At 39.1% G+C, this 72,089-nt stretch overlaps 2 protein-coding genes across 4 annotated transcripts in view; both read left to right on the top strand.

The window, feature by feature from the left end:
• The first annotated feature begins 7,146 nt into the window (after window positions 1-7,146).
• tnfrsf21 (tumor necrosis factor receptor superfamily, member 21) lies at window positions 7,147-40,707 on the top strand. 3 transcript variants are annotated; one of them, XM_072695978.1, is made up of 6 exons: window positions 7,147-7,531; window positions 18,374-18,992; window positions 21,043-21,579; window positions 30,157-30,422; window positions 38,012-38,228; window positions 39,314-40,707. In XM_072695978.1, exons 1-6 carry the CDS (start codon window positions 7,505-7,507, stop codon window positions 39,541-39,543), a joined length of 1,896 nt encoding a protein of 631 aa, XP_072552079.1. In that variant the 5' UTR covers window positions 7,147-7,504; the 3' UTR covers window positions 39,544-40,707. The 3 variants fall into 3 exon arrangements, with proteins under 3 accessions (XP_072552079.1, XP_072552080.1, XP_072552081.1); XM_072695979.1 differs by having other exon boundaries at window positions 21,046-21,579; XM_072695980.1 differs by having other exon boundaries at window positions 21,046-21,579; window positions 38,015-38,228.
• An 11,610-nt stretch (window positions 40,708-52,317) lies between these two features.
• Window positions 52,318-72,089, top strand: part of LOC140548279 (adhesion G protein-coupled receptor F5-like) — a 20,355-nt gene continuing 583 nt past the window's right edge. The window contains exons 1-20 of the mRNA XM_072671892.1: window positions 52,318-52,330; window positions 53,460-53,569; window positions 55,351-55,390; window positions 56,365-56,517; window positions 56,659-56,820; window positions 56,905-57,054; window positions 57,593-57,766; window positions 60,673-60,779; window positions 60,854-60,921; window positions 61,205-61,341; window positions 62,918-63,118; window positions 63,524-63,730; window positions 64,275-64,427; window positions 64,904-64,906; window positions 65,964-66,157; window positions 66,264-66,434; window positions 66,605-67,960; window positions 68,427-68,468; window positions 68,570-68,629; window positions 68,747-68,810. Coding sequence (XP_072527993.1) covers window positions 52,318-52,330; window positions 53,460-53,569; window positions 55,351-55,390; window positions 56,365-56,517; window positions 56,659-56,820; window positions 56,905-57,054; window positions 57,593-57,766; window positions 60,673-60,779; window positions 60,854-60,921; window positions 61,205-61,341; window positions 62,918-63,118; window positions 63,524-63,730; window positions 64,275-64,427; window positions 64,904-64,906; window positions 65,964-66,157; window positions 66,264-66,434; window positions 66,605-67,960; window positions 68,427-68,468; window positions 68,570-68,629; window positions 68,747-68,810 — 3,565 coding nt within the window. The remainder of the gene's footprint in view (window positions 52,331-53,459; window positions 53,570-55,350; window positions 55,391-56,364; window positions 56,518-56,658; window positions 56,821-56,904; window positions 57,055-57,592; window positions 57,767-60,672; window positions 60,780-60,853; window positions 60,922-61,204; window positions 61,342-62,917; window positions 63,119-63,523; window positions 63,731-64,274; window positions 64,428-64,903; window positions 64,907-65,963; window positions 66,158-66,263; window positions 66,435-66,604; window positions 67,961-68,426; window positions 68,469-68,569; window positions 68,630-68,746; window positions 68,811-72,089) is intronic.

Consider the following 72,089-nt stretch of genomic DNA (forward strand, 5'->3'; position numbering starts at 1 on the left):
AGCTGAGGAACTACTGCTGATTCGGTTTAGATATTTTGTGAAGAATGAACAGAGCAAAACTGGTACTCAGGTTATTAGCATGTCTGCTGAACCTGTCAAATGCAGACACAGCTGTCCCTACAGCTGGAATCTGGGAGTGTCAATGTTGTGGTAATTTTCAAGTTTGTGGGAGACTGTGCTAAAATGGGAAGGAACTATCAAGAGACAGGAGTTTTGGCATGGCAGCTTTTTTCCAGTAGAGTTCACTGTTGTGTTCATGCAGTGCCGTTTGAGTGGATATGGAGGAGTCTGGGGATATACAAGATTTGGGTCAGTGCAGAACAGTGGTCTCCAACCCTGCTCTGGGGTTCTACATCTACACTGTATGTCTGCACGTTTGCAGACGTCTGCTCAGCCATCGTTTCTTCTGAAATCAGGCGAATTGTTGGAAAGTCTGGCCCCCTTTTGCCGCATTAACAGCCTCTACTCCTCTGGAAAAGTTTCACACTAGATGTTGGGACATTGCTGTGAGAATGTAATTGCATTCAGCTTCAAGTACCGACGTTGAACAATTAGTTTTAGATCACAAACATGATGTACTGGATGGAGCTCCATCACGACAGCCAGGTTTGTACTCTTCAGCACTGCAGTACAGTATAACATTACTGTATTCATCATCATGCTCGAGTGGCTCTATTCAGCACAAATTCATCAGAAAACGTCAAAAAAGCCCTCCATCCAAACATCCATCTCCAAACCCACAGCTCTTATTCCAGGCAGCAAGCAGCAGTCAGCCCCAGAGCGGCTGCTGTATCGATGTTACATTTCAGCTTGGCTGCATCAGTCTTGGCCGGCACGAATCCCTGCTCTTGTCCTCAGCCTGAGTCACTAACCCACTTAGGGTGTTTTCCTGCAGCAGAAAACAGCGCAGCACGTGAGGGCTTTTCCCCGTTTGATCTCTTCAGCTCCAAGCTGCACGTGCCTGCCAGATGGTGTCTTCCTCATCTGCCAGTGGATCTGCTTGGCTGAAGAGGCTATGAAGAGAGCGCTCTTCGCTCCCCTGCCCTATATGCTGTTGGAATTCAGGCCTATGTACCATATGCGGACAGTTGGGGTGTGCATTGTCAGAGAAGATCAAATCTTCTCATCTTGCGAACCACTGGACGAGAATGTAATCCATCATGAATTTACAGAGCAGAATGTGGTGGGAGAAAAGATGTTTTACAGTGGCTTAAAGGGGTTCTGCTTTTTTCCTATTTCTAGTTTGAATAGGCTAAAAGTTCTAAGACACCTCTAAGTTTAGACACTACTAAACACAAGTCAATTAGGAGAGTGTGCTTCCCCACCATGAAAGGTTTTCAAAAATCTTTTATATAATAAAAAAGAATATTTGCAACAATATTTTGTTGCACAACCTTTTGAGGCAATCACTGCAATCAAACGATTGCTGTAACTGTTAATGAAACTTCTGCACGTCTCAGCAGGTATTTTGGCCCACTCCTCATGAGCAAACTGCTCCAGTTGTCTCAGGTTTGAAGGGTGCCTTTTCAAGAAGGCATGTTTCAGCTCCTTCCAAAGATGCTCAATAGGATTTAGATCAGGGCTCATATAAGGTCACTTCAGAATAGTCCAATGTTTTCCTTTTAGCCATTTTTGGTGTTTTGGGTCATTATCCTGTTGCAAGACCCATAACCTTCGAGCTTCAAGTACGGCTCGGCTCGACCCGCCATCCCTTAAAATCCGCGGAAGACAAGCGTCCAGGCTTTTTTCTGTCCAAACTGAAGACCCACCTCTTCAGAGAGTACTTGGACGAATAGTTCTATGGTCGCCTTATTGTATTGTGTTTAGTAATGTCTAAGCTTGGAGGTATCTTTTGAATTATTAGTCTATTCTGACTAGCTAAGGCTCTTCTTGGGTAAATAGCAAAGCACTTTGTAAGTCGCTCTGGATAAGAGCGTCTGCTAAATGCAGTAAATGTAATAACCTGCGACTGAGACCAAGCTTTCTGACACTGGGCAGCGCATTTCTCTCTAGAATCTCTTGATAGTCTTGAAATTTCATATTACTCTGCACAGATTCAAGACATCCTGTGCCAGATGCAGCAAAGCAGCCCTAGAAGATAACAGAGCCTCCTCCATGTTTCACAGTAGGGACAGTGTTCTTTTCTTGATATGCTTAATTTTTCCGTCTGTGAACATAGAGCTGATGTGCCTTGGCAAAAAGTTCCATTATTGTCTCATCTGTCCATAGGACATTCTCCCAGAAGCTTTTGGGGCTTGTCAACATGTAGTTTGGCAAATTTCAATATGGCTTTTTTTTAGTTGTTTTCAACAATGGTGTCCTCCTTGGTTGTCATGAAGTCCACTTTGGCTCAAACAACGACAGATGGTGTGATCTGACACTGATGTTCCTTAAGCTTGATGTTCACCTTTAATCTCTTTAAAAGATTTTCTGGGCTCTTTTGTCACCATTCATATTCTCCGTCTCTTTGATTTGTCATCAATTTGTCTCCTGCGGCCACGTTGACTACAGTCCCTTGGATTTCTGAATAATATGTGCAACTGTAGTCACAGAACCATCAAGCTGCTTGGAGACGGTCTTATAACCTTTACCTTTAACATGCTTGTCTATAATTTTCTTTCTAATCTCCTGAGACAACTCTTTCCTTCGCTTCCTCTGGTCCATGTTGAGTGAGGTACACACCATGTCACCAAACAGCACAGTGACTACCTGTAGACCTATATATAGGCCCACTGACTGATTACAAGATTGTAGACACCTGTGATGCCAATTTGTGGATTCAAAAAGTGAAATTTTGTATATTATATTCATTCATTACACACAGACTGATATACGTGTTTATTTCTTTTAATTATGATGGTTATAATTGACAACTAATGAAAACCTCAAATTCAGTATCTCAGAAAATTAGAATATTGTAAAAAGGTTCAATATTGAAGACACCTGGTGCCACACTCTAATCAGTTAATAAACTCAAAACCTGCAAAGGCCTTTAAATGGTCTCTCAGTCTAATTCTGTTGGCTACACAATCATGGGGAAGACTGCTGACTTGACAGTTGGGCAGAGGTTGGCAGTTCACAGAGCTCTGTGTCCAAGCACATTAATAGAGAGGCAAAGGGAAGGAAAAGATGTGGTAGAAAAAGATAACTGCACCCTGGAGAGGATTGTGAAACAAAAGAGATTTTTGGGGGAGATTCACAAAGAGTGGACTGCAGCTGGAGTCAGTGCTTCAAGAACCACCACGACATGGGTTTCAGCTGTCGCATTCCTTGTGTCAAGCCACTCTTGAACAAGAGACAACGTCAGAAGCGTCTCGCCTAGGCTAAAGAGAAAAAGGACTGGACTGCTGCTGAGTTGTCCAAAGTTATGTTCTCTGATGAAAGTAAATTTTGCATTTCCTTTGGAAATCAATGTCCCAGAGTCTGGAGGAAGAGAGGAGATGCACAGAATCCACGTTGCTTGAGGTCCAGTGTAAAGTTTCCACAGTCAGTGATGGTTTGGGGTGCCATGTCATCTGCTGGTGTTGGTCCACTGTGTTTTCTGAGGTACAAGGTCAACGCAGCCGTCTACCAGGAAGTTTTAGTGCACTTCATGCTTCCTGCTGCTGACCAACTTTATGGAGATGCAGATTTCATTTTCCAACAGGACTTGGCACCTGCACACAGTGCCAAAGCTACCAGCACCTGGTTTAAGGACCATGATATCCCTGTTCTTGATTGGCCAGAAAACTCACCTGACCATAACCCCATAGAAAATCTATGGAGTATTGTGAAGAGGACGATGCGATACGCCAGACCCAACAATGCAGAAGAGCTGAGGGCCACTATCATCTCATAACACCTGAGCAGTGCCACAGACTGATAGACTCCATGCCACGCTGCATTGCTGCAGTAATCCAGGCTAAAGGAGCCCCAACTATTGAGTTGAGAAGTATTGAGTGCTGTACATGCTCATACTTTTCATGTTCATACTTTTCATTTGGCCAACATTTCTAAAAATCCTTTTCTTTTGTATTGGTCTTAAGTAATATTCTAATTTTCTGAGATACTGAATTTGGGGTTTTATTAGTTGTCAGTTATAACCATCAAAATTAAAAGAAATAAACACTTGAACTATATCAGTGTGTGTGTAATGAATGAATATAATATACAAGTTTCACTTTTTGAATGGAATTACTGAAATAAATCAACTTTTTAATGATATTGCATATCTAATTTGGATGGAATGGAACTCGTTTGAGGATGTCAAATTGTCCCATTTGCCCTCTAAAGTACCGTACCAGTGTTAACACACTGAGGAAATATTACGAGTTGATGCTATTTAATAATTTTGTTGATTAGCCAATGGAGTGGAAATCTGACACCCCCCAACAAGTATGCTCCTAATGGAATAAACCAACAAGACCAAAGACATACCCAAGAGAGCAAAGTCTGATATAGCCCTCACCGCTCACCAATCTTCTCCTGCACGGAACAAGAAGTGTAGTAAGGTTGTATTTGCATTGTAAGGCCGCTCTATTTGAGACAGCTGGAGGCTAGTCTGTCACAAGCTTGCCTCGGGTCAATGGATAAGCCTGTTCTTGCTTTGTTTTTCTTGCCTTGACAGGACAATGAAGTCAGCCTACGCAGAGGGAAATACACACAAGCCTCTTTAGTCGGTCTGTAGTGCATGCCTTTCAGCTTGATCGTTTCCTTTTACTCATGCAGTTTACTCATTGTAGCTCGTTGTGTTTTATAAAAACCAGTGACACATGTTTATGCAGTAGGTTGTTTAAGCAGAATTTGGTGTTTGAATCAGTGTCGATTCACTGGCGATTGTTCACTTGGCATTAAACCCTCGCAGTATCTTCCCGTAAACCATCTCAGCCTTATTATTGCTTTTACCCGCACTTATTCCTACAAACCCCCACCCTCCTTCACCACGATTGGCTAACAGCGTCCGGTCTCCAGCGGTAGGATTGGCTAATAGGTCCTCGTGCGTTAGAGCTGACTACTCGTTTACCGGCACAAGCCTATCGGCCAGCGGGCTCCTGCGTCCTTCGACACGATTGGTTGTCAGTAGTCGGCTACGTGCACTCAGAATGGCTAAGAAATTTCGTCTTGGCCCTGCTAGCCAATCCTACTGCAGGAGGGCGGGGCTAGTCGGAAACACGGGTGAAAAGGGAACGAGCGTGTGGCTTCAGTAAACAGCCAGTGCCAAGTTTCGTTCGTGACGTCTGTTTCCAGCACACTCTGGGAAGTGTGTTCACTGTTAGAGAACCGAGTCTTCTGAACTGTCCGTTTCAGTGAATCGAACGACGGAATGATTCACAAGTCAAGTAAAGCGGCACATTTGCGAGGCCAAAGCACATTGTAATGTTTACAGTTGTCCTAAGAATAACCAGAAAAATAACTTATCTAAAACACAGTGTGTCATTCCCTTGAAATTTGGCTAGGTTTAATTTAATAGTACTAGATAGATACTTTATTGTTCCCAAAGGAAACTTAGCAGCCAGTAGCAGTTAAACAACACAGCACAGTGATACAATACAATAATAAAAAAAGGTGCACGTATTTGTCACTGTACAGCGAAATGTGTCCTCCGCATTTAACCCATCTGGTAGTGAACACACACACACACACACACGTGTTAGGGGCAGTGAGTACACACACACACCCAGAGCGGTGGGCAGCCAACTCCAGCGCCCGGGGAGCAGAGAGGGTAAAGGGCCTTGCTCAAGGGCCCAACACTGGCAGCTTGCCGAGCCCGGGAATCGAACCCACAACCCTGTTATCGATATCCCTGCGCTCTAACCGCTGAGCATAAGGGTGGTACAGTATATAAAAAAGCAAATAAATATCTCACTTACAACAATGAGTCAAGAATATATACAAAACACCAATCTACAACTATACAAATCATCACTCTAGATGAGAAATATAAAAATTTTAACCTCTTTTTTTAACATGCTTTTTAAATTACACTCTTAAATCCAAGATAATTAATATAATTATTTATAATCCGATCATACCTTGAGTTCTTCTTTAAGAAACACATCTGTGAGAAAAACATCAAGATGGTTTTGATTATGTTCAAGTTGTAAGCATTACACAACCAATCAGAAACAACAGGGCCAAGTACTGATCCTTGTGGAACACCAGAGTTATAGTTACAAAATGCGTTGATGGTGTAATTGAGACGCCCCTAAAGGACACATTTTCTAGACAAGCTGAGAGATATAGAAGCGTCCCTGAAAGTGGAAGATGCATGTGGATGAAGGTGATATTATTATTAATATTACCAGAGTTAATGCAAATATGACTTGAGAGCGTTGTCCTTCCTGCTTCTCCAAGTGTCTATATACAGCATTTAGCAACGTGCCAAGCCCGAGGTAACAACAGCAGCAACACTATTCTCCTTATAGCAAGTCAGTGGAGCATCACAATAAATTTGAAGCCTGTAAATATGCTACATGGTGTTGTTTTAATGGCATCAATAAAGTTAAAATTAGATGAAGATGAGGAGGACCTCACAACCCTAAAACTACTATAAAATAGATTCAAAAATCCTTCACTAATTTAACCACCTTAATTTTACACTTTTGAGAAAATGATGAATGGCTTATCCATTCAGGAAACGCATGACCCTTATTCAAGTGAGTGGTCAGCTGTACAGTACTATACATCCCATCCAACTTCGAGGAAGAACATCAGCATTGCTAGAACATCGGCAAATGGGGCAGTGGTGGCTCAGTGGTTAGAGTTCCGGGCTATTGGTGACAGAGTTATGGGTTCGATACCCGGGCTCAGCAAGCTGCCACTGTCGGGCCCTTGAGCAAGGCCCTTCACCCTCTCTGCTCCCTGGTTGCTGAAGTTGGCTGCCCACCGCTCTGGGTGTGTGTGTTCACTACCAAAGATGGGTAAAATGCAGAGGACACAAATATTAGCACTTGTACTTTAACTGTCTCACAAAAAAGGGGAGAAAGTAGCCATCTAAAAGAAAGAAAAACAATTGAAATTAAAAGAAGTAATTTTGTGAAAGTTAGCTCGTTTACCGGACGGTAAACACTGCTCAGAAGACGCTACAAAAGCAGCTTTGATTCGTGAGTCGGCTCAACCGAAGCCGCAAGGAGAGTCAGTTCAAAACAGCGATTCGTTCAGGAGCCGCTGAAGTGCAGCCCAGCAACCCGGCTTTGCTGCAGAAGACAGTGAGACGCAGGGAGCACACGGACAGAGAGCCAAGAAGACCTCAAGTCCTCAGATCCATCATCGCTATGGGAATTACACCGCCGAGCCACGACGACGAAGCGCTCGCCCCTCACTCCCCGAGCCTCACTCGCTTCACAATACAGACTATAAAAAGCTGGACGCGCTTGCAGCATTAGGAAGGAGTTGTCGGGTGCCCGCTTGATGCTCTCGCCGCAGAGATGCTCCACCTGTGGTAGAATAACCCCCGCCCGTGTGTAAGAAGCTGGACATGTTTTAAGAAGAATTCCTTTGCGTTTGAAAACGGTCTCAGAGGAAAATGACTACCATCTGCGTGTGTGTAACGGTAAGTCCGAGACAGCTTCGTGCTTGTTTTTTCCTCTCTCGGTTTTGTGGTCCACGAGCATCTCCTATGCCGGGAATAGTCTCGTTGGTTTAAAGGGACAGTGTCGTTTACGCAGCCATGGAGCCTGCTGTTGTTGTGATTGTCTCTCAGGCCGGAATAAGATGATCATATCATATCATTATCATATTTTTTCAGAGTTGACTTATCTATTAAAATGTGTTTTAACGGCAGGAATGACAGGGTGAAGTCAGCAGCGTTTAGGCCGGCCTCAGCGTTGTTGTTTTCGCCTGTGACAGTGGCTGCTGTTTTCTGCATGGGAGCGCACAAAGGCCACTGCTGTCTTTTGTTTACGTCCGGTGGGCTAATTCAGTTCACCGCGTCTTGCTAGAGTTTCTTTATGTATATTGTGAGGAAAAAAAGAAAACCCTAGATAGATTCCTTTAAGTGGCAACAAGTAATTGAACTATTTTTTAAATTTTATTACACTCTAATACACTGATTCATTCAAAGTTTATCCGAGTTAAACAAATCTAGCCGTTAAGGGAGGTTGCTTTCCCTGTTTTTAGCTTTTATACTTTTTTATTTGTCCTCAGAAAAACACTTTATAATGAAATACAAATCTAGATACAAGACTCCTAAGCCTGATATTACAGCAATGCAGCTCACAAAGTGATGGCCACCTACATACAGTCATAGGTTTGAACACCTTTGTTCATTTTCCTGCCAATTGTAGAGCGCATTTTTTTTTATTAAACATAACCTAAAAAAGTACCATAATCTCTGTAAATGCTACATTTTCTGTCTTATTTCCCCTAAAATGTTAAATTATGCAAATAAACAATTCTACATACTAAAGTCATGGGTAGACTGGGGTGCCTAAACCTTAGCCTGTGGCTGTATGCTTGTGTGAGCAGTCCTGTCAACATGCAGGTGTTGTACATAGGGCCAGATTTAACAGCTATGAATCTCTTCAAAAATAATTATAATTTTTTTTGTGATAACACTGTCTCTGAAATTATGATACACATATTATTTTATATCCTACTAACAAAAGAAAAAAAAACAACCAAACAAAAACATCACAGTGAGACAGACTGCAGCATGTTTACCAGCTTTCCAGCCTTTCCAAGAACTGTCCTCGCTGCTCTGTGAAGGCAGGTCCTCCAAGAGGACCTGTTGTCCGGTGATAAATGTGGACATGGATAGCTCCATGCAGTGAAGTTGTTTATCCACTTTGCCACCCTGACCTAAAGTTATTGTGATGTGTTGCAGCAGGTGTGTGGTTGTTTTTTTTCTGGGTCTAAATGGGAAGATTTGGATGATACATGTGTCTGGGATTATTGGAAAAGAGGCATTCAGTCCTAATAACAACTGCTTGAACATACAGTGAGGAAAATAAGTATTTGAACACCCTGCGACTTTGCAAGTTCTCCCACTTAGAAATCATGGAGGGGTCTGAAATGTTCATCTTAGGTGCATGTCCACTGTGAGAGACATAATCTAAAAAAGAAAATCCGGAAATCACAAAGTATGATGTTTTTAATCATTTATTTGTGTGTTACTGCTGCAAATAAGTATTTGAAAATCAATGTTAATATTTGGTACAGTAGCCTTTGTTTGCAATTACAGAGGTCAAACGTTTCCTGTAGTTTTTCACCAGGTTTGCACACACTGCAGCAGGGATTTTGGCCCATTCCTCCACACAGATCCTCTTCAGATCAGCCAGGTTTTCAGGCTGTCGCTGAGAAACACGGAGTTTGAGCTCCCTCCAAAGATTTTCTATAGGGTTTAGGTCTGGAGACTGGCTAGTCCACTCCAGAACCTTAATATGCTTCTTACGGAGCCACTCCATGGTTATCCTGGCTGTGTGCTTTGAGTCATTGTCATGTTGAAAGATCCAGCCACAACCCATCTTCAGTGCTCTAACTGAGGGAAGGAGGTTGTTCCCGAAAAACTTGCAATACATGGCCCTGGTCATCCTCTCCTTAATACAGTGCAGTTGTCCTGTCCCATGTGCAGGAAAACACCCCCAAAGCATGATGCTTCCACCCCCATGCTTCAGAGTAGGGATGGTGTTTTTGGGATGGTACTCATCATTCTTCGTCCTCCAAACACGGCGAGTGGAATTAAGACCAAAAAGTTCTATTTTGGTCTCATCTGACCACAGAACTATCTCCCATGATTCCTCTGGATCATTCAAATGGTCATGGGCAAACTTAAGACGGACCTGGACGTGTGCTGATTTAAGCAGGGGAACCTTCCGTGCCATGCATGACTTTAAACCATGATGTCTTAGTGTATTAACCACAGTAACCTTGGAAACAGTGGTGTCAGCTCTCTTCAGGCCATTGACCAGCTCCTCCTGTGTAGTTCTGGGCGGATTCCACACCTTTCTTAGGATCATTGATATGCCACGAGGTGAGATCTTGCATGGAGCCCCAGTCCGAGGGAGATTGACAGTCATGTTTAGCTTCTTCCATTTTCTAATAATTGCTCCAACAGTTGATCTTTTTTCACCAAGCTGCTTGACAATTGCCCCGTAGCCCTTTCCAGCCTTGTGGAGGTCTACAATTTTGTCTCTGGTGTCTTTGGACAGCTCTTTGGTCTTAGCCATGTTAGTAGTTGGAGTCTTACTGATTGTGTGGGGTGGACAGGTGTCTGTATGCAACTAGCGACCTCAAACAGGTGCTTCTAATTTAGAATTATAAGTGGAGTGGAGGTGGACTTTTTAGAGGCGGACTTACAGGTCTTTGAGGGCCAGAATTTTTGCTGATTGGCAGGTGTTCAAATACTTATTTGCAGCAGTAACACACAAATAAATTATTTAAAAATCATACATTGTGATTTCCGGATTTTTTTTTTAGATTATGTCTCTCACAGTGGACATGTACCTAAGATGAAAATTTCAGACCCCTCCATGATTTCTAAGTGGGAGAACTTGCAAAGTTGCAGGGTGTTCAAATAATTATTTTCCTCACTGTATCTAGTCATTATTCCAACATATACACAATGAATGCCGCATCAGGGATAAGATTGTGGGTGGTTTTGCCCGTGACTAGAACAAGTGCTTGGGCAGCAGGGATGCATGGAATGCTACCATGTTGCCGCTCATATACACAGTCTGTTGGGTTATTTTAAGATGATGTCAGGAATAGCAAGAAATCTTTCACTAGAAAGAACTGGCCTCAAAGTTCCTGCGTCAAATTCCTGTGGACAGTTTCACTTGTCCTTTATGTCTTAGTCAACATGTAGTCTTGCTGACATGCAGGGGAGTCCATGTATAAAGGTCATGGAAAATGAGGTTCCCGATTTTAAATTATTACCTAACATTATTTGGTCAAGAAACATGCAGCACATACTAGCGATGGAACAATACAATTGTTTCCAATTGACCAATTCTACCAATTTCCATACTGAAATTTTCAGCCTGTCCTGATGCCGACACTATATTTTTTCTTTACAAGCTGCATTGGTTGGAGTATACAGCCAATGAATGGAGTATACAGTCTTTGGTTGGAGTATACAGTCAATAGTTGAAACTGCATTGGTTGGAGTATACAGCCATTAAATGGCGTGTACAGTCTTTGGTTGGAGTATACATTCAATGGTTGAAACTGCAATGGTTCAACTGTACAGTCATTAGTTGGATTTTACAGTCTTTGGTTAGAGTATACAGTCAATAGGTGGAACTACATTGGTTAGAGTACACAGCCATTGGATGGAGTGTACAGTTGGTTGGAACTGCATTGGTACACTCATATTGTAAATTTTGCATTGTTTTCCATGTAATTTCTGTGTAATAATAAGGTATAGCGACAAGCCATACACCTATTAAACCTCTAAACTGTTAAATTACATTTAAAAGATCTGTTTTATTTGATTTATTTTAGATTAAAAAGGTGGGGCTCCCGATTTGCTGAGTCGTGGGAGCCCTTTGCGGCCTGTCATGCAGCGCTGCAGTAGCATGGTAATAGGCTCAGGAAACACAGCAGTCATCATCCTAACACACACACACACACACAGAGACTCACAGGCTGTGTCCATCTCTCGACTGAGCCTCACCCACAGGTCAGCTCTGGGAAGTGATGAGTCATTTGAGACAGCATCTAGAACCTGTTCAGTCTTTCGAGAGCAGCTGCAGAGAGGTTCTTTTGATCGACTAAAATATTGAAGTGTTTTTTTTTTATTATTCATGCCTGGTCAGAATTAATCAGTATATAATATGCCAAAGGAAACCAGCTAATGACTAATAGATGTGGATTTCTAAAATGTCACATCTTAGCAGATTTTCAGCCCTGGCTCCAGGAATGGAGCTGCAGACTAGTGGTTACGACAATAACAAACAATGGGCATGACTGGCTATGGCCAAGCAAGGGTTAATGGTATAAAAGGCTAAATGTAAACAAAGGGCAAAAGACAGGCAAGGAACCAAAATACTGGCAGTGCAGTGGTGTGTAGGGAGTAAGGTGGAGTATATTATAGTCCTTGATGATGGAAAACAAGCCACAGGTGTCAGTACTCTGCCTCTGCCTCTGCAGATACGCTGAATGTGTTACCAGCATTACTCAGCATTTCCTCAACAGCTTTTGGAAGTATTTTTACAGGCCAGTAGTTAATGAGAGTGGATGTTGAGTTGAACAGTGAAGTTACTCACATTCCTTGGTGCAGAGCATGATTCAAGCCAGGGCAAAACTCATTTGGGCTGCAAACACTGCACTCCAACACTGCATTATCCATTCTGCCAACACAGCCCTTCCTCAAGGTAGTTAGGAGACCTTGCTGAGATGCCTCAGTTCTAGGCACCTGCTGTCATGTCTGAATGTGCTAAATAAACATGTGCACACACAAACAAACAGAAAAGTGTGCAAAAAAAAAGTAGTCATCCTGCCTTTAGGAAGAGGATTGGTTGGAGGTTGTTGGTAAGGGATGGTGTTGACACTCTGACACAGACATGCTTGAAATGTAGAAGAGGTTCTAATTAAAGGGCTTCCTAGTCGTTTCGCAACCTACAAATGCTGCTGTGGCCTCCAAGAAGGTTTAACCAGCTTAATTGTTAGTTAAAACACACACAAAAATAGCACAGTGACCCATGTAGCACATTGAGTTTCACTTGACTGTAAAACCATGCAAAGAACGAAGTATGAAAAAAATGGGAAATCTTGTGCTGTGATTTGTACCGAAAATATAACTAGCTTACATTGCTGCTTATGATAGTATTTTCTATAAATTGCAAAATTTTTGATTAAAAACATACCTATAACATACCCATAATAGCCTGTGGACACTTAGTAGTCACCACTGTGGCCCACTGGGAGGCCTCGCTAAAACAGTTAAAAACCAGTGTGCGGTACCTTAAAAATGGCATATTAAGTCATGTTGTATTGTTTACCATGTAGTTAAAAATTTAAAAATACATCTTTAAAAAATCCACATCATTGATTTCCACATTCTTGATTTTACACATTTCTTCAAAAGTTTTTTGAGTTACGGTTAGTATTTCTTTAGTATCATAATGCATTATGGTATCAAAATGATATCAAATCAAAGTCAGTTTTAAGCCCAGTTTTAAAAGTGCTATTACAAACTTCTGTTAATAAAGAATAGCCCCACCAGTTTGAGTCATGCACCTTAGTGTGTAATAGGCCTTGGAGTTTTAAAGAGTTAATGTAAGAGTAAATGTAGGGAGAAGAAAAGTAAAAAGTATTAAGTGACAGAAACACTCAAGTAAATTACAGAAAATTACTTCAGGAATCAGTACAGTAACAAAGTACTTATACTTCAGAGGCAAGAGTTTTTTGTCCAGTAAGCAGCTGAAAGAAGGAACATCTAACACGAGAAATGGGAGGAATCTGCATTTAGGAAGTTAAGCTTTCGATAAAAGTCATGAAATGCAATTTGTTCCAGACCTAACCTCATCACAAGTATGCAGAGAAGCAAAGGGCATCAGGTTTGAAATCTTTCCCTTAAAACCAGAGGTAGAAAGTATCCAACACAAGAAACGGGAGGATTCCTCCCATTTCTCGTGTTGGATGTTCCTTCTTTTAGCTGCTTACTGGACAAAAAACTCTTGCTAGCCTGCTTGATGAAGCAACAGTGTGCCATTGTGGCATGAGTGTTTTTTTGGGGGGGGGGTGGGGGGTTGGCGTAGAGGAAGCGGGGCAATGTGGCATTGTCCCTCTGTCAGCAAAACTGTTCCCTTCACTGCCCCACTTCAAACCCTGTGTCTCTTTGCGCAGGCTGCTAGCTTGCTTGCATTGCTCTGTAGTGGAGCAAAGCTTGATGGGAAAGCTCAGCGACAGCAAATCGCTATTCATGTTCAGCTTTGCTTGCACCCTCAGCCTCAGCCCCCATTACTTCCCAAACAGCAACTCATGTGCCTGATCCAAAAAGCCTGGCATAGATCCAATGGCTATCGGTGATGCCAGTTATAGTGATGTTTTGGCAGTTTTTTGTGTCGTGGCCCAACACAGCAGCAGTGTCTCCTAAATGCAGTTACTGTTAAATCAGACCTGTAATTAATCTTCAAACTGGAGAACATTCTGAATGAGTTCACCAGATCTTTCCTGATCATAGTGGTGGATGTGCGACCTTCTAGCAATAATCCCAGCTATAAGCTGATCTTTGGATGTTGAAATAAATAGGCTTATTATGTCCACAACCAAAAAAGACAACTTTGACAAATTCATACATCCTAAACGTTAACATTCAGGATAAATAAACACAGGCTGATGAGTTGTTTTCATGTTGGCCTTTGGGGTTCATGGCTTTAGGTTATAATACCCAATCCTTTGCTATTTAGAGCCTGGATTTTGTAGAATAGTTTGGAGTAAAGTTTAAGGTCAGAGATCAACCCAAACATAAAATCTGAGCGTGACTTCAGACTTCCGGTTATTACAGACCGCTTAGTTATGGGAAATCAGTGAAAATGTTCACTATTACACTGTAATTGTTTACACTATTTTAACACGATTTTAGTCTTTACATTTTAATTTTACTATCACAAACAATAAAATGACAGTTGAGGCAGATCTACAGCAACACATTTATAGCTAAACTAGATATTTACTTATAATTACAACAAACCCTCATACACATAAATTTTTCTCTAATATTAAGAATTTAAACTTTAAATTTAAAAGTGTCCTTTTGTAGAGAATCATGTGATTCATTTTTACAGATAAGTTACTTATACAGATAATTTGTAGGACCTTTCTATAAATTATTTAATTGCATCAAAATACAAAAATAATTATATTAACTTTTAATAGAAGCAATAAATTCAGTCATGATGTACTTCGCTATCCAGTATGGGTGTAACAGTATAACTGTTAAAAATATAAATTCCTTGAGGAACATTTGGAGGTTCTACAATTTAAAACTGTGGAGGAACCTTATAAGGTGCTTTGAAGAATCTTCCAGAAAAGCTTTTTTTCCTTGAAGGTTCTTCAAAACACCTTAAAACTGAAGGACGTCCAAATGTTCCTCAAGGATCTTATACTTTTAGCAGTCAGAGCTTGCGGGAACACAATTGGCCTTGCTCTCTCCGGCTCGGGCATTTGCTAGCTGACTCATTAGAGCTGGTTACCTGGCGCTTTCCTCTGAGCATGTTGGTTGCCTGCTAACGTTGCATTCGCGGCAGTTTGAAAAGCAGCGGTGGCTGGTTGCACATGTGTTGGAGGGAACATGCGTCAGTCCTCACCCTCACAATGTCGGGAGCATTAGAGATTGTAATTGGCTGAAAATCTGAAATTGGGGAGGTTCAGTCCACCAGTCTTATGGCTAACCTAGGATTCCCCCAGGTAGTTCCTACAGTACAGTGTGTTAAAGAGTAAAATCTAAACACTGTTGTTGGACCACAACTGTCCACTACAATTTCATGAGTTGAAATATAATGGAAAACATCAGAATATTCAGTCATTTCGGTTGTAAACAGAACCGTGCGTGATCAAGAATAAACAAAGAAAAGAAAAAACTTCCAGGGGGGAAACCTGTGCTTGTGAAATTTAGTTCCTCATTCCGTTCCCCAGTCTTCATTCACTGGACACTGTGTCCACAGCTTACCACATATCATGTGTTTTTTTTTCTGCATGACTGAACCGTCACGTGCCTACCCTAACGGAATACGCATACTATTACGAACATACTATCTAGCATATAATGTGTAGTGCAAACTGTACTGTACTAGTACTGTACTGTGGATTTTGTAGGATATCACTGACCACTATAACAGCTATAACATAACACCCTGTTTCCCAGGATAACATCCTTGAATCTTTAGTTGCATATATATTAATTACTACTAATAATTTGAGAATACTCATAGCAGTTCTAGTACACCATGGATAAATCAACAGTACATTCCTCACTGCTGCATCATAATATTGTTTAAACTAAAAAGTACTATGTTTGAGATACAAATCTACACAGAACGTCCAAATGTTTGTAGACACCCTTTCAAATGAATGCATTCAGCTACTTTAAGGTGCACCCATTTGCTGACACAGATGTGCACATGCACACACATAGCTTGTCTATTCCCTGTAGAGAAGTACTGCCAATAGAATAGGACTCTCTGGAGCAGCGAGACAGGAAACCATATTGGCAGCATGCCTAATGTTAGGACTGGGAACTGTGTTCTCTGGAATGATGGTTGGTGCTCCTTCCAATAATTTAGGAGTTGGGGATGAGGTGGGGTGAGTTGGGGATGAGGTGGGGTGGTGATCATCGAAGATCCTGACCTCACTAATGCTCTTGTTGCTGAATGCAATCAAATCTGCACAACAATGCTTCTCCAAAATCTAGTAGAAAGCCTTCTTACAGTGGACACCTCCCACTGTAAACCTCAAAACATACAACTGAACTGTACCAAACCGGACTGAACAGCTATTTTGCACTCTGCCTATTTGCACTATGACTATTTGCACACTGTACAGATGTTCTTTTCTGTAAATATCAGCTCTTTACTTTCTGTAAATATCAGCTCTTTATTACCTTTAGTACTTTTTACTTTTTTAATTTATCCCCTACCCTATTTATTGTTTAGTGTCATTTTCCTTTAGTTTAAGGCTATGTTCTGTGTTTTTTGTTTCTTGTCATACGTGTTGCTCTCACCAAGACAAATTCCTTGTATGTGTAACATACTTGGTGAAATAAAGAGATTCTGATTCTGATTCTGATTTTGATTCTTCCCTGGACAGTAGAGACAGTTACTCCATCAAAAGCAAGATCAACTCTCTTCCCTTGATTTAGGGAAAACAAATGCTGAATAAGCAGGTCCCAATACTTTTGTCCATATAGTGTGGCTCCTACAGACAGGGACTGAACCATTACAGAATTACAAAAATGATTTTCCTTCAAGACGTTTATGTGAAGAAAGTGATGATGTAGCTTTAGGCCCTGCATTTTAGAGTGCATTGCTTTCCCCTGTCACATCACTGGGAACGACTTTGGCGAGGCAGCCAAAAAGCGTGTTGGAAAAAGCTGCCTATTCCAGCCAAAGCTCCATTTGGATGAAGGAATGAAATGTAGCCACTAACATAAAGAACTTTATGTTCAGTCAACATTAAGGAAGGAACTGATGTAAGTGCTGGGTAAGGGAAGCAGAAGACTGTTATGAATGGATTTGGCAGCTGTAGAATGCAGTAAATCTGTAATTGCTTCAAAATGGTGGTGCATTTATGGCCGTGTATTGGCTCACTGTCAGTAAAAGTCATTGTTAAGGTCATCTGCCATGGTGCAAACCGGAAATTTCTATGGTTTTTGAAGTCTTTTTCATGTTTGATACAGTATGGTTTTCTGGAGCTGAAGCATAACTACCCAGAGCTCGATGGCCCACTGATTGTTTTTGGATTTAGATATAATGATAATAATAATGATAATAAACAACCTTATAAATTGTCATTTAAGTAGCTATTAGTATTTCAGTATTTTTCTTTTTTGTTTGATAGATGCTTAAAGGGTGAAAAATTATTGAAATTTTAGTTATGCCTAGTTTATGCCTTCTAACATAATCATTGAGGTGTCCAATAGTTTTATAGAATATCACATTTTACTGTATAAAAGTTTTTTTCTCTTTTGTTCAACCCTTTGCGGCACGTTGGTCACTGCAAGAACCACTTTGTTTTCAATAACTTTTCATTTCGCATTTGTGTTCAAACAGGACACTTTTATTTTCTGAAAATATGTAACTAAAATATTAAAAAATACTGAAATATTTAGCTTAAAAAGTCGTTTTTCTCCTAAGCTGGGTCTACATGGTTGTTGGAGGAGCCTGTCCCAAACTGCTCACCAGGTGATCCAGGATGATTTTTGCATGTATGGAAGTATGCTATAATGTATGGAATTTGCTATAATAATAATAAAACTAAATAAAATGCATTTTATATGGCTAAAATGTAGTGCATTTACCTAGTGGCCACTGTGAATATATGTAAAGTAGTTGGTGGTTACGCAGAGTTACCACAGTGGATTTAAGGCAAACACACAGTAACATGGGTGATAGGCACTGTGCCTATTTTTTAACAATCAATAGTCTCTTGGGGTTTACAAAAAAGCCACCCTGATCTCAAGATGACTTGTCCTTTCTTTAATACTCAAACTGAGTATTTCATTAAAATAGTCAATGAAAGCATTTCATTGGCCGTTCATTGTCTCAGTGACCTCCACTATGATATCACAGCATTACGTCATAGTATTTTGCATCACATCTAACAATTCATCATTGTAAAATTCCAATACTAGTACAGGTTGTTCAGATCATACTAACCACTCTCTTTTATTTCTGATCTGCCGTATTATCAAAGCTTCTAATAAATGTTCTGTTATGTTGGTTTCTCCCTGTAGCTGCTGTGCGCTCTAGTCTGTGTCATCCAGGCCTCAGCACCCAACCCCCTGACCACCGAGGGGCCACTGTCGTCTCGCCACTACCTCCACATCGACCCGGCTACTGGCAGCCAACTGGTGTGCGACAAGTGCCCAGCGGGCACCTATGTGTTGTCCCACTGCACAGAGACCAGCGTGCGAGAGTGTAGCCGCTGCCCAGAGGGCACCTTTACGCGGGGCGAGAACGGTGTGCAGCAGTGCCACCGCTGCCAAAGACCTTGCCAGGCACCTTTTGTTGAGAAGACACCCTGCATGGCCACTTCGGACCGGACATGCGCATGTCCTTCTGGCAGTTTTGCTCAGGCGGGCGATTGCCGCCCCCATTCGATGTGCCCACCCGGCTGGGGCGTCCGAAAGCAGGGCAGTGACACGGAGGATGTGCGTTGCCGCCGATGCCCGCGGGGCACCTTCTCTGCTGTGGCCTCGAACACACTGAGGTGCCAGACGCACACGGACTGCCAGGCGCAACGCCTGACGCTGGTGCTCAAGGGCACTGAGGACAGGGACAGCGTGTGTGGAACGTCGCCAACAGGCCCAGCCTCAGCTTCCCCATCCACACGCACTGACTCAGCACAGAGAGGTAAGAATGGAAAAGCACTGGCAGCATAGCACATCTGCTGCTTAGTTGCTGTAGTTCAGCAGAAAGCACTGTTGGATACACTGGATCGGCTTTTAATGTTTCTTTGCATCAAACTGCTTTATTCACCACTGCCGGAAATTTTACACTGTTATAAATTTAATATAATTTAGTTAATGTGGTTTTGACACACTATGACATACTAGCATTTGTAACAAAGAATAAAAGCACAGGGGCTCCAAGTGGCTCAGCCACAACAGGGTTGTGAGTTCGAAACTCACCCACCCAGAGAGAGCATGGCCAATTGTGCTCTCTCAGGCTCCGGCTGCTGATGGCGAAGCAGCATGACCCTGGTAATAAGGATTCCCTTACAGTGCCATCAACACCCTGCACTTACAAGTACTGTGTAATTACCTCAATAGAAACTGTCCAGTGAAACTGTCTCACTTTAAGGGAACAGAATCTGAATTCACAGGATCGTCAAGCCATGGTTTCAACCCTTTCTTAAAGAAATAGGATGGTTGTACGAGTAGTATGGGGTTTACAGGAACAAAAGTATTTTTTGGCTGCCTGGAAATCTAGCTTAATGAGAAAACGTTAGTAATGTTACCTGGTAGTTATGAATTACACATCACATTAAGGGGCCCAAAATAATTATGTTTAAAAAAAATCGTTTTTAATGGTGTAGGCTCTTAAAAACAATACATTGAGATTCTATGACACCTAAATGTACTTGACTGCAGACTGTCTACAAACAATGTACAGCATTTCACAATTTAAATGTACTATTCTTGTGCTAATCAGTGTAGCACCTAAGTAGCACTGGGCAACATGGTCAGGCCCAGCTTGAATTCTTACAGCTTTGCCTCGCATAGAGTCTAAAGACATCCTGGTCTTTGAAGAACTGCTCGGATCAGATAATAGAGGAGTGGTTACAGCATTATACTCTAATTGCAGTGGACTGTAGACAAAGTGGTCTGCTGGGTGTCAGATAGGGGAGGTGACAGAATGTGTAAAGTGCAGTAGTTGAGAAGCCTTTGTTATTCTAAACTCAGGAACCCCCTGTCCCCCCCCCCCCCCCCCCATGATCTCCTTTACAGAGGCGAACAGTACATAAGGAGCATTACTTTCTGTAGTTTGTGATGGTATGGAGGGCTTTAGTTTTAGATAGAGAATCAGTATAATGTCTTGTATTTTGTACTGCATTGGGTACTGAGACACCTGCGTGTTTTGGTAAATTGAGATTTGGCTCATCTGGAGTCTATTTTCCCATATTTGAAATTCTTCTGATAGAAGCTGATTTCTGAAAAAAAAGGTAGAATTCTTTCAATGGCAGATCTTTCTTTCAATGATTTTCTTTTAATGGCAGCTGTATTATAAGGTCTGACAGTCATTTTAGAATCATCTGCAGTTACCAGCAAGTTCCTACTCATCAAATATAATTAAACAAACTTGAAGTTGCACAGGACTAATACATTGTCAATTTATACATTTTCCTGGAACCGTACTGAATTTATATAATTAAAAATATGATGTTAGTGAAACCTTTGATCGGTTGTATTTAACACATTGAAACTTTAAACTTTTTCCATTCTCTTATTCAGAGATATGTAATATTCATACAGTCGTGAAAATGTGCAGCTCTTGTTTATAACCACAGTGACGCTGGTTGAAGTTCCAGGTCTGAAGTCATACTGAGAGGTTCATAAAATAGTTACAAAGTCTCAGTGTTGAGATTGTCTTTGGTTTATGGGGAAGAAAGTCCCCATGAAACAGCTAACAGAGCAATCACTTTAGTACATGACATGTGAGATTATGTTGGCAGTGCCACACAGCTGGAGGCTGCCTGACAAAGCTCCACTTTGCCTCTAACCCCGGGTGGCAGCTTGCTGGTGCCTGGGATTAACGTTCTAGATATTCTCCCTTCTGTTTAGCTGTCTGGGTTAAGCGCATCTTTAGGAGTGCTTTTAACTCTCTTTATTCTTCTCTCCCGCCCACAATGTCCCCATTACATCTCTCTCTCTCTTTTTCTCTGATGCTGCCTTGTCTCAAGCAGTGCCTACAGCATCTACTTCAGTCTGGCCATCAACAGCCATCAAGGACTTAGCAACACAGCTTCCCAGCAGTCCACAAATGGCCTTGGGCTTTGGAGACGTTGTCACGCCCACAAGCATCTCAGATGCCAGCCAGGAAGACATGGAGGGCCCGAGTGCTCCCACACAGGATTCTTTGAGTTGGCCCGACAAGCAGCCCACATCACGCAATCCTCAGCCTGCTAATCAGCAGGCCATGGAAGCGCTTTCGGAATCTAAAGGTCAGGGGCTGGCCTACAGGCCCATTCGTAGAGGGTCACCACGGCCCAACATGCACAAGCACTTCGACATCAACGAGCATCTGCCCTGGATGATTGTGCTGCTGCTGCTGCTGGTGCTGGTCGTGATCGTGGTGTGCAGCATCAAACGAAGCTCACGGGTGCTCAAAAAGGGTCCCAGGCAGGACCCCAGCAGCATTATGGAGAAAGCCATTCACAAGAAGCCCAGCTCCCCTGCACACATCAAGGAGAAGTGGATCTACTACTCCAATGGCCAAGGTGAGAACTGATCCTAATCTACCACTGTACACCACTTGTGCACATTCTTCAGGCATTAATAGCGAATTGGCTTAGTCACCACATTATCCCAGATACAATCAACCCAACAAGACATGTTTAGTACCTGAAGTTTAGTAGCTGAAGTATCTGACATTTGCTATTTCAGTTTTGCACTGGACCTATGAGACTAATGCAGCTAGAAATGCAACGGAAATAGTTTTGTCAGAACTCATTTGACCAGTTGGAACTCAAAATCAACAGGTCAAGTAACCACAAATTCATTGTGCCTTCTATTGAATGCTCTTTTAATCCATATAACCGCATTACCCTGAATTTGAACTAGAATCTGCAAATGACATTTGCTGACTAGGGATTTATATAGAATGCTAATGACAATATGTCCTGCTAAATACTTGCCCGCGCTCACAGCCAGTGCCCTGCAATAGGCACTGTGTCTGGCACAATGGGATTTCAGTGCGGCAGACCATCTGCTGATTTGTTATCACACCAACGGACAAATCCCATTCAATTTGCCCTGGAGAGCATAACATTTTACAGTATAATCCAACAGTTACACAAGCAGGGGCAGGAAAACAATACCATGATCATAATTTTCTTACAAACTCACTAACATATACACCAATAGTTCTCAATCTTACATGCACACAGTAGCCAGACTAAGTAAATGTTCAGGGCAGCTTCTTAGACTACTTTTCTAACAGTCATTTAACAGATTAGTCCCATTTGCAACCCAGTATTGTCTGATTTAACTATATTGTGAAGCACCCCTTTTAAGTACAGTTCAGTAGTGAAATTATATATATATATATATATATATATAAATCATACAGAATTTTTAACATCTCATTCTCCTCCAACTTTTTGTCAGTCATGTTTATTCTTGTGTCATTGCGCATGTATTATTGAGGTAAGTGCAGCGATTTAGTGTGAAAGATGTACATCAAAACCTTATATGATACTAATACAAAGTTTGCACAATACAACAAAGATGTTGTCTTCACATATACCAATTTGGAAAGCTGGGGTCAGAGCGAAAGGTTGGCTGGGTTAAGGGCCTTGATCAAGGAACCAACAGTGGCAGTTTAGAGGACATGGCTATCAAACCTAAAACCCTGTGATTAATAACCCATTGCAGTAACCACCTAGCCAGCACTTCCCCCTATTTCCCAGCTCTGTCTCAAATAGGTTGAACAATGTCCAGTGGTGGACTTACTATTACTCCACTATATTTCAGTGTAAAACATTCCAGTCAAAACTGTGACCCTTATATGATCATGGCCTAGTTAGACTAAAATTGACTGCCGCTGGTGTGCATGCGAACATTCATTACCTAGTTTATCCAATCAGTCCTTTATTAAAGTAAATCAGGCAAACTGCTGGTGGAGCAGAACACATCCATACAGTGTCTGGTGCCATTATGTATTGATACAGAGAATCAGCAAACAAGCCTGTATTCTTCTAACCCACATATTAGTAATTTTCCTGACAAACAGCACATTCTGAGTACTGACTATTGCATTTATGCTCAATTGTAATAATCCCAGTGTTTATAGTGTTTTATGGGCAAAACAGACTTACTGTTTAACAGACTTACATACTAATGCTCAAATTTGCTTTTGCAGAGTATTTCACAAAGTGTATAGAAGCAGTAGCATGACAACATCCAGGGCTGCTAGGTTACCGTAGTGAGACTTCAGCACTGCAATGCCAGGCACAGACTGATGTCAGCCTGAGATATCCGTCTGTGTGTGCGCGTGTTAGTGCCCTGGATCCAACCTCGAGCAGTTTAAACCAGATTATTCCAGTTCTCTGTGGTTTTGTGAGCCGTTGGAAGTTTATCAGTGCAGCGCCAAAGGCTGGTGGGACGGGGAGGGTTGAGGGTTGTGTCACAGGAGGGTCCTTGGTGCCCACCATGTCTATTACTAAAGGACTTTAGACAATACGCACACCATCACGTGGCTTTTTCAGAATTACAGTACGTGGAAAGACAGCAGAGAACGAGGCTAGTGGTGTACACTCATTGACTGGTGGCCAGCTAGATTTCATTCAGTGAAAGCAGTAGGGAGCCAGATCTGACCATTGATTCACACAGGAAGAAAGTTATGAATTATAGTATTCTCATTTTACCTCTGTTGTTGTCAAATTGTGATTTTAATAAAAACATCAAAAAACTGTACCTGCTAACAACTTTAATACGCCAATTCTTACACAATTTCTCAGGCTTACAACTTTTTTACTGATGTTTTTCTTCCCAGAAGATTAATTAAAACTTTTTTAAACTTCAGAGAATGAGAAACTTTGTGGCATTTGCTTTCTAAAACAATCATTTAAGATGCACATACGCAGGGAAATCTTCTCAGATCATGTTAGTATGCGGGTCAAAAAGCACAGCTAGACTTTATGCAACCATTTGCTTTCCTGAACACAACACCAGCTTATTGCTTTAATTCATTCAAGGTGTTTAATTGGACAGCCCACGGGCATTTGTGTCTATTTACTAGAGTAGTTAAATGCCGGCCGTAAAGACCTGCATGGGAAACATATATAAAGTTAAAGGAGTGATCGTAGAAATAATGAATTCTTTCATTGGAGGCCAGGCAGGACCTCAAATGGCATAACAGAGCACATGTAGCTCACATCAAAGAGGAGTAAACCACCCGCGTGTGTGCGCGCCACATATTACAACCCCCTCAATAGGTGTTGTCCATAAAAGCCTGCTGCTCAGAGACAGGGTGGGCTAGGGACTTTTTATAAGGACCGATTAGGAACTTCATGGGTGAGCTTAAGTCAGGCAGCATGTGTGGCAGAGTCAGGCACGCTGTGGAAGTCAGGAAAAGCTGTAGAATTTCCCCTTTGGAGTAAGGTGGCTTATGAGTCATTCCATTCATCTGCTCTGCTGCTTTCAGTCTTTGTTGCCGTGATTCGTTTTCCAGTCACAACTATGACTGTTTTGGCAAATGATGTAAACCTGGGATGTGATCAAATTAGTAGAGGTAGTTAGATGTCAGTCATCTTGGTGTCAGGCCGTTACCACATAAAATTGTGCGTGGCATAACAGAACTTGAGTAATCACATAATCACAGTAATCAACGAGTAGCTAGCAAGCAGCGAAATTTACTATTTCTTTAGTTTAATTGATTTTGCACACATTTGTCCTCTGTGATATTTCTTTTTTGTAATTTTACAATTTAAAAACAGGGGGCGGGCAATATGCCATGATTTATCGTATCGTGATACACAATATGCTTTTCCAAGCAGATCAAGGCACTCATCAGTGCTTAAAAACACAGACCAACTTGCAATGATTTAATTACAGAGAGTATAATTAGTCTGGTTTAATTGAATGAAGTGCAATTACACACTTTTTCATTATCAACCTACCTCAGTGTTCACCAGATGCACAAACACATCTGCGTTCCTGTTTGAGTGAGGCAGAAGTTTCTTATTAGAAGAAATTCTTGAAAAGTGCAGGACAAGGAAAAAGTTACAACCCTACTGAGCTACACATTTAATTCTCGGTACGTGACTGCATCCACCTGCACTTAGCATCTCTGCTGTGTGATGCGCAGCAGAGAACACATTACAGTCTTTAGAGTTTTTTTAACTGGACAGAGGTGCTGTTGTTTCTCCAGAGAGGAGAGAGTCCGATATGTGCCTTTCGCTGACGTATGGTTGCTTGTGAAGTAACAAAAGACAGTAACATTAAAATAAGCAAAAATTAAGATAATTACTGTTTAAAATTAATAAGAATTTGTTGTCCTCAAACAGATTGACCTCTGGGTCCTAGATGTTCACTGTAGAGGGTGTAACTTATTTACACTTAGAAAATCAACAAAACATGTCATTTGAGCAGAGGTGCCAAAACGTTTACATACCTTACTTTTACGTTAACTGTATGCTTTCTTGGATGCCTGGATCGAGATTGGATTAGCTATCTCTCAACAATATGGGTTTTGTGAGATGTACAAATGTAGGTTTGTATACTGCAGTTAAAAATAGCTTATTCTAAACCAAGGAAGAAGTATCAGATGGTTATCAGTATTAGCTTGTATCGTGCTCATGATTTCATGGGAATTGGTTTGGCAGAAAAAGAAGTGATATAGTGCAATCTTTAGAGGTAGTACATGTTCCCAGTGTTTTTCATATGGTGAACATGGACAATTCCTGTACGGATGGTGAGATTCTCATGGGAAAAGAAATGATGGTTATGTTTCCAAGGTGCGAGTCGGAATGATGACGCAGCGGTTCTCCCTCAGGGTTAGGTGACACAGGATAAGGTGACACAGCTATTGGTTTTTCACTACAGTGCTGTTTTGTTGTTATGAGACATTCTTTTGAAAACCACTGCAGAAACCCTATTAAGCACGCAGAGGGGAAGTCCCAGCTCTCTTTGAGGGTTCCTTTGTTTCGCAGCCAAGCCAGACCTGTTGCAGCTGGTTTGCTGCCTCGTTTGAATTCTCAAATGAAAATGTTATGGCTCTGCATCTTGTTGGCTAGCCAGCATGGTTGAGTTCCCCTCCCCCAATACAGTCTGTCTTTATACAGATAGTCTGCTTCGTAACGAGTATCTGTAAACCACACCTTCTGAATGTTCAAAGGTGAGAATACGATATTTTTCTTAATGCACAGTATCATTTAAGCACTGGAAATGAAACAACAACACTTTTGGTTCGATATATGAACTGAAACCTTGAGATTTGTTGACAGTGATACTGATTGAAAAAAAGCAACGTTATATAGCATTTTTTTACCTTAAAATAACACATGCAAAATCATTTTGATGCTCCACTGACTTGTAATAGGTGGGATAATTTTGGAGAAGCAGACAGAAAAATGCTTGTGAGAACCGGGTAACTTTGTGTCATCCGAATCACCCTGTTCCTTCACTTTCAGGGGCATTTCTGCATCTCTCAGCTTGTGCAAAAATGCATGTTCTTCTTGGGGGGTGGCTCAAAATGCAAGAAGCACCAGACATGTCTTGGCCACATCTGGGGTAATTGAAACATTAAGTAAATTGGATTTTTGCAAGACAACAGCCTTTATATCACTTTCAGTCAAGGCTGTTCACCATAAACCACCAGGACAATCAGAAGATTAAAAGAACTTGATCGCTTTGCTCTGCTGTTGTCTCTGTAATATTATGAGCAGATGCTACATAAATAAAAAGGTGATTAAATTAGCCACGTGTGTTTGAAAGCATATGCTCTGAAATCATTAAAAAAAAATCCATTATTACTCCCAGTGGATTTACATAAGCCTCATGCTGTGCTTTTGTTGTGTTTGTGCTTGCCTTAGAAGTCTAATACCCACCAGCCACACCACAACTAGCCTGAAATATGTGCCCTAATATAAACGGTTAAAACAAAGTGAAAACTAGGTTTATAAAATAATTTCTCTAGAATGTTTTGACCTCGTGAAAGCAGTTTTTAAGATCATTTAGCACATTTTTGAGCAACCAGGATGTGACCTTAAGCTGGCTTTCAACAACGCACCATCAAAACTAACATTCTGCCCTTTCTATCACTTTACACTTATCTGTTCTTAGGTTTCCAACTTTTCCACAGTGATTTGACTCGAAAGATTATTCATTTTCATTTTCTACTTTCTGAAATTAAGTGAACAAATATTTTTGGTACAAAAGGTACCTTTAGAAAGTACCTTAGAAATAAAGCACTCTGCAAATGTATCATTTCCACCTGCAACTGCATTTTAAACCCACCCTAGTTTGACCTATAGTGACCTTGCAGCTTAAAAGCTCTCCGGTTTTCCAACTGTTTAATATGTACAGTGCAATATATAGGTACAGTGTCCTCCCAGCCAAGGAAGTTTTCATTTGCGTCAAACTTGCCAAGTCCATACTGTCTTTTCTAAGAATATTACGACTATATATATATATATATATATATATATATATATATATATATATAATAATGCACTAGTCAGAAGTTGCCATACTTTGTATTGAGAATCCCACAATGACTCCTGTAGTCGATGTCTGATCTTACACTGCAGATGTGTGCATTATGTTAACATTAGGCTACTAATGTGGCCACTGTTAGTATCACATGGTCTACTTATAGAGCCTATAGATACTTTGCTAAGCGGTCATAATCTAGTTCAACCAACCAGATCTATAAACAACAGCAATTAGGAGTGGCTATCGGAGGGACATGGTGCATGTTTTGAATTCCACAGCCACCGCTGTCACTGCCCAAGGGAGTAGGACAGCAACCCCACTGTATGATCACAGGCAAAAAAAAAAGGAATTGGTCCACTTTTGCAGGAGCATGAGAGTGACTCCCTCCCGCTCACCATCATTGTACTGAATCTGCTGGAAGTGACAAGCATCCAGCCGACCAGCCTGCAGAGCCAAGTGTTTTGCCGTGCGTCCGCCTGCTCTGTGGCACGCTATCCCCCAAAGAGCCTCAGCGAATCTGCTACAGATAGATGAACCACAAACAAAGCAGATCTGGCTTATAGATAGATGCTTTAATCCTCTCTACTAACAGCTCTGTAATCATCTGGTTACACTAGACTGCAATGTTTACTTTGGAGAGAGGTAGGTATTTAAGCAGGGATTACAGTGATCTGCATTGAAACTATAATTGTGCAGTTGTTTAGGTATGGTCAAGTGTGTATAAAGGTGTCATGTATTCTCTAACCCAACTCACCTTTCATCTCATTATGCATATCATTAAAGGGCTTGATTAGCTGATGAGTTGACAGCCCTCAGGAGCAGATTTGAAAAGCACTGGTGTGGGCCATGGGAGAAATGTCATTGGCTTTTTTATTTTATTGGCATAGATGGATAGTACAGTCATAGATGTATAGTAAAGTTTTCACATTAAATGACAGTGGTATTACTGGTTTTTTTTTACCATTTACTGTTTAAATGCAGTTACTAGTGCTGCCCCAATATGTGGGATGTTGCTGACATTTTAATGCATGATATTTATGCATGCAATGTTTTCCTGCATACACGTTTACTGATGCTGATACATAAACATGTATGAAATGTAAAAATTGGACCTAAATCCAATCACTGTACCAGCATTATGCAGTAATGCAATGAAACAAATAAAATGCAAATATTTGAGTACTGTAGCTCAGCATCACCTAAACATGCTTCTCTAAAGTATGATAAATATGACACTAAAAGGACAAAAGCCATCCCCAAAAAGGCCATCTTGCCTTTATATATTTAATTTATTTATTTCTTTAAGAAAAACGCACCATTCCAGACTCCTAGGGCTCACTGGCCAGAAGCTATACAAAGAAAGCTGACTCTCTCTGGGAGAGAGTCAGCAAACTCTCTCCCAGAATTAGAGCACCCATCTCTGTAAACAGTCTTTGACCTATATTATACGTCACATGCTACCATAAGCAAAATATGTCAAGTCACAGTTGACTTATCACGCTTGCAGAATGTTTGCTGATATGGGGGGTTATAGGGTGGGTGTGGAGGATAAAGGCCCTTAGATGTTTAGTAAATATTTAATGCTATATATTCAGATAGATTATAAGACTGTTGAGAAGGATTTTTTTTTCATGCAGTCTAATGCAGACCATTGGGGACCCCGCACACTGCACATCTTGTGTAATGTTCAAGTTAGTGTGAGGTTATTAGGTGGCCTAATTATTCAACTCAGTAGGTGTAATTTAATTGTATGAGAACAGGCACTGTTTCTGGATGTCGCAAAACACTGCATCCCTCATGGTCATTTAAAGATCCTACTTTTAACAAAAAAAGACTATTCACTAGTCAGTCCATGAAATCCATACACTGTATGCTAAACTAAACTAAAATGTTTGTAAATTGCTGTTTTTGTGACGTCACAAAAATCAACACATTTATATACATCTGCCTATTTACCTTACAGAGGTTTAGCCCAGCCCCATGCACACTGAAGTTATAAGGAGTATTGTCAGCCACTATAGGCAAAAAGGTCGGCCAATCAGAGCTTTTACTTATGTCTGCCGTAATTGATGCGTTACAGAAAAAGAGGGTTTCATTTCAGGCAGGGGCCACCAATCTTGTTCACAAAGGGCTGATGTGGTATAGGTACTCATTCCAATCAGAGACAGAGCACACCGAGCTCAGGTCTCAGGCTTACAACAGTGAGTAGTTATATGAAATGAACTTGCAGCCCCATTCTAAAGGATAAACAGAGGTTAAATTATGTTCATTTATGGGATATAAAGCCTTAACAACATCATGCCTGGACCACTGGACCACTGAAAAAAGCACAGAAACATGCAGAATACAACAGGAAATTACAGGAAATGTCAGTGGGTCAGCTTTGCAACATCTCATTTCATTAAATACATTATTGATCAAACTAGGCTTGTGCAGGCAGCTCAGGTCAGCTCGGTTCAGGCAGAATATTAAAGAGCATCAATTCCAGTAATCCCAGGGCCATACATTCATGACCTCTTATTTATTATAATACTCCTCATAAGCACTGTGATAATTAACCCTGAAAATTACAGTTGGAGAGGGTTTACTTTGATGATACTTAGGCAGAGACTTAACACTTCATATTGTTTTGGTCTCAGGTGTTGATATCCTGAAGCTGGTGGCAGCTCAGATTGGCAGCCAGTGGATTGACATGTACCAGTCCCTGGCTAACGCCACCGAACGAGAAGTGGCAGCCTTTTCCAATGGCTACTCGGCTGACCATGAGAGGGCTTATGCTGCCCTACAGCACTGGACCATCCGCGACAGTGATGCCAACCTGGCCAAGCTGATCAACGCTCTTCACCGCCACCGGCGTATTGATGTGGTAGAGAAGATCCGTGGCATCATGGAAGACAATCCTCAGGTGAGCAGAACAAAGACTGGTAGTGTGTCTGTCGGCAGCATCTCAGCCAGATGTGGAATGGTAAATGTTAAACTGCATTCACAAATAGTCGCCTATTCAGCCAAATCCACAATTTATGGTCAAACTGAAACATTAGCGAACTGAGATGATGACAACAGTTTTTATTTTGTTTATTTAAAATTAATTGTAACTTAAGAGAGACAGACAGGGAGGCAGAGCATGAGCGAGAGAAAGAGTGTGTAAAAAAATATACACCAGGAGTAAGAGTTTGTGCAATATAGAGAGAGAGCACGAGAGAGACATACAGGGAAAGAGAGAGTGTGTGAAAGACACTCCTTTTGCATTGCTACACTATCGAATCTACTACATAAAAATGAATTCACATGATCCAACGTTGTACATGACAAATCTCAGGGAAAGAAAACCAATATTTTATCGGGCCCAAGTGGTAGTTAGTAGACCACTATAATGACTTTATATGTTCACCAAAACATATAAAGTACAAGGCTTGTATTTTCATCTCATTTCATAGTTTCACGGTTGTTCTGTACATTTGGTCACAATTTCATAATGAATTTACCAATAGAAATGCTCCAAAATGAATGGGAACGTAAAGTTATCATTTTGGAGATACAAGATTTTTGTGTGACAGCGACAATATATATCTGTAAACGTTGCTCTCTTGTTCAGACTCAAAAACAGAAGTCACTAATATGGTCACCTGTCCAATGCAGATGAATAGCAGTTTAACCTCACTCATGGGTGTTAACATTATAAGGAGAGTTTCAGCATGGGCCACTTTTTCAACAAGGTACAATATAGTGCCAGTCATTATAGAGGTGATATACATGTATCAGTGTCTCAGCTTTTCAACTTGCATCCACTGCCTCATATAAAGAAAAAAAATTGATCTCTGCTAGATGCTTTAACATGTACCTCACTGAAGGGTTAGATGTCTCTTACAGAACAGACTGTTGATGAAATCATGATCTAACAGAATAGATCAATCCATGAAACAGCAGATTGCTAGGATACACCAGCTTGCTAACTGACTAAGCATTTTGAAGAATACAAAGCACAATGCCTGGACAGCATCAGTACTGACAGTCCTTACCATTAGGATATTATGAAATAGTAGTGTGGTGCTGCCTACTAAAAGAGACCCTCTTGACTTTACTTTAGGTTGTACAGTCATGTATAAAGAGGAAAGGTAGCAGATAAAGTTAGTTTTATTAGTATGTATGTTGCTCAAATAATGCTGTAGGCATGTGCCAGTACAAAAAAAGATGTTGCAGTAAATTACCCTTTTCTCCATTTCTTTTTTTTTTTTACAATATTATTACTTTTGGTTACTGTACATCCAAGCTACACAGCAACTATCACTTCTGCATTTCAGGCAACATTATCAGCATTATTTGTGCCTTCTAATTCAAGAAATAGTTTGAGGAAAGAAAAATGACATGATTTATCATCAACCCCAGACGCAGTCCATCAGCCGAGACATGTTTGATATCTGACATCTACAACTGTAGTTCACAACAGCAGAGGCTAGGCAATTGTTTCTAACACACAGCAGAGGTCACTTATCTTAACTTCCTTAAAACATGCCAAATTATGACTTTATTTGCTTCTGTAATTGATAGGTTAAGAAGTTACTGAAACAAAGCTAACAATCTGAACTACATCCCACAAGAGTGCTACTTTCAAACTGGGTGACAGTGCAGACTGATACCACATATCGTGTTGAGCTTTCAGCTATGCAAAGTCATACCATGTTCAGAACCACATCAAAACAAATGAAAATCTGGATGCATTTTACGAGACAATTTTGAAGCATGTAGTCACAGAGGTAAGATTGGTGACAGTCTAACTCGTAAACACGTTAGCAGTATTGGCTTAGCATCTCCTATTCATGAGTTAAGTAATAAACTGATGTATTGGCTGATGGCCTGCGACCATCAGTGATAACTCATGTAAATGTAATTTTCCATCAGTTTCTTTTTTTCTTTTTTTTTTGAGATTTCTTTCCCTTTTTCTTCCAATTTGGTATTGCCAGTTATCCCACCCATTCATAACTCCCCCTAGTACTATCAGTGCCCCCAAAACTAGGAGATAAAGGGCTTAACAAAGATTTCAGCTGATACATATGAAGCCAGCCACTGCCTCTATTCGTTGACTCTGACCCAGGTCCAGACCTAAATGAATTTTGTTATGGATTATGGAATAAACTCTCAGAGAGAAACACAATCCATCTACACTCCACATGAGAATGAGCAGGTATCCCAATGCCTTTGTCCATAGTGTAGTTCTTGAATTTTCTGAAGACTATACTTTGGTAAGCTTAGATTTGGACTAGTTTGTGGGATGTATGGGATTTATATCACTCGTTTGTCCTCTATGGACTTTTGTCCCAGTGGGAATTTGTCATGTTGACCTGTAAGATTCATATTTTTGATGACACCTGCTTTAAACGATTTATCACAGCTTTTCAATATGACAGCATAATCTGACTTAATTTCTATGAAGTTTTCAATGGAGGCTTGGATGTCTAGTGTAAATTGGCCTTTAGTGTCATCATGTGCTGTAGCTGCTTCAAGTTCCAGAACCTGCTGTTCTGGTATGTTACATCAGCATTGTTCGCTGACTACCTTCTGATATAATCTCTATGAAAGAACAGCAAACCTATGCATGTTCCAGAGACCAAAAAAGGTAAACAAACTCACTTGAAGGTCTTGTGACTGTCTTGGCTCCATCATAGCTGCATTATTAGGTCTATAAGGCTAGTATGAATACAGAATCCTTCATCAACTTTCATTTTAGATCGTCAGACAACATCCGTCCCATTTCCCTGCATTCTTTCTTGATAAAGATACCCTCTGTGCCTTGCCCTTGTCTCAAGGTTAGATTGCAGGAGATAGGGATTACTGATTTTTTTCGGTGTTATCAGGATACAGTGATGAGGGTCTGTGTTCACTTTGTGTATCCACCTGTCAACACATCTTAATAAACCCCTGTGCTGTCTTTGGGGAGATGGCAGACGTCTGTCAGTCGGTCAACAACTCAAGAGAATAAGTACACAAGAAACATTGAACAAGTGAATAAAACAATTTGCATAGGAACATACTTTATGCTTGTACAATGAACCAAATCAATAATACACACCTAATAGTGAGCTCTGAATGTGCTTGCATGCTCACTGAGAAACTGTCCAGCAATGTAAAGGCTCATAGCATTGTAAATGTGCTGCTTTTTTCAAATGAGAGTATAATACAGAACGTAAGCATTCGTTAATTTTGTTTAAAATGTATTCATGCCCAGTCCAGTCCAGATACTAAGCTGTAAAAACAGCCTGAAGCACAAAAAACAGCTTATTTACATATGCCCCCCCCTCTTCCGTTTCACCTGCATACTGCATTTTTTCCCCTGCCTATTCACACTGATGTTATAAGGCGTGTTTAATCCTAGACTGCTTTTAGAGTGATGCAAAATACTGGCCAGTCCGATAGGGGTTATTGACGTACGTGAGTCTTAAAGGTACAGTAACAAAAAACACCCTGTAAAAGAGGTTGGAATATCAACTGTATTTAATAGATAATACAGCAGAAACATCCCTAAACAAGACCTTTAAGACAGTATTGGGCTTCTTAGTTTGTGTAGCTCCAATTCCACATGTGGATACACATGCAGCCTTTTATCTGGGGCTGAGATCCACCCTGAAGATCTGCAGATCTCTTGCCTTCTGAACACATTTCAGGCTAAGCATGCAGAGGCGGGGCATTGTGAAGAGTAGCCGGGGTAGACAGGAGGCATTTTTTTATCATCAGTTCAGGCAGAGATAAAAACTGAAAAACTGCCAGCCAGGGTTAGTACAGCAAAAGCTTCATTTATTTACATTTACATTGAAGGCATTTAGCAGATGCTTATATCCAGAGCGACTTTTACTGTTCATTCAGGAAACATCCAGACCTAGCTAGGATACCTAGATGCACAATACTCAACATGCACTATACATTGTCTGAAAGAGGCCTTGGAAGAGGTTTAAGGCATGCAACAGAGTATTTTTGAATGTCTTTAAATGTATTATTGGCACATTGGACACAATAAGATTAATCAAGTCATTGTATCATGATTGTTTTGATTCATTTGTTTACTGTCTGGTGTTTGAATTCAGTTCTGTAGCCGAAACACAAGCTCTTCCCAGAATACTTCACATTCTCGACGTTTGTTTATGTGCTCTCATCATCTCCAGAGCTCATCTTCTGAGCACTCCTTTGCCATTAGCACAAGGTTAAGTGCTGAACATAACACGAGCAACAAGCCACACTAGGTGCATTAGATGGCTCTAGCAAAATGCATTTTAATGCAAATGCGGTCATTATGCTTTTTGCAGAACATTATGTAACAGAACCTGAAGTCATCAGTTTTAGATATTGGATTAGCAATGCCAAAGGAAATCTACCCCCTTATTACAATGGCACTGACTCAGAATTTTGCAGATGAGTAATTTACATGGATAAATAAATGCCTAATGCTGTTAACGTGTGTTAAGATTGGTTGTGGAACTTATGGAGACAAATTTCTGGTTTTCTTAGTTCCATAAAATTCCATAAGGCACAGAAACTTTGAAACATTACATTGAAATTACAGCCTATCTTGTTGATATAGCCCTCTTATCCAAAAGAGTATGAATCATCTTTCGTATAAACCACTATTAGTGATCAGAAAACATTTAAACATTTATTGTGGGGGGTAGTGAATTTTGGGATTGTTTTGTTAGAGGGGCCAAAGTAGGTCAGTATTTTCTGGAGATATGGCCCCGATATTGAATCTTGGTAACAGGCTAGTTCCATCTCTAGAAATTAACTTAATTCTACAAGGCCCTGAGGTGATGTGATCTATTCGATTTTGGTGTATTTACTTTTAACCGTGCACTTATTGGAGATGACTAAGCAAAATTTGTTTAATCTTCTTCTTTGACCTACCAGAACTCCCCATTAACACAGCAGTGTGCTCTGAGTCATATGCTCTTAGAAAGAGAAATGTCAGACACTATAAGGCTCAGTGTTTGAAGGAAGTCTGGCATTCACTGCCTTCCACCATCTATGTTTACTGCCACTCATTAAGACCCAGCCCTGACTTTTTGCTTTTGGCTAGGTTATTTTTGTTCTGGCTACAGCTGCTACAGTGTGCCATAAGCTGTGTAGCTTCATTCCAGATGTGAGGGAGGACCTACACAGGGACTGCCAAGGAAACCCCCTGGGCCAGTATTTATCCATCTCTGAGTAAGAGGGCTGACCTAGAGAAGACAGAGATCTGGTCCTTAAGGCTGGCATGATTGAATGTTGAGGTGTCTGGACTAGCAGAAATTATAATATTGAAGTGTCTGAACCAGCAGATATCAGAATCTTGAGGTGTCTGAACCAGCAGAGATCAGAATCTTGAGGTGTCTGAACCAGCAAAGATCAGAATCTTGTGGTTATCAAACCAGCAGAGATCAAATTCCTGAGGTGTCTGAACCAGCAGAGATCAGAATCCTGAGGTGTCTAAACCAGCAGAGATCAAATTCCAGAGGTGTCTGAACCAGCAGAGATCAGAATCTTGAGGTTTCTAAACCAGCAGAGATCAAATTCCTGAGGTGTCTGAAACAGCAGAGATCAGAATCTTGAGGTGTCTAAACCAGCAGGGATCAGAATCTTGAGGTATCTTAACCAGCAGAGATCAGAATCTTAAGGTGTCTGAACCAGCAGAGATCAGAATCTTGAGGTGTCTGAACCAGCAGGGATCAGAATCTTGAGGTATCTTAACCAGCAGAGATCAGAATCTTAAGGTGTCTTAACCAGCAGAGATCAGAATCTTGATGTGTCTAAACCAGCAGAGATCAGAATCTTGAGGTATCTTAACCAGCAGAGATCAGAATTTTAAGGTGTCTGAACCAGCAGAGATCAGAATCTTGAGGTGTCTTAACCAGCGGAGATCAGAATCTTGAGGTGTCTGAAACAACAAAGATCACAATCATGAGGTGTCATAACCAGCAGAGATCAGAATCATGAGATGTATGAAACGGCAGAGCTCAGAAATATAATAATGTCATTTAACCAGTGAGCAACAAAAATGTGCAGGGCTGGAGGGCTCCAGGACCTCCATGTGAGCTTCATGTGATGCATAATGGGAATCATCTGTACAATATTGGTGGCAGATGATATTTGTTTAATATAACATTGATTGTTTTTTGGTGGTTGTCAGACTGTCTCAAATCTTGTTCAGGGACAAAAATTCATCAAACTGCATTAGCGGGTCATCATCTGAGTTACTGGCTTGCTGACAGAACTCAGTGTTCCCCATGACGTGGGTAATGCTTGCGTCCTTGCTAGTGTGACTGGGGCCATGTGGCCTGTGGGCAGTGAATTCCAAGGCTTTGAGAGTGGACAAAATCTCTTTCATCTGCCTCTCTTGCACAAGTCTCCCTTGACGTACAGGGACAACTGCGTTGGTGGAACCCTTTGTGCTAAGTACACTTTGGATAGAGAGAGGTTATTCCTCCTTAATACTGAACAACACTGTTGTATTTCTTAGTACTAGTTCTTGCCCTCTTCAGAAGAAATTATTGACATTTTAAATTCTGTAGCAGCTCATACAGCAATATTATTCTAAGTCTAAGTCTAAGTCTGTCTGTGCTAGCTGAAAGAAACAAATTTTTAGGAACGTTTACCAAAAGAAAGTTGCACTCAAATAACTGTCAAAGTTGTAAATACAATTAGTAAATGTTGTACCATGCTGACCTGTGGAACAGCCAGTTCTTTCTCTGAAATCACATGAAGTACATTATACCAAAGTTCTTCAGATCTGAACCTGGAGGCTGATATCAGCAATGTTCAAAAGCCTATCCGCACCTAGAGCCCTTCGAGCTTCAAGTACGGCTCGGCTTGACCCTCCATCCCTCAAAATCCATGGAAGACAAGCGTCCAGGCTTTTTTTCTGTCCTGGCACCAAAGTGGTGGAACGAGCTTCCCCTGGGTGTCCGAACAGCAGAGTCGCTCACTGTCTTCAAACCCAGACTGAAGACCCTCCTCTTCCGAGAATACTTGGGCGAATAGCAGAGTGGTCACCTTATTGACTTTTGTTTAGTAGTGTCTAAACTTAGAGGTATCTTCTGAATTTTAGTCTATTCAAACTAGCTGAGCATTTTTGTAATCAATAATCACTAAGCTGTGCCAGACAACGGTCCCCCAATACTAGATCTGAAGAACCGTAGACCATGGTAACAAACAGTGCACTACAGTATTATGGCAAAGTTGGGGCACCTCTGGTCAAATGATGTGTTGTTGAAGTAAAAGTAATAATCTCTTACAAAGACACACTTCTGAACATTGTAAACCATAATTTATCTTTAAGTAGTCTTCTGTTAAACAATGTTTTTTTCATCAAGTCAAGAAAATATGTCAGTTGAACAGGGGTGCTGAAACATTTGCTTAAAACAGTGATTTAATTTCTGTGTCATACTGTGCATAAATGATTGTAACCTTAAGCCTACACAGGCAGGCCCTATCACTAAGCAACCTAATAAATACATTCTTTACTTTGTGTCAAAGCAGTTTGACCTGAACCAGCTGATGACCTCAGTGAATGTAAGCCAGTGTGTCAGCCCCAGTCATAAGCCTTTGGACGTGCCTGGCTTGGTAGTGGAGCATTCACCACTGGACCGCACTAAGGGCTTCTTCACTGATGAATCTGAACCGTTGCTGCGCTGTGACTCTACCTCCAGCAAGGACTCTGCCCTTAGCCGCACAGGCTCCTTTATTACCAAAGGTAAGAGTGGCAGTACATACACTGCTGTTATTGCAGTGACTACTAGTGGCAGCAGCAGGCAACATAATTTGGATCATGTTTCTTTAATTGTAGCCGTGGGAGGGTCACAGCACTACACTGTCTTTACAGCAATAGCATTTTCCTTTTCTAACAAACCTAACTGAGCTAATGAAGGGCTCAACAATTAGCTGCTAAGTTGGCGCAGATCAATTACAGCAAAGGCAGCACAACACCTTTAACAGCACCTTTAACAGCACCACAGCACCTTTAACACTGTATGACTATGAAAGTCTAATGCTTTGAGTTTGCTCCCTCCTTGTGGAAGTGTTGTGCTCCTACACATTAGCAGTCAGTGATATCACTAAACACTGTTGCCTTGCAAATTGAGTTGAATGTCTCAGCTTATTCATTTAGTAATTTTGGAAAATGTATTTACTGTATAAACAAGACATGAAGGGAATGCTCTGTTATTCATATTATTTAATGTCTTTGTGCTTTTGCCAGCATGCACCTGTTTGCCACAGACACGAATTTCTCCATACTTGCAAAGCTAGCTAGCTAGCTAGATAAATAGGTAGATAGATAAATGGGTTACACTTACAGAATAGTTCAGACATGTCAAAATTATTGTCTTTTACTAAAATCCATCATAAGATACAGGTGCAGCACATAGAGATACACCAATATATAAGCTGGCTGATGAAATCAGTCAATAAAAACAATATGCAGATTTACTAGTATCAGCAAATTATTGTTGATAATGATCCAGTAACTACCAACATCTTTAAACCTCAAACTTGGGATTATGCCACTGGGTAGCTTATAATGGCACATTCCCTGTTTATTCCCTGTTTATACATCACAATACAGATGAACTGGTGAATTTAAACAAAAAAACATCATGATTAAAATAACAAAAAGGACCCAAACCAGATGTTTTAATAATTTCTGATAGCTCCAACCTCTAGAGTATTTCTCTTTACTGATATTAATGTGAATTCTAAAAAGCAGACCAATCTAAATATCTCAATGCACATACCCAGACCTCAGACATCACTTTACAGCTTCCTAATATTTACCAACAGAGAAGAAGGACACGGTGCTGCGGCAGGTGCGCCTGGACCCATGCGACCTGCAGCCAATCTTTGACGACATGCTGCATATCCTCAACCCTGAGGAGCTGCATGTCATTGAGGAGATCCCCATGGCCGAGGACAAGCTGGACCGCCTGTTTGAGATCGCTGGGGTCAAGAGCCAAGAGGCCAGCCAGACCCTCCTTGACTCTGTATACAGCCACCTGCCAGACCTCTTATAAACCTCTTTCATTGCTCCACACATAGAATGTCACAAGACTGTCATAGACTGACAAACGTATGCGCACTCTCCCTAAAAAAACGCTGTGTTCTTGTATGTCCCATGCACACAAACCCAAAATCTCTGGACAGGTCAGGCAGGGGTCTGTAAGCACATTAAAAGCCACTGCTTACCTTAGCATTAATGTAGCGCTCATGAACTGTTCTCTTCAAAGCTTCTTGTTGGCGTGCCGATGACTGGATAGCTGCATACAGGATTTTCTTCTAACTTCTAACACTATTGCGATTTAATGTAATTCATGCATTCGTTTCCATGATCTGCAGACTACTCAGTCCTTCAGTGCGCTGCCAAACTGTGTCAGGGTCTTCTGTTGAATGATATTTTACTAACTGAAAAGTCCTAACCTAAAACTCTTTGTTATTCATTTCCCTGCATTTATTATTTTAAGTATTGCTGTTGCAACGTTGCATATTTATAATTTACAATGACTGTGTTTCATGTGATTTCATGGGCATTTAAAAGCAACCCTACTGGTAATGATAGCATTCATGACTGATGATATGCATTTAATACTCTACTTGAATTAGTCTGTCACCTTCAAGAAAAAAGAAACAAACATACTTGACACTTTCTCTAAACCCCAGTTGGGAAGGGCAGCACCATGGCCTGCCTTCTGCAGCACTTTCTAATTGGGACTTTAATAAGCTCATGTGAGGGGGAAAAAAAACACAACCACCACTGATAAAGAATTCCTTGTTTCAGTATTCATATTTCAGATGCTGATGCTGATATGTTGTATGCAGAATGTATCTAGTAAACGTGGTCTAGCCGTCTAGTGAGCTTGTCATATCAGACCACTCTGGTGCTAGATTGTGTTCGCCTCCCTCTGGACGACAGGGTGCACAGGGTTGTTTAACCTTTGTTGACCTTCAAGAAACACCTGTGGATAAAACAAAAACGGCAGCTGCTGTGAACTCTGCTGGACTGTACACAACAGCTGCGGAAAGAGCTGCAAACTCAAGAGTGGAAGGAAATGGGGTCAGACATATGAAGCTGAAATTGGAACGTTGTATTCTGGTTGCAGATTGAAGACTTAACACATGTAATCAATACATTTACTATTATGTAACACAAGAGATCAATTAAAAATGAAGTTTTGTTACAATTCTTTGTTTTGTTTGTAGAATTAAATCCGTTCATCCAAATGAAGCTCCAGATCGAAGCTGTTAGATCTGTCATGAACACCACTCCCAACGCACCCCAAAAGTATTGGATGGTTCTCCATTATTCCAGGGAACACAGCTCCAGTTCTGGGGAGCTTTATACCCCTCTAGCTGATGCTTGTCATTGAGCATGGTGACTTTAGGCTCATGTGTTGTGGCTCCAGAACGCGCTAGTCTACAGGCAGTGCTCCTGTAAGGAGATTTCAAATGCTGTTTTAGCAATAGGTTCTGATCAATTCACTTTAATATAACCACAGAGGGTAATTCTTCTGCAGGGGAAGAAGACATTAAAACTCAGGTATGATAGTTAACATAAACCAAACCAATAAGTAGTGTAGAAGCTGAAGACATAAGTATTCTGGTCTGTTCATCTTCATTATGGACATCTAGTAAAAAGAAAAACATATACATGCACTGCTAGCTTGTCTTTCACAGTTCAGACAAAGGAATTGGAAATGTTGCCATGGTTTAGGCATGCTCTGCTCACTGACTAACCCTAAAAAATGTTTTGTCCTAAAAAATTCAAATTTACAAAAAAAACTATCTTCAGTTTTTTTTTTCAGTTTCATTTTTCCAGCAGTTTTTAATGCACACCCATTCAATAAATTTGTAAATTTGATTTTTTTGATGACAAGCTAGCAGTGAACTACATTCACACTACATCACACTGGGTTTAATACTATTTAGTACAGGTGAACAACTCATGCTTTAACCTGTGTATAGTTTGTACATTAATGTTCATAAGTAGTCGCTGAGATCTGGGTTTCTTTGGCCTTTGCCCAGAGATTTTTTATTTTATTTTATCTAAAGAGCTGCACTGATTTTGTCTGTTGGCTGCTGATGGTGTAGAAATGAGAGCCTATGGTAACCACTTAGCTAACATTAGAAGAGCCACACTAGTCTGACCTACTTATTCCTAGACGTGCTAAGATCCGGTCATCTTAATGCTCTGACGACCTACTAGAAGCACCTACATATTGCCCTGTTTGGGTCTGTGGTCAAAACACTGCTAAGTCTATGCAACGAAGCTAAAACTGACATTTGTAAGTCGCTCTGGATAAGAGCGTATACTAAATGCCATAAATGTAAATGTAAATGTAAATGTAATCTTGCATGTGATCATTAGATGGCGCTTCTTTCATACGTGGTGATTTAATTCCTTCCATTATTCAGCTTAATGTTTTGAATTATGGCCATGACTGGGTAGTAACAAGAATATAGGAAATGGTGTCACGTAATTAGGGGAAAAAAAACAATACCTAAGTAAAAAGGTAAGTAATTACATTAAAATAGGGTGATTAATAGCAGAAATACATTACAGTCTTGACAGGACCCCTAATTTTACCATGTCTCTTTAATCCAATGGGCATGTTTGTGAAAGGCTGTTGTTTATGTGGTTCATCGTGACCGTCACACATAGCTGAGTGCACTTAAGCTTGGGGTGCCATCCCAGTATGGCGCGCAGTAAGAATGAGATGAATACACACATACATACTTTGTCGTGTACCCACATGGTGTGCAGACATATCTAAGTACACTGATGTCCAGCTCGGCCCTTACTGACCGGCATGACATCAAAACCAGAGAATCGACTTCCACCCCACACTACAAGATACTGATTAAAATATATTGAATATATATCATATTTACGATTCACAATCGGGGTGGCCATAATCTGGAAGTGTAAAGAACATCATTTCACCATAAACTGGCCACAACCAGGTGCTACCGCAAGATTTCAGACAGAGGAGGGAAACAAATGATCAGAAGAGCTTCCCATGAGCCAAAGAACAGAAAGACGTGGAATCAGCAGCTACAGTTGTTTTGAAGAAAAACTCCATTGCTGAAGCACGTTTAAAGTTTGCTCAACATCATTTAGATGAGCCTGTGAAATACTGGGAGAATATAGTCTGGTCAGATGAGACCAAAACTGAACTCTTTGATACACCATGTTTGGAGGTCAAAAGGCACTGCATATCACCCAAAAACACCATACCAACAGTGCAGTTTGGAGGTGAGAACATCATATCATTGTGTGGGGCTGTTTTTCAGCATATGGCACTGGCACTCTTCATATAACCTCTGGTATCTTTTTGCTCTTTATATATATATATATATATATATATATATATATATATATATATATATATATATATATATATATATATATATATTAACTGATCTGATAGACTAGTTGGTGCACAGCATGGTCGGTTTCAACCTGTCGGCTGAGTCTTGACATCTGTTTACTGTCCCTGTCATTAATTGATTTAATGTCAAGGAGCATTGGGGTTTCATGTCAAAATACTATTTTCAGGAAGGTCCTCCTCTTGATCACTCTTTGTGGTGTCCATCATTTACCTTGTTCACAAAGGCAGAAACACAATTCAACACACTTCAGTTATCATAAGAATAAAGCAATACAACTTTTCAATGTAACCAAGTTTACAGTTTAAAAAGTTAAAAAAGATCTGCATTCCATTCCTAGCACAACCACAAACCTGAGGTAGGGGTTTCATTCTACACCCTGCAGATTTAACTCCTCCAAGAGTTTCCTGTCATGCACCACAAACACCCATCTTACACCCACATTCACCCAGATCACCCAGAGACATGTAAGACAAAAAGTGTTGATTGATTGTAGGACTGGATGCAAGAATCTCTCTAGGAATTCCAGACAATGTATGAAAGTCTGGAGTTCGACCAAGAACAAATAGCAGCACTAACCAAAGAAAAACAAAAAACTATTTCCGTCAGGGAACTTGCAGCTCAGTTATCATCAGTAGAAAGAAAAAAAAAACAAATAAATGAAACTCAATCGACTCTGTGTCCATCTTTACAGCATTACTCTCTGAACTTCCTGTTAAGCAGCAGTTGGTTTTCAAAGTAAATTGAGTTCATCCTCAAGACAGTGCTGACCGTCTACTAAGGGTAATACACTGACTAGGTATCTAAGCATCTCGTACAAGCCCACTTCAGGACACTACGATTTACACTGTCATTTATTTTAAAGTGACGGTATAGTTACGTTTAAGAGATTTATTTGTCTTGTCAGTTCTAGCCCCTCCTGTTCATTAGTGTCTCCACCTGTGCCTCCTCTGTAACCACGCCCCCTTGTTAGTCTCTGTATAAGTACCCCTTTGTTTCACTTGTCCCTTGTCTGGCCTTGTGTTCATGTTCATGTTCATGTTGATTTTATGGTTTCTTGACTTTCTTGTATTGTTTTATTTGGTATTCCTAGTGCTTTTTTTTATTTTATTATTTATTAATAAATATTCTGCATGTAGGTCTTTATCTCCAAGCATGACAACTTGTGACGTCCCTGCATTGGGTACCAGTTAAATTCTGCATTTATTATAAAACACTCCTTCTGACATATAAGTCACTAAACGGTTTAGCCCCACAATATCTTGCTTAACTTCTTAAGCCATATAATCCATCACATACACTTCGTCCACAGGATGCTGGCCTCCTGTTAGTTCCTTGCTTTTGGAGAATCAACGCTGGAGGAAGAGCCCCTAACTTATCCCATTGCTTTTTGGGACTCAGACACACTCTCTGTGTTTAAATCTATATTAAAACCTACCCTGATGTAGCTTGTATAAACACTAACATGTTCGGATTGTACTGTTCATAGGTTCCTGATCAGTACTGCAGTCTCTCTAATCTCCTTCCTTTACAGGTCGTACCTCAGTCTATTCAAACTCCTAAACGCATAATTTTCTCCTTTCTTTTCTCTCCCCTATGTGCTGAGCTACACCCTGCTGCCTGCCTGCTGCTGATACAAGTCCATTTATTGGATCCTATCATGCTATATCCCCCCCAAATAACATTCCTGTGCTGCTGACTTGTATTACTAATCGGTAACTACATGCAAAACAGTGCTAACTAGCTGAGTTGTTCTTAAGATATAACAGTGGGGAGAAAAGACAGGAAGGCTACACAAGCAGACTGAGGGACAGCTGCTAAGTTTAGCTGTTTGTGTTGAGCAAAGGAGCGGTCGGTGAACTGACGCTGGAGTTACTGCCAGGTTTTGCTTGGTGATATCTTTGGTAGGCAGTTAACACACCCTGGCCAGTTAACACTATGTCTTAGCCAGCTGATGTGACTACCTATGCAATGTTAAACATGTCCATTATTATAATATATATATATATATATATATATATATATATGTATATATACAATAATAATAAAGAAATAAAGATTCATTAAATCAGTAATGGGTGTGAAAAAACACATTTTGGAATACATTATATATTTTTATCTACTATACACATATTTTGGCATATGGCTAGACAACATTAACAAACTTGCTGGTAAACTGAGGCAAAAACGTCCTGTACATAAACATGAGTTTCCCAGTGCACACAAGATAAAGGTTATTGAAGCAACACTGTTGTCTGTTCCGGATTATGGGGATGTGATATACAGAAATGCATCTGCAACTACACTTAAACCTTAAACTCTGTACACCACTCTGCTTAAGGTTCAATACTGGTGAGCCATATAATACCCGTCACTGTGTGATAAAGGTAGGCTGGTCATCTCCAGCTGTGTGTTAAGATGGTTTTATCTATAAAGTAATTGCCGGCCATATGCCAGTCACATCCCAAAACACTTAATAATGTACTTCATCAGAAAAGTTTTCTCTGAACTGGAAAAATCTGCTTTTAGCTACAGTGCACCAGCAAGCTGGAATTCTGGCATGTTTAGCTTTTGGTTATATTTATTAATCCTTCTATTTATTTGATAAACTTTCATTTCTGTAATGTCTATTATATTATGATGATTATTACTTTTTTGGTATTTGATAATCCCTGATTTCTGTATTGCCTCTGCTACATAGTAAATGAGGGTCTTCCTTAATGTACTTAAATAAATGTTTGCAAAACTATATAAAATAATGAGTTTAAATAAAGATTATCATCTTTCAACATTCTGGTCATTGTGTGCCTATTACCTGAAGATTAACTCCAGCAAGATTGAGCTGCTGGACATGCCTGGAACTATAGGTCTTCATTATGATCTTGCCATTTCAAACTTCCTGGTCACTCCAGCTGCAAAAGATCAAAGCATTGGTGTATTTGTGAATGACCAGTTATTATTCTTGATGTTTCTCTCCCCAACAACATCCAGAGATTAAACATCCCTTTCTCTCCAGTGAAGCCAGCTGGGTTCTTGTTTAGTCTCAAGGCCTTCATGGCATGCTCAATGCCCGTCTCCCTCCACCCATCCTCACCCTCTTCTATAGAGGGACCATAGAGAGCATCTTAAGCAGCTGCATCACTGCCTGGTTTGGGACCTGCACAGCCTCTGACCGCAAGACCCTCCAACGTATTGTGAGGACAGCTGAGAGGATCATCAGAGTCTCTCTGCCCTCCGTCATGGACATTTACATTGCCCGCTGCATCCGCAAAGCAACCAGCATTGTGGATGACTCCACCCACCCTTCACACTGACTGTTCTCCCTCCTGCCATCAGGAAGAAGGTACCGCAGCATCCGGTCCAACACGACCAGACTCTGCAATAGCTTCTTCCCCCAAGCCATCAGACTTCTCAACTCCAGAGACTGAACTGATGGTTTTCCTGTTCCATGCACTCTCTCTCTCTCTCTCTCTCTCTCTCTCTCTCTCTCTCTCATTCACCAACCATTTACCCCAATAGGGGTAATAGTAGCATTTTGCACTAGTAACTATATTACCTCACTGGACTCAATATTTATTGCACACTGCATAATTTGCACACTACCCCTAAATTATTTATTATTCTGTGTCTCTGCACTTGTACTGTGTTGCACTTGTGTTCTGTATGCACTGTGTCTATGTTGCACCATGGTCCTGGAGGAACGTTGTTTCGTTTCACTGTGTTCTCTGTCTTACTTTGATTTCTTTAAGGAATTTCTTTCTTCAGGAATAGTCTAGAGTATATTGTGTATATAGTTGTGTATTGTGCATCATTTGAATCAAGGTATTCATGCTAACTTCTATATTCAGTTATATCTAAGTTTAGAGGTACCTTTTGAGCCCTAGCCTCTTCACACCACCTATACTGAGTAGTAATGAAATGAGTCACTCTGAAGTGTGTGCTACATCTCTTAAATGTAAATGTTCAAAAATAGGAATGTTGCTGATCAGGAAACCCCACTGTTATCTCTTTTGTTGTTCTCTAAAGCTTAGCAAAGCTTATCTAGACCTTTGTGTTTCGATTTGAATTACTTATAAAAGTAAAGTTAGTTCTATATAAGAGTAGACTAGATCATACTAAAGAGCTCTGTGTGACTTTCAATATGGCACTGTCAAAGGATGCCACCTTCCAAACAATTGGCTTGTCAAATTATTTGCCTTCTACATACACTCCAATCAACTCTAAGTGCTGTTATGGGGAAGTGGAAGAATGGGACCATCAAGTGTAGTGTAACAAGTTTCAAACTGCCTCTGAAAGCAACATCAGCACAAAAACATTTCAGAAAATTAATGAATTGACTTTTGACTAACAATATTATAATTATAACTGCTGCAGCATGCTGTGACATTGTACAAAAATGTATGCTTCCACCTCTGTGGCAACAGAAGAAACCCCTTTTGTGTTAAACATTATAAAACATCAGGCAAAGTAATATCTCCACGCATTCCTGTAGAAGCCAGATTCACGCAGATCTTTTGAGTTTTGTTTTGTTTTTTTCAGACACTTAGTCTAACTCATTCAGAGTGATTGTTGGAAGTCTTGCTTAGATGCTGCGCTTGTAAGAATGGAGAAATTTTAAGGCCGTGTCTTGCTTCCTGACTTAACTTTGGCAAAAAGGTGTTCTATTAGTTGTGTTGAGCTGTTTAAAGTGTTCTTGTTTGATTGGTTTACTGCAAACAGATGAAATATTGTACATTTTGCTAATAAACCTCTTTTGTAATGGGGGATTTTGAATGATTTCACTTCCAATGACATATAGTGTTTTTGTAATTCATACAAAGGAATGATTTAGATGATGCACTATAGTGAGGCAGTAGGTTACTTTACAGTATGTACCCTAATTCAATGTATTATACTAACCTGCTTTGAAATTCTGCTAAGGTTGGAAATATTAGCTGACAAGAAGGTGAATTCATTCCCCACTCGCTTGTTAGAGAGTGAGACTAATGCTGCAAATCGGGGAAAATAATGCTTCTCTGATTTGTCTATTTCTACAATACAATCTGCAATGATATGAAAAACAGGCAGACTTTTACTTTTAGGTTACTTTAAGATGACAGATTTATTACATTATAGAACATGTAATAAATTTGAATAAGCTTTCCATATTTAATAAATACATATGAATATAATGTTTCATAAAATATTTACTTTGATTCAGAAGTGACACATGCTATGATGTCAGTCTTGAAAGATCAGAAAGGAAATTTGACAAATAAAATAAACACATGTATATTTAATATGACAAATGTTAGATTAGGACAGATTAAGTTTGTTTTCAATCTGATTAATCTGGTAATGCCTGTAGAATGGAACAATATTATTTATAGTTGTTATCCATCACTGGGTGTTTTGATGCAACACAAGCTGTAGTGCACGGTGCATTTGAGTAACTACACATTACACTATCATCTATTTCTCCTACTTTACTATCTACAATGCCATTCTTATTGCATAAAGTTTTCAGTTCCCTTAATAAGAATTAGTGAAGACAGATTTTTTTAATAGTTTTATGGACTAGTGAAATGAGAGTGACTCTTGACGAAACAGATGGATGGACTTGTGGCTGGATCAGTAACGGACACAGAGCTTCACCTCTAGTCAGACGCCAGCAAGATGGAGGTGGGGTACTGGGTACTCAAAATCAACTCCCAAGCCTACTGCCAATTTTAGAAGACACTTTCTTTAAGCAGTGGTACAAGAAGAAGTCTGCATCTTTCAAAAAGACAAATGATTTTTATGCAGGACAATGCTCCATCACATGCATCCAAGTACTCCTCTGCATGACTAGCCAATAAAGGCTTTAAAGATGAAAAACTTGACATGGCTCTCTTCCTCACCTGACCTGAACCCATTTGAGAACTTTGAGGGCAATTTTTAAACAGGAGATTTACAGAGAAGGAAAACAGTACACCTCTCTGAATGGTGTCTGGGAGGCTATGGGTGCTGCTACACAAAAAGTTGATTGTAAGCATTTTCTGTTTTTCTCATGATAGGAATACACATAAATAAAGCATATTTTTGCACTTGATCTTCACCAGGCACAGCGGGTATGAAAGGCAACATTGATTAGTATGGAAGCATATTGCTCGTGTCATGGCATGACTGATTGAAGGGTTTCTTGTTTAATGTTATAGTTCATGTAGATAAGGAAACAAGGAAGCACAAGTTGTGATACAAACCAGTTCAGCGAGTGAGCTTTTGCTAGTAGCTGGTTTTAGATGGTCTAAGCTGTTCTAGGACTGTCAAGATGGTTGAAAAGCTGGTCATCCAGGTGAAAACAACTCATACTGGTGAGCAGGTTGATTAATTAGATTAGCCATTGACCATTACCTCTATGTTTTCATTTGTGTTTAATGGACTATATATGACCATGCTGGTCAACTAACTTGGCCATACTGGATGACTGGCTTAGTCAAGTTGGTCATACTCATGGACCAACTAAACTATCAAACTAAATTAAAAACATACCCTGGGCTGGTCACAGGGATAGACTGGTTTAATCAGCTTGATCTGGCCTGGCTGGTTTTCCTGGGGTATTTTAAGTAATGGCATATGGGTGGATCTGCTGGAAAGACAAAATGGTCTGGTATCTGATAAACCTGCTACAGACTGATCTGTGACAATCTGTGCTCTGATTGCTGGCAAATTCAAATAAGGTGAGTCTGTTCAGCAGACTCTGTATTACTATCTCTATGCATTTTATTGTTTCTGTGCATTTTGATTTCTGTGCATCAATGGTTTTATAAAAATATTGTTGGATTCTGTTTGATTTATTTCAGAGTAAAACTGTAAACACATTCTGAGTGCAGTTCATATCGGTGAGTTCTAATTATTGTTTTGTTTTTAACAATAAGCAAAAACTGGTGTCATTTATATTCCCAGTTCATTTTGTGTCATTATATTATTTATATGTATATATTATTTATATTTGCAAAGAAAAAAATATTTCAATCAAGAGCATAGATCTTCTGCATTGCCCTCAACAGCTATTTTCAGGGTTAAAGGGCAGATTAATGATATTAGGTGCTTCTAAGATCAGCCAAAAGTGTGTTCTGAGTGTGAAAGTCATTGTGTAAGATCACCAGAAGTTTCTTTTATAATTCCTACCCACTAGCACTGCGAGGATAAAGGCTTCTCCAAATAACATTTTTTAACCGTTTCTTATGCAATGTCACTGCACAATTGGACTCCTGGCCATGGATGGCTGTGATCTTAATGATCCTGATGTCCAATGCTAAGAGGACTGCAAGAAATGGAGTGCTCTTTTAGTGTATAGTTAAACATTATCCTTTTTTATTATTTGTACAATTGTGATCAGATGTTTCTAAAAAATCATCATGAACATGAAACAAATAAGACTCTTTGCACACTTTACATTTTTTGGCAGTTTTCTGAAATCAACACAATGTCAAAGCTGCATATACAAGATTAAACTAGACAAACAGCATACCTAATATTTAAATTAGCTTGTGGCACCTTGACCAGATGGTTTTGTTAGCTATCAACAAGCTTCTGGGAGAATTCTGGTTGGATATTTGACCACTCTATTTAAATGAAATAAATTAAACTCATTTAAATGTGTTTGCTTCCATACACAGCGCTTTGGAAAGGCCAATCCAAAAGCTTAATGTTATCCTGCATCTTTAAGCACAAGCTTAATATGAGCTTTTTACTCCTCCAATCATCCAAGATGATGTTTAAAACAGCAAACTGAACAAGATTATGAATTACATGAATTACATTACATATGTAAATTACATTACCTCATTTCTCAAGTACAATGAGACAGTTATTATCTATGAACTATCTGTTTTTCACAGCACTTTAAAAAACCTTTCAGACTTGTGTAGCAATCATGGTGTGCAATCTAATAAAGCACAAGTATAATTTCGGTGAGAAGGCCATAGGCATGCTTAAAGGAAACTGATTGCTGAGATAAAAAACACAAACACATTCCAAGCAACAATCAACAGTCTGTTCCTGTTGCAAATTCACTGGTAAACAAATGTTTACAAATGTCTGCCCTTTCACAGATGAGACTCCAACAATAGTAACCCACTTAGACAGATTCTACTTGCCCTGATACCGTTTATCCATCTTGACAATGTCTTGATAAACCTTTCACCATGTTTGCCATTCTTGGCGCCAAAGTTGTCTGGGAGGAAGTCAAAGTGGGAATGAAAAAAAAAATATTTTTAGTGTCGCACTTTCAATTTGTATGCCTGAGGCAGACTTTGAACCTGTTCGACATAGTCAGGTGCTTTATAGTTGCCATAGTTACAAACGACATTCTTAAAGGTTGTCTACGCAACGCGTTCTGCAACCTGCAGAAGACCATCGAAGTGGCTATCCGTTTATCACATCTAATGAATTAATGGACTAATGAAAACCCCTTCTTTTCCCCCTTCACTACCATTGTAGTGTATGCTGCTAGACACGTAACAATGCTTAACAAAGATCATAATTTTCTGGCAAGTGGTACATGATACAGACATCATAAAAACATTTGTGGAGGAAAACTTGTGGAGGAAACAAAATCTTCCTAAACATTTGTTTACCAGTGAATTTGCAACAGGAACTGACTGTTGATTGTTGCTTGGAATGTTTTTCTATTTTTTGTATTTATTTTATATAAATTAATTTAAATTTAAGTGTTAATGTAATCTCAAATATTTTTTAAATATTTAAGTGTCATTGAAAACTGAATTTTATGTTCAAAAGACAAAGATATCAGCAATTATATTGTTAAATATAATATATTATATAAATAAATATAATAATATAAATTATATTATTTATTTTTTATTATATAAACATAACAATTCTAGTTTTCAACTGGGTTAACACATCATGTAGATTTTTAACATACATTCTGGAACAAGTTTTGTAACATCATACAAAATGTTATTCATTTGTGTTCAAAATGTTATTTATTATTAATGCATCAGAATCATAGACTTACCTGTTTGGCTGAAACATCTGTAGGACAAATGCTCTGCAGATTTTGTCTGCAAGTATGTAATGTAATCTATCCATCCTAACTCATGCTACAAAACATATATTATTCAGTAATAAATGTAATTAGCCATTATGGTAATGTGTGGTTAACTAAGAGTTAATAAATCTGGGAATCATATGGATGTTATGCTTAATAGACAAAAAGCACCCTGACAAAAAAACAAAACAAATTTATTTAAAATATGTATACTAAACTCACTAAGTCATTGTGTCCTGGAGAATGAGGTTGATCATGACAGCTATCAACACTCAGTGCTCTACTTCTGTTTTACAGATACAGCCTGAGAAGTGGAATGTGCACAGAAATGTTTGTATGCGTGTAAAACTGCCAAAGTGAATGCAGCATGGCCATTCAAGGTAAGTTATTACTAAGTTACTCATGCAGCAGAAATGTCTATTTAGATTTGGTCATTTGGTTTGACTTAGACTTGAATTAGGGCAAGTTTTAGATTTAAAGACCAAGATGAACCTGTTTTCCAAGCTGCGTGAGTAAGTGAGTAAATTCAACAGGATTATTCAAGCTAGAACTTGGATATTCTTAATATGGTTAGATTTAACTTAAATGCTCAACTTAAGAAAGCAGAAAAAGCATCTCTCTATATATACATATATATGACATACTTTGATCTGTTTGTATTGAGCATTATGAATGACTTAGTGACACATTTCACTTTATTGAGAAGGATTTAAGTTTATCTTTTTAGAGGCTCAGTCAACCAAAATAAAAGCTAGAAATAGGTTGAGGAGAGATCTAGTTATGTTGCTCTGTAGTGATTTAAAATTATTGAAGTAATTAATTCTAACACTGAAGCTGAATTTATGTCTGGTGTGTATGTCTTTACTGTCACTTTACTGTCTTGCTGCTTTCTTTGGGAGTGGTTGGAAGTTACTTGAAAACATTTTGATATTGTTTGTTTAACAAATATTTTTACTTATTATTTTTTAGCAAATAGCACTCTAGCAGTCTTTTTTTTTTTAGAATATGAGGTTCTGACTACATATTGAACTGTCTCTGTTGAAATGTATAGGATTCTTTTCTTTGTTGTGTTTGCTCTCAAAGTAATTCTGTATAATACCATAAAACAGTACTTTAATAGCTGCTTAGTACTTTTATCCACCTGCAAATAGCACTAATTTACCCCTCTCAAACCTTGTTGACACTATAGACTAGATACACACATCGTAGCTAGCCCAAACCGGTTGAATAAGCTGTATGCAGAAAGCAATATGGTCTAATTTACAAATATATTAATGGTTTCACATTAACCTCCAATTCCATACATGACAGAACATGTGCTATGTGTGTATGGCCCCACAACCCTGCAGGGTGACAACTTAAAGCATAATTGTCCTCTGTCCTACCTGTGATAGGGATGTTCAGTAAGCAAGACAAATGTATACAATACACAAAACACTTTTACACTAGAAAAGCAGCAGTCATTTTTTTTTTTATTATGTTTACTTTTTCAAATGTTATTTATTACAGGGTCAAAATTTAAATGCCTGCTGGTATTTGCTACTGTCTTCTTCATCCTGCTCAAACTTATGGAGGAAAGGCATGAAGTCCTTAAGGATTCAGAGATCACTGTAGAGGAGGTAAAAAAGACAATTTTACTTTAATATAAAGATTTTCCCATTATACTGAACAGCAGCATGCTTGATATTCTTTACAGCATATTATGTAATAGGGGTTTCATAAGTACCAATACTTTCAGTACCACATTTTTAGAAATGTGACAGTACTTATTTTATACTTATTTGGTACCGAAAGGAAGCAGAACCACCAGAGCTATCAAATTTAACTAACTTAACTTAAGGGAAGAGCCTAATAAGCCAACATGCATAGAGGAAAGAAGAAGGTGGATGGTAACCATAACAACATCTGCATTCCAAAGTCTCTTGCAACTGCGGTGGTAAACATGCTTTTTCATATCTTACATAAGTTTTAGTTTTTTTCATTGATTTAGTGGTGTTTTTTTTTCCTTTACACCCCCCCCCCCCCCCCCTTCCCACATTGTATATGAACTGCAGCCAGAAAGGATACATCGGTTGCGTCCTCCAAATCACTCCAAACAGAGGCTGCATTTTTTAGCTATATACATTGGAACAGTCTTTTAGGACACAGCGGCCAAGAAATGCAGCATAGGCTTTGTTACACAGCCATGTGGAATGTCGTCAGCTGGGTTGAATGATCAGAGATTTTAGAGAACAGTGTTTGTACGATTTAATATTTCCTGCCATATGTAGAAGACAGAGGCGGAGTCAACCCCAAAAATTGAAAGAGATACATATGTACCAAAGAAGCCTTTACCTTTCAAGAATCTAAGAAAACAAGACAGTAAGTTAGCATAGCGCATTAGTCTATTAAATTAAGAGAGAACATTAGAGAATTATTGAGCATGGGACAGAGAGTAGATTACATTATGTTTATGTGCATATATCGTAACACCGCCACCAGCAGAATGCCTATTGAATATATGCACCTTAATAGACCTACAGGGCCTCAGGAGAGGCACCCGTAACATAATTTAAAAGAGCCAACTGACCATCTAGAATGGGTTGACTATTTGGTATTCCCATGGATTGCAAGCGATGATCATGGGGTCAAGGAAGCAGACCCAAGGGCAAATCAAAGAATTAAGTTGGTGATCTGTTTCATGAAGTATTCTTACCTCAGCAATATCCCCCCCGCCAAAAAATCAAACCAAAGGGGCAGCATAAATTAAAAAGTGCTCTAGAGACAGGCAGCATGCCTTAAAAAGCTGGGCAGATGAACCATAACCACAAACCATTCTATAGTGAGAGCACAGGGGAAACAGCACCAACATTTCAGTTTAGCAAAAAAAAAAGAGAAATCTGGGATGCTATCAAAAAACTAGAAGTGATGTTATTGTACACTTGCAGAAATAGAAGTTTACACATATTTGACTAAAATGAAGTTCAAATGAGAGAAGGTAGTGATTTCAAATCACTGTTGTTTGGGAAAGAATAGCTATAGTGACTAATTTCATAAATCAAAATTAGATTTTTCTTTTTTTATGTTTTTTTGTATATTTTTCTCCATATCTACAGTTTGTCAAAGCTCTGAGTGGATCTGTTTATTAGTGTTTTTGCAGTTCTGGTTAGCATGTTGGTATTTAGCATCATATAAACTGAAGCCCGCTGTGAAGTGATTGTCTCGGTTACATTTCAGAAAGTGCTAACCATATTTTGTATGATCCATTATTTGTATTCTTTGTACATCTAAATCAGTGACTTCTAATGGACGGTGCATTATTTTCTGGTGTAATACAAAATACACTGCTAAAAAAAGTTAGATAGAAGACAATGGCATTTGTGTTGAATTATAACAGGGTTTGCACATTTTTCATTTACAGTATAGTTACAGGAAAGAACTGAACCAGATAAGACAGGAAGGTGAGTAAACATTCTACAAAAAGTATGACCCAAATGTAATTTATGTAATGTATTTGGCTTTGCACACAATTTTTTAATTAAGCAGTGAATAATCCTATTCAATCATATTAGATCAAATCAAATTATGTTTATTTTCACATCACATTACACAGGTGTGAGTGAAAAACATAAGTGCATTTCACAAATTGAAAATACTGAATATTTACACATTAAAATGAGCAAAGTCATTAACCCAGATCAATTTACCATTACCTTAGAGTTATTGCGGTGGCAAATGGTGTCCCACAACTTTGAAGACATGAAAAGTAACTCAGAAAAATGAACAAACCACAAAAAAAGTTCATGTCTGTATATTCACTGTACTACTACTAAATTAAACCAAAAACATGATAATCCTTGTTTTGAACTTTGTTAGTGATTTTAGTCCTGTTATGCATGGAAAACAGCATGCCACATCAGCATAATTAAAGCATTTTAATGTGAAATATCAGTTTTGATGATTTATTTTATTTTTGTCATCCGTGTTTAAGAAACAACTTTTATTTATCATGATATATCATGTTATTTATGTTATGTTCCCTAATGTTCAATAACAGACTACATTTTACTCTTGAATTACATATAAACATTTGTACCTCATTTGATACCCCAATGGTGAAATAACCAATTTCCTTGTTCAGTGTTTACATTGACATGTGAGTCTAGTTGTATACAAATTTAATTTTCTAAAGCTGAAAACGTTTTGGAATAAACTAACACCATCACACTCTAAATGACACATTACTTATTACTTACCTATCAAAAAAATAATAATAATAATATTACAATTGTAAAGGATTTTAATGAACTCTCTATTCCTTGAATTAAGGTGCTTAAATGGTTGAGCTATTCTGGTATATATACACATTATGTATGTATGTACAGCTGCTGTTCATAGAAATGAGATTCCAATCAAATCCTCCTATTTCTTCCAGTCAGCGCTGTCCCAGTGCAGTATGTTGCAGTGGCAGAGTTTACAGTACCACTGTCCATTTTAAAAGATGATGTCGAACAGTACTTCAATAATCTGACTATCCCAATATGGCTACAAAACTCCACAGAAATCACTGATATAAACATCACAGCAGGTGAGCTAAAGTTTCTCCATTCTCTTAAGCAATTCTTTAAAATCTGTTTCAGAGTTTTTTTCCCTCAGTGTTTCATTATCGAGTATAAAAGTATAAATTAAACTATATTTAGTCATTTTAAAATATTGCTTTCTCTGTTAGAGTGCCAGCAGACTCTAATTGGAGTCCAGTGTGTATGTCAAAATCATTATGTTTGGGCGAACAACAATTGTTTCACATACCCTGCCTGTGACAACGTAAGTGCTGGAGCATGTGGCTGTATTAATGCCAAGCCAAGTGGGCAGATGTGCATTCCAAAAAGTGGTAAGAGAAAGTGCAGTTAGAACTGGAGTTACTAGTTACTTGATGATGTTAATTTGAATTACATGGCCTCTCTCTGTTTCACAGAACTGCCAGTCTTTGACTTAACAATTCGAATTGACATGAACGACAATGCCAAGCTGATCAATTTCACACAGAGCGATCTTCAATCTGCAGTTTATTTTGCATATCAATCTGATACTATATTGCAAGTGTCAAAGGTGGATTTAACAACAGGTAAGCTGCATTATATGTCTTGTATGTGTCCTTTAAAAGTGAGTTGCATAATCCAATTGGAGTGAAGCTGAAAATGGGAATTTCTTCATTATTCTCCTTCTCCTCTTCCTTCTGAGCTTCTAACGCCTATTCAGTACAGTGTTACAGTATGTTTCATGTTCAAAATTATCCAGCCACTCTCTCTAAAACAGTTATATGTATAATCTCAATGAAAAAGCATTGTCAATAGAATGGCATGCTGTCTCAATTCCAAGTATGAAGCCCCCCTGTGTGGAGCAGTGGAACTGCATTTTCTGTAGTGACAGTGCTCCACCAAACCCCTTTAAAATAATTATCCAACATCAATTATCCAAAGGAACACTGAAAATATATATATTATATAAGAGTTATGTTATATATTACAAAAATAAAAACAAAAAATAACATGCAAATTAGGCTTCTTTTGGACATAAACATATGTACTTTAGCTAAATGAGCTAACTAACATGAACTCAGATCTAAACTAACTTTGATATGATGTTGATGTATCATTTCACAGAGTGCCATTTAAATAGTAGTGGATACCAGTGCAAGTGTGGGGATCAGTATTTCTGGCCATGTGACAAATGTGTCAGCTATGGGTACTGTGATTCCATCATCAACGCTACCTGTGGATGCATCAATGGTTTTCCAAAAGATGGACAGTTCTGCCAACCAAAGACAGAACTAACTGGTGTGTAAAGACTGTAACATTGCAGTTTATTACTTAAAGGACTCATCTTCAAATATTTTTATATTTATTGGCTATTTCAAATGGGATGCCTGGGCCAGGAAATCTTAAATTCTTAAATATCAAATAAAAGCGAAAGCTCAAAAATGTAAAATGAAAGCTCTTAATAATAGTCAAATCTCCTCTACTCTACTGTGTTTTGAAGAAGAAAAAAAAAGAAATAACAGATACAAGGTTAAGTACAACAAAGAATATAACTTTATATAACCAAAAAACAACAGAGGGTGAAGAGTGGACCAACCAGTGTGCACAAAATCCAACAAAAGAGTGGATGGAGGTATAATCTTATGATATACAGGTGTAGCCATTCTGGTTTAGGGTCAGGCCGTAACAGAAAATAAGATGACTCGTATGAATGACTCTCTCCCCAGATCCCTCTGTCAGACCAAACATCAGACACTGTATAAATGTATGAACCAGTATGAGTTTGTTGCGGAGGAAACACACAGTAATTTCATGTTTGAGCATATGCCAAAATAAGGAACAAAACAACTACATCAAAGCATGTTAGAAAACACGGGGAAAGTATAAAATCAACAAAAGGGCTCTCATCCCCTACTTTCCCCGGTTTCAGGCAAGTTCCACCTACTGCCACCAGAGGGCAACAGCAGCTGGCTGCGAGAGCCAATCAAGCACAGCAGCCTACACCTGGGAGGAGAACTATTTCAGAGCTCAGATAGAGGCTCATGTTGCTGGGTCTTTGTCTCCACAGGGGCATAGACAAACAGTCAGTCTTGCTAGAGGGTTAGAGTTCTCATGCTTTCCCTCACCTTCCTTGGTTGATTATTGAAGTCTCTCAAGCACCAAGTTTAGTATAAGTGAAAGAAAAGTGGTAGTTCCTGTCTTGTTTTAGGGAAGCCACTTTGTATTTTTCGTTCCCAGTATTCCCCTGCCACTTGGGGTAGCCAGCCTTCTCCTGGCATCCTTTGTTCTGTTTCCTGCCCTTTTATGTTTTACTACTTTTGAGTTTTACCTGCTCTGAGATCTAACTGCTCAGCCCTTGGGTTCTAACAACCACAAGCTTAGCAAATCCCTGACCTGGGTTCAAATCCCTCACTGGGTGACCCGTTAGAAAAATGTAACAAAGCTAGCATGCTTACAGTGTTCAGTGGTTGGTCCAAACCACACACTGCCCTGCAGTACCGTTGCAGAGCCAGATGGGGGTTCAGAAAGTTAGTACCAGTTTTCACAATGCTTTAAAGAAAAGGGTTCATGGGCCTTACTTTTTTAGACATTTTAGATGTGAAGTGATTAAGCAAATTAAACATCTTGAATTTATTAGTTGCACTTTTTTCATTTTGAATGAATAATTAAAATTAAAATTATTAATTCTATTCTTTTTGCTTTCCAGATGCCACTGTTTGTAACACAGGTAAATGATGTAAAATGTGCATACAGTACAAAACATTTCTAATTTGAATATTTAGACTTATTTATACCATGATTATTGCTTTATTGTCTCTTAATTTCTTGCATTAAGGGCACATTCACAAGGATCTTCTTACTTTTCAATGTCTTTTGAGCATCATCTGTAGAACAAAATGAGATTAAGAGAATTTAGAGGTGAATATATTTAGGGCATGCACTTGCTTAATAAAGAGGTAAACACTGTAAAAGTTTCTGTTGAAGAAATCAGGAGCTTTTGTTCTGAGAGATGCTCTTTTCTCTGAGTGATAATGAGACTTTCTTGTATTTGAAGTTAAGATAGAAGAGATCTAGGTAACTGTTGCAGTGCCTTGAAGTACTTTTCTTTCTTTTTACAGGCACCAGCACTCCAAGCACAATAACTAAAGGTATGTATTTCTTTGCTAAATTTGAATTATTGGTGTCTATAAAAAAAAAAACAAAGTTTAATGGCTATATAAAATTTTATATGTCTATCAAAGTTTATAAAATGTCCATATACGGGACACTAGAGAGTCAACTTTGCTCACCTGTAGTCAACTCAGCATGGCTTATTCAGTTATTCAGTTCTGCTTAACTTGGCTCATCTTATTCAACTCAACTCTGCTCGGCCAATTTCTTTCTTTTTACAGGCACCAGCACTCCAAGCACAATAACTAAAGGTATGTATTTCTTTGCTGATATGCTACCAAAGGCTGTCCCATTTCATACCAATTATTTACACACTGAAAGTCTGAAAATGGACAGTTGTTAAACATTGTATAAAATTAATTAGAAAAGGCATATTTTTGGTGGTTTTGGGCTATTTTCTGTTGAAGATCTGTACATTAAGATGTTTGATGACTACATCAAGAGTTTCTGGCCACTTAAAGATTTTTTAAATGTTTTTCATCTCTACTAACATTTTTTAGACAGACGATAGCTCACCACTGTCTCAACCAGGAGTATTGTTGCCTGAAACCAAAGACTTATTTAGTTCAACAATTTTGTGTGCTTTCTGTTAAATGATGGGGTTAACTATGTGCTCTCAGTGTAGATACATCTTGAGACACTCTTCTGTGTTGCATGAAATATGATCCCATTACTGTAGGAAGGTGTGACTTCTAAATTGCAATTAGTGGTGTCATAAAAAAAAAACAAAGTTTAATGTCTATATTTTCCTATATGCTTAAGTCTTTGCAATGCTACGGGACACTAGAGAGTCAACTTTGCTCATCTGTAGTCAACTTAGCATGGCTTTTTACTGAGCTCAGCTCATGCCAACTTGGTTCAGTTCTACTTAACTCGGCTCATCTTATTCAACTCGACTCTGCTCGGCCAATTTCAGCTCTGTCTAACTGAGCTAATCAGAAAGAATGTTATATGAATGATGTTCCAATTATATCCAATATATTTCTTCTCTAATAATAATAGATTATTGATAAGAGTTTTTTTGTTTTCTTTAGAAATCTCTAGAACTATATCAATGAGAATAGATGAAGAGTTTGACAGCACTCTCACAAACACACTCAGTGAAAAGTATAAATCCCATTCCAGTATCATTATAAGTTCAGTAAGTATGGTCTATATTTATATGCTTATAAATCTGAAAACCAAACTGTCAGTAAAACTACAAATCTTTTTCAGGTTGATAGTGTTTACCAAAGCACACTTTCTTCATACAAAGCTGGTTCTGTGACAATCACTCGGTTCAGGTATGTCAGTTTATGTTCAGATGTTGTTTAACCACAGTGCGTTTAAAGGAATAGAGAAGTCTAACTTACCCAATAACCAAGATATGTTTTCAGTATGTACTAAAGCTAAGTGTATTTCACTACATACAGAAGGTTGATGTTAATACTAATACAAAACAACCAACAAAACTGTATCTATGGAAAACAGAGTTCTAGTTAAAATGAATATATCTATGTGTTTAGTATAATTTTAAATAGCTTTACATGGAGATCCTTTTAATGACATGATTTGTATTTTTAACAGGCCTGGCAGTGTGATATCAGACTTTCGGATTGTAACTACAAGTAATACACTTGATTTTAGTAAAGCTAACGCACAATTAGCTTCTGCTCTCACTGCAAAAGGACTATTAGTGAGTGCCAATTCATTTGCTCAGACTGGTAAGGTCACAGTTTAATTTTAACTTTAAACCAGTATTAAGTTTGATGTTTTTTTTTTTTATATTGGTTTTATTGTTGAGTAGGAAGAAACTAAGAATAGTAATAACAAAATATAAGTAAAATAACTGATGTTATGTGGATGGTCTGCATTGCATTTAGGGTTGCCAACTGTCCTGTAAAATATGGAATTGTCCCATAATTCAAAACTAAAAGATGATACAAGATCTGCTTCATTATATATTTTTGTGGCTAGACTAATAAGACAGAATGGGGCAGATAAAAACCCTCAGCAGGCCTGTCTTATGTCATTTCCTAGCACCTACTTAATAAAGGTGAACTGCTCTGTAGGTCATTGCAGTTGAGGCAGAGAGGAACCATGAAGTAAATCTGGAAAGTGTAAGGGATTTCTTTTGAAGATCTAACACTTGGCCATTACTGCACCTTTAGTTATCAGTGTGTGCATGTGTGGTTACAGGTTAGGCTCGTGGTAATGATGGGTCTTTCAATAAAGCTGAGCAGTTTAAAAAATACAAACACAGCTTAGTCTAGTCCCTATGGAGAAGTTGTATTATATAGAATATGAACATTGAGCAGTGGAACTGTGCTTTCTGGAATGATGGATGGTGCACCATGTAATATTTTTGGGATGAGTTAGGAAGTTGGTGTCATGATCCGCTGGGACTGACAACAATGAGGGTGAACACTCACAGGGGATGGACCAAAGCGAGAGCATTTATTAACAAAATAAACAGGGCAGAACTCAAAATAAGGCAGCAACAGTTACAGGGAGAACGGCAAACCAAAAGATAACTGTGACAATGTAAACAGGCCAAAACAAAAGAGCACACCTGTGGCTGACGAGAGACGAGGGCTAGCGTGCCAAGGGAGAGGTCTGAGCCACTAATAACGCTAACCTGAGTTACACTGTGGTAAACTGAACCATAGAGAGCTAATCCTCGGCACTGGCTGCTGGCACTAGCCCTCCTTAAGTACGTCAGCCACAAGTGAAACATATTAACATGACGTGAAGTGAAACACAAGACAGAAACACAAGACAGAAACAAAACCGTGAAGCATGAACCAAACCCAAACCTCAACGTAAAAGTCCTTTTCAAACTTCAAGTCCATCTACGAATAAGACAGAAAGACGGTCCGTCTCAGGAAGTCCTGCACGCTGTGGCACATGACCGACCCCGAGGCGGGGCATGACAGTTGGGCATTAGGTCCAGCGTTGTTGCCTATCAAGAACATAAGAAATGTTGGAGTTTGACATGTAGTGTTGTATCAAGTTTGGAGCCCTAATTTCAACTTGTTATTTCTCTTACAGCACCTCTCATAATTGCTTAATTCATATTTAATTTATTGATTGTTTTTGGGCCTCAACAATGTTAGTGACAGTTTGAAAAGCTGTTGCTGGCTTCACTTTAGGTTGTAGGGATTATTATTATTATTATTATTATTATTAATAATAATAATAATAATAATAATAATAATAAAGGATATTTATTTTCTTTTATCTTGAGGCAGTCAGATTTCATATTCAGAAAGCTAATGCAGTGTATTCTTTTGTTTTTAGAGGAGGATATGTTGTATGATCTAAAAAATGGCAAAATATACCCTGGAAAAAATATGGTTTTGACTTGTAATACTCCAGACCCAAATATTCCGAAAATAACATGGAGCATGAATGACATCAACATTGAACACAGCACTAAATATCAATTTAGTACTGACAATAAAACACTCACTGTGACCAGCACCAATGATGGGGACAATGGTAAGTCATGAATAATTCACAAGGTATTTACTATTTGTTTACGTACATAGAATACTTTTTATAAAGAGTTTTCACTGGCGAGTCAACAAGTCAACTAATAAACTGTATTCAGTAGAACCTTCCCATGTTGTTCCCATGTCCTGCTTTAATACATAATATTCAGACTGATTATTATTATAATTATTATTAAATAATGCGTTTATTTATTATTATTATTATTATTATTATTATTATTATTAATAATAATAATAATAATAATAATAATAATAATAATAATGTTATTGTTATTATTAAAAAAAAATGTCATTGTTGTGCATAGATTCTCATTCCATTTGTATTTTTTTTTTTTTTTGTCTGTGTCTAATTCTGGTGACTATATAGATATTGTTCTCTTTGCCATGACAGGTAAATATGCTTGCACAATGACCTTTAACTCAATGCCCTACATAAGCTTCCAAAAAATGTCTATTCAGCCATCTCCAGAAGTCAATGTAAATACCTCAAAAACATTGCTCTGTGATGGCTCACCAATCAGACTGCAGTGCTGTGCTGAGAGCAGCTACACAATTCAGTGGAGCCTGAATACTGCAACTGGGCAGCAGTCGCTAACAGGTCAGAGACTCAAACTGTACACATTCCTGTATTTAAAAAGGTCTTCCATTAAAGCTACATTAAAATGAAGAAATGCAACCATTACAACTGTTGTGAACATACCTACTTTCATTTCCACTGTCGACACTAGAGCAAAATTCTGTTATAAAGAAAAAATACAAAGAACTTTGCATGAAAAACTGATGATGTTTCTTGTAGATGGAAAGATTGTTAGAAATTAGCTGTTTGAAATAATTGCATATTGTAGAAGACTAAATGGTTGTTTTAGGCTTGGACTGCTAGTTTATAGATAACTGGGAAAAGCTGAGATAGTTAATGAAGTTAAACCTCTTGAATTCATTAATGCTTACTGTCCAGGTAAAGGGCTGTTCAAATCATTTGTGTTCATGGTATAATCTATAATAAACATGTGATTTTTACTTTTTCAACATTTAAACTAAGTACACACTCTAAAAGTAAGCAAAGACATATTCCTTTTATTTATTTTTTACTAAAACCCCTTGATGTTTTTAAATGTAAAGAAGCCAATGTATTTTTTGTGCAGACCCAAAGACAATCTGCAATACATACACTCAAAATATCAACAAGACAGAGTGTGAGAAAAATGACAAAATTCAGACTTTCACGTGTGGAATCCGTGACAATGCTGGGAGCCTTCACAGTTCAGTCCCTGTCACAATAACTGTAACTTCAAAAAGTGAGTCATATTTTTTCTTATTAAAAGATATTGTTAAAGATGTTATTTTTTCTCAGAAACAACCTGCTACAAAACTAAAAAAAATGGTTTCCTGGACAATACAGCCATAGATTATATTGGCAAGTCACAAGACAACACTTATCAAGCAGCAAAAGATGAAAATTGGACAATATTAAAGGACGACACAACAAGTGTCCTGTTCCCATGACAAGAAAATGTGAATTCGACCTGTAGTTTCATATTTTTAGTATAAGTTCCTTAATTACAAGAACAAGGCTGTAAGTATAAATATGATGCTATGATGGAAAAAAATTGTATGTGAATTCATGTGCTTGTATCTTGTAAATACTAAACAGCAGACTCAAATTTAAGAGAGCTAATTCAAGTGGCTGGTCTTGAGGTTGGAATGACAGGACTAGACTTCTCCTGTGGCATAAATTTGGTAGCTTGCCTGCAGAAGCTAGTGTATTGACAAGAGAGTGTGCTAACTAGAAGACGGTACAAGTGGTTGATGTGAAAACAGGTTAACCACTCTACACCCCACAGTATAGTAGTATATACTGTAGTATAATCAGAAACGTGCAATAAACCAATCAGCATGTCACTGGCCATTCACTTTAAGAGCCAGGTGGGGTCTGACATAACTGCCAACTGGTACATGCTATGGGTTTGTGCACTGCTGTGAGTCAATGTGTGTGTGTGACAAGTGGGGGTGTACACACATTGGGCACACAATTCACTGCCAAGATAGCAATGAACATCTGACTATTGTTTTCAGTCAGTGCCGCGCCCACGTTTTCAGTTGTCAAGATGGCAATATGGCACAAATTTACCTGAACACACCTCATTTCGAGACCACCACGCCATTCGGCGTAGATATATTCACAAGCACCTTTGTGATTTTTACGCCTTCCGCTTGCGTCATGTAAATAGCATCGCAATGCGCTTTGCTGAGGGAGTAAAATAAGGTCCGATATATTTTTGTGTTCTGCCATAAAACAAGCTGTTTTCAACAGTCAATAACTTGTGCTTTATTGTCCACTTAGAAAGGCTAGACGGTACTGAGCTACGATACGGCCTGATGTTACTGTGTTCGCCCTTAATGTTGTACTGTAGTTTGTCTTTTGTCTGCTTCGCAAATATGTTGGGTATGATCATAGTGTCCATTGTGTTCTCCAGATTCACCCAGATTCCCAAACAAACTCAGAGAGACCGAGCCAGTTTAATAGTTCAGTTTAACACAGAGTTAAGCCAACTATAGACAACTATTCCAACTTAAGTCACTAAATAGAACAGTTAATTTATCCCCATAATAGTGATTCATAAATTAAATAAATTCCTAATCAAAATGTTGATCATGAGCCCATATCGGTCATTTTTGGATAAAAAAAAAATGAACAAACAAATCCATTACTATTCACAACACTTTTGGCTGATTTGTTTGTGAACAGTGTTTTATAGTACAAAATTGTTGTGCTAGCTAAGTTTCTATGTTTGTTTTTGGGTTTTAGCTCTTTTAATTGTTTCCACCCACAGGTTTCAACTGCTTTAATGCTCAGTTCGGAGCTGGAAATTATAATGATATAAAGCCTGGTGCTTGTGATGCAAACAGCGTTGGAAATGTTACAGCTCGCTGTATGCTAAACCCAACAACAAGCAAATATGACTGGGAGATTGTGGAAAATAGCTGTGTCCTGCGTGTCCTTCAAGACCTGTTAAACAGAGCTAAGGTTGCATATTTGTTTTTATTGTGAGTGCTTATTATTAAACACCTTTAACCAATGAGCTGTCAAAATGTTTTGAATGTCCATAGTCAAACTTTGTGCTTTCTTGTAGTTTTTACGTGCAGAAGATGTTCCGTCTTTTTTGGGTGAAATACTAAATGCCACCGAAGCAAACGCTGATGAAATAACAAGATCTACTGTGAATATTGTTGCAGTTGTTGGCTTACTAAATTCCACTTCCAATGTTTCACAGTCATTCAGGGTTGATCAATCCATTATGAGGGTAGGTTTTCCTTTTGGTGTTAATTTGGATAATGATTTGACTGTAATGTAGTTAAATATCATATATTTGCAATTTGTGGAAGTAAAATGGTCTCAGTGCTTGTTTAATCATGTTTATATAATCAATAAGATGCCTATTAATTAAATACTGCACAATATTTCAATTTCAAGAATTTCCTAAAAACAGTGGACGTCATTGGATCAATAAATGCTCGGAACACATGGCTGCAGTTAAATAAACACAACACGACTGAGCAGACAAGCTCTTTACTGCTGAAGTCTACTGAGGATATGGGGAAGACACTAACAAATGAGAGCTTCAGTATAACAACAAAGACTACTCAACTGAGCAGAACTAGCACGAATGGCCCATTTTTTGGAACATTTGGCATCAATTCAACTACTCAGATAGCCATTCCAATGTTTAATGGAACTACCTTAATCACCACCATAGTTTTCTCATTATTTAACACTGTCCTGCCTGTCCGAAATACAACCTACAATCACAGTCAAACTGACACCAGTATCAATGCAGATGTAGCTGCAGTCATTGTGGAGAAACCAGTTCACAACATCTCTCTTACCTTTGATGTTCAAAATAATTTACTGGGAAGCCCTCAGTGTGTCTTTTGGAACTTCAGTCTTTTGAATGGGATTGGAGGATGGGACTCAACTGGATGTGAAGTAATGCCTGTAGTGAATCATACTGACAAGATTACATGCAAGTGCAATCACACAACCTCATTTTCAATCCTTATGTCACCTTTTAAATCAAATAATCTAGTCTTAGCCTTTATAACTTATATAGGCGTTGGCATTTCGTTGATCTGCTTGATTGTGTGCTTCATCATTGAAGGCATTATTTGGAAACCAATGACAAGAAATGACACATCCTACATGCGACATGTTTCTATAGTCAACATTGCTCTGTCCCTCCTGATTGCGGATATATGCTTCATCATTGGAGCAGCTATTGTTAAAGAAGGAGAACCAACACCAGAGGGTTCCTGCAGTACAGCCACATTCTTCATGCACTTCTTTTACCTCGCTCTTTTCTTCTGGATGTTGTTCTCTGCATTCTTGCTTCTCTATCGGACTGTTGTGGTCTTTGCTGGAATGTCCAGGACCAAGATGATGGTCATAGCCTTTACTGTTGGATATGGAGCCCCGTTACTCATAGCCGTCATCACTGTGGCAGTAACAGCTGGAGGTAAAGGATATGTCCAGGAAGACAGCGCTTGTTGGCTCAACTGGAAGAAGACTAAAGCCATCCTGGCATTTGTGATTCCTGCGCTCACTATTGTAGCTATAAACTTTCTGGTGCTGCTCGTGGTTTTATGTAAGATGTTGAAGAGAGGAGTTGGAGCCACCACTCAGCCAGACGAGAAACATACCATAGTGGTCATTGCCAGATGTGTGGCCATTTTAACACCACTCTTTGGACTGACCTGGGGATTCGGCATTGGGACCATGGTATCATCTGCATTAGGGCTTCACATAGTCTTCGCAATCCTCAACTCACTGCAGGTACTAATGTTTTGACATTGGATCTTTGTTGTAACTGGAAGGGATTACTAAAATCACTTAATGGTTACTAATACATACAGCATTTTCATATAAAAAATGTAAATAACATTACAGTGTCTTGTAAAAGCAGTTACATTTTTCAGCTCATACTTGATTATGATTATTAAATAGAGAATGCCCTGAAAATTAGGAACAAATATGGGATGCTTTAAAAGGTAATTGCTTATATTTAATCTCACTCTGACCAACATTAAGAGCTTTCATCCTACAGTAAACTTAAAATCAATATACAGTATGTTCAATGTTCATATTAGGAGTGATTACAACATTAGGAGGATAATGTTAGGATTTTGTTTTATCTGGAGGGAAGAAAATTCCATAGGTTTACAATTCCATGAACTTGCTAAACTATTAAATATGTTTTGCCTATTTGATGATTCAAGTTGTTCTCTCCATCTCTTTAAAGGGCTTCTTTATATTGGTCTTTGCAGTTCTGTTGGACAGTAAGGTACCTATTCTTTTTGTAGATGAAGATTTTCGGACACACTATTATATATATATATATATATGTTTTTAAAAAACATAACTCTCTTTGTTTTATATTTATAGATACGTGAGGAGCTGGCAGGAAAGTTGTCACTAAGGAATATTAGCTCAAACCGCACCAGGGTAATTTTGCCTTCCTGGGGTTCATTTAGATCCATTTCAATGATGTGAGCTGTTTACATTATGACTATTATACATTTTATTCAACTTTAATTTTCTCTCTCTTCATCCAATTTACAGAGCACTAGTACAGGCCCATCATCTTCAAGTGGGCAAGGCTTCTTTGACAGGTTCTGGCGCAGAAGTAAGTATCAAGCTGTTGGTAATTACCAACATAATGTACTAGGAACATACTCTCTACTCTCTACTCCAAATATGATGTATCAGTTTCTATATTTGGTGTGAAATGAATGTAGTAGAGCATCTGAAATCTTTAAAAAGACTGCGTTCAGGTCTTGTTAGTAGAACAGATCATGGAGACAAGATTTTTTTCTTGAGGTTAAGAAGGCTGTGTTCAAAGTCTGGATAACAGGAGAATTCTTATAGAACCATGAGGTTATTTTGATGCTTACTAATGCTGTTTGGGCCCCATGAAGTTATTACACCAGTCCACCACCCCAGGCCATTGTGCATAAAGTAGAATTACAGTGTATCACAAAAGTGAGTACACCCCTCACATTTCTGCAGATATTTAAGTATCTTTTCATGGGACAACACTGACAAAATGACACTTTGACACAATGAAATGTAGTCTGTCTACAGCTTATATAACAGTGTAAATGTATTCTTCCCTCAAAATAACTTAATATACAGCCATTAATGTCTAAACCACCGGCAACAAAAGTGAGTACACCCCTAAGAGACTACACACCTAAATGTCCAAATTGAGTACTGCTTGTCATTTTCCCTCCAAAATGTCATGTGACTTGTTAGGGTTACTAGGTCTCAGGTGTGCATAGGGAGCAGGTGTGTTCAATTTTGTAGTACAGCTCTCAAACTCTCTCATACTGGTCACTGAAAGTTCCAACATGGCACCTCAAAAAAGACGAATTGTTGCGCTACATGAAGATTGCCAAGGCTATAAGAAGATTGCCAACACCCTGAAACTGAGCTGCGGCACAGTGGCCAAGATCATCCAGCATTTTAAAAGAGCAGGGTCCACTCAGAACAGACCTCCAAAGAAGCTGGGTGCACGTGCTCAGCATCACATCCAAATGCTGTATTTGAAAGAAAAGCGTAGAAGTGCTGTCAGCATTGCTGCAGAGATTGAAGAGGTGGAGGGTCAACCTGTCAGTGCTCAGACCATACGCCGCACACTACATCAAATTGGTCTGCATGTCTGTCACCCCAGAAGGAAGCCTCTTCTGAAGTCTGTACACTAAAAGCCTGCAAACAGTTTGCTGAAGACATGTCAACACATGGATTAATGGAACCAAGTCCTATGGTCTTATGAGACCAAGATTAATTTGTTTGGTTCAGATGGTCTCAAGCATGTGTGGCAGCAATTAGGTGAGGAGTACAAAGATAAGTGTGTCAAGCATACAGTCAAGCATGGTGGTGGGAATGCCATGGTCTGGGGCTGCATGAGTGTAGCAGGTGTTGGGGAGTTACATTTCATTGAGCATGATCCCCTCCCTCCGGAAACTGGGTCGCAGGGCAGTGTTCCAGCATGATAATGACCCCAAACACACCTCTAAGACGACCACTGCTTTATTGAAGAGGCTGAGGGTAAAGGTGATGGACTGCCCAAGCATGTCTTCAGACCTAAATCCAATAGAACATCTTTGGGGCATCCTCAAGCGGAAGGTGGAGGAGTGCAAAGTCTCGAATATCCACCAGCTCTGTGATGTCATGGAGGAGTGGAAAAGCATCCCAGTGGCAACCTGTGAAGCTCTGGTAAACTCCATGCCCAGGAGAGTTAAGGCAGTTCTGGAAAATAATCACTAAGGGGTGTATTCACTTTCGTTGCCGGTGGTTTAGACATTAATGGCTGTATATTGAGTTATTTTGAGGGAAGAATACATTTACACTGTTATATAAGCTGTAGACAGACTACATTTCATTGTGTCAAAGTGTCATTTTGTCAGTGTTGTCCCATGAAAAGATATACTTAAATATCTGCAGAAATGTGAGGGGTGTACTCACTTTTGTGATACACTGTAACTGCAAATAAATTATGATAATAAAAAATATTCCTGAACAGCACCTGGCTTTAAATAAAAAAAAAATAATAATAATGAATAAAAATAAAAAGTAAAACATTCAAAATTAAAATGAAAAGGTATATGTTGCAAAAAATATAAATAATACATCAAGTTGTATTGTAATCATTTTAAAGCTAAAGTTATTTAATACTTTTTTTTGTATTGTCAGTCTGTGCTTACATGGGTGGGCCATTCACCTTAAATCTCTATTTGTCATAATTTTTGACAGAACCTTATCTAAACCCTAACCACACCCACACAGAACATGGCAGAGGGCAAACTGGATTTCTGAATTTAATATTTGACTGCAATATTGTGACTAATTGCTGAATTGTTTGTAGATGCATTCACTCATAGCTCTTGTGGGTCAAGTGGGGTGTTAGTGTGTGTTGTGCTGGTACAGTGTCAGACAGCAGCAAGCTTGTTTGTCCATCTTGTAAGCTACATGTAGAAATTTGGACTAATCTCAGCCCAGCGGGGACAAAACTCTAGCAGCACAGCTGTGTGATTGAGTTGATAAGGATTCACTACCCAAACAATACCTGCGCACTGTTGGTCTTGTGGGGGTCTTGGTCAAGTGGGTAAAGGCTAACAGAAGGACTACAGTGTAATACAGTGTAATAATTATTATTGCTGTTATAAGGTCAGTGATGTGGATAAAATGGACAGTAAGTGCAGATACACAAGATGCAGAAGAGCTAACCTGCCCATTTGCTAATTTACTGTGGGGGCTGCAGATAAAACCAATCATGGCCACAAATATGTATGTTAATGTGGATACAAACAATAACCTAGGGTTAAACATTTGACCTTCAACTGGAATGAAACACTTACAATAGCAAGAACTGTTAGTGAATGCATCTACAAACAGTTCAGCAAATAGTCACAATATTTTTGTTGAATATTAAATGCAGAAATGTAGTTTATTTACTTCCATGTACTTAAACCAGTTTGTTCCAACGTGTTAGAAAATGTTTAAAAGAAGCCGGCATGCGCATGACTAGATGTCAGATGAGATTTCAGATTGCCTGTCACTCATTGGTCAAATCATTTGACCAATAGAGATTCAAGCTGAACGCCTTCCCCGTCCATGCCAAAACTTAGATTGCAAAATTTTTATTATTTTTGTGTAAAACATTTGACACAAAATGAACTCCATATAGGGCTGTGGTATGAGGATGGGGTGGCTAAAGCTGCCTTTGCCTGTCCCTGTACTTCTGCTAAAAACTTGCCTGCATTGATTAAATGTTGAAGGGCTAAAAGAGGAGTGAAATGTAAGTGCTCTAATTGTTTTGTGAAGATAATTAACCTTACCCCTCACAGACTACAGGTCTCCTTTTTTATCTCCTGTCTTTCTTTTCTTTTTTCGTATTTCTGGC

This window comes from Salminus brasiliensis, chromosome 1 (assembly GCF_030463535.1).
Source record: "Salminus brasiliensis chromosome 1, fSalBra1.hap2, whole genome shotgun sequence".
NCBI classification, from domain to species: domain Eukaryota; kingdom Metazoa; phylum Chordata; class Actinopteri; order Characiformes; family Bryconidae; genus Salminus; species Salminus brasiliensis.

Excerpts from the sequence above, each read along its gene's own strand:
- tnfrsf21 (XM_072695978.1), top strand. The coding sequence starts at position 7,505 with ATGACTACCATCTGCGTGTGTGTAACG. Across the intron at positions 7,532-18,373 it reads CCATCTGCGTGTGTGTAACG|CTGCTGTGCGCTCTAGTCTG; the intron begins GTAAGTCCGAGA and ends TTCTCCCTGTAG. Across the intron at positions 38,229-39,313 it reads AGGCTCCTTTATTACCAAAG|AGAAGAAGGACACGGTGCTG; the intron begins GTAAGAGTGGCA and ends ATTTACCAACAG.